This window comes from Piliocolobus tephrosceles, chromosome 8 (assembly GCF_002776525.5).
Source record: "Piliocolobus tephrosceles isolate RC106 chromosome 8, ASM277652v3, whole genome shotgun sequence".
NCBI lineage: Eukaryota > Metazoa > Chordata > Mammalia > Primates > Cercopithecidae > Piliocolobus > Piliocolobus tephrosceles.
The window spans coordinates 47,219,776-47,291,864 of NC_045441.1; the positions used below are offsets into that span (position 1 = coordinate 47,219,776).

General features: G+C 39.1%; 1 pseudogene; it reads left to right on the forward strand.

The window, feature by feature from the left end:
* Positions 1–34,772: 34,772 nt before the first annotated feature.
* LOC111530586 lies at positions 34,773–48,269 on the forward strand (annotated as a pseudogene).
* Positions 48,270–72,089: the final 23,820 nt, after the last annotated feature.

The window sequence follows — 72,089 nt, forward strand, 5'->3', positions numbered from 1 at the left end:
GGAAATATCTTTAGAGAGATACTGGAGGAAGATTTCCGAGGAGCGGCCTTGTGACATGTGCATTCTACTCACAAAGATATGCTTTTCTTCTCATAAAGGAATGGGAAACCCCGTTTGGAGAAAACGCGACCAGTGAACCTTCGGGAATATATGAAAGGATATGTTGAAAAAGGAACCATCCTCAGAGAAAAACTTGAAAGATGCTTTCTGTGAACCTGCTTTGTGATAGATATGTCTATTAGTTTCACATGGATAAAACTTTCTTTCTATTACACACTTTTGAGACAGCGTCATGGATGGATTCACGAAGTGATGTTGGGCAAGACATTTGACGTATGGTGAAAAGGGAGTTATCTTCAGATACAAACTGGAGAGAGGCTGTCTGACAAAGTGCTTTGAGATGTGTGTATTTCATTCAGGGATTTATAAGTCTTTTCTCATAAGGCAGTGTTTGAACACTGTTCCTGTAAAACTGAAAGAAAGCCATTTTGCAGTGCATTAAAGACTATGGCGAAAAGTGAAATATCCTGAAAAAATACCCAGAAAGAAGGATTCCGGGAAACTGCACTCTGACGTGTGCACTCATTTCAGAGAGTTAACGTTTGCACTTCGTTGCCCCATTTGGAGACTCTGTCTTTGAAGAATCTGTGACGGGATATTAAGTGGTGCCTGGAGGCTGCTGCTGAGAGAGGAAACGTCTTCCGATGAAAACTGGACAGTACCTTTTGGAGCAACTGCTTTGTAAAGTCTGTACGCATCCCATAGAATTAAATCATTCTTTGGATTTAGCAGTTTGAACTCACTGTTTCTGTGGAACCTGAGAAAGGCCATTTGGGAATGCTCCCAAGAATATGCTGAAAAAGAAATACTGTCCATTAAAAAACAAAAGAAAACTTTCTGTGAAACTGCTCTTTGTCACGTGAAGTCCCCTTAAGATTCGGTTTTCATTGAGCAGTATTCTAAAACTGTTTTTGCTTAGTCTGTGAAGTGATATGCTGGAGTGCTGTGAAGCTTTCGGTGAAAAAGGAAACATCTTCAGATACATACCGGAGAGAAGATTTCCGAGGAGCTCTTTTGTGACACGTGCATTTCACTCACAGGGTTATACTTTTTTTCTCCTAGAAGACTGGGGACTCCCGTTTGGAGGAAGAGCTACAAGAGGACATTCGGGAATACAGGGACTGCTATGGTGAAAAAGGAAATGTCGTTAGACAAAAACTGGGAAGAAGGCTTCTGAAACTGCGTTCTGGTATATATGTCTATTCACCTCCCATAGATAAAACTTTTTTCTATTACGCAGTTTGGAAACTACGTAACGGATGGAAACGCGAAGGGACATTAGGGAGCACATTCAGGCCTGTGGTGAAATAGGAGACATCTTCACATAAAAACTGCAGAGAAGCTTTCTGAGAAACTGCTTTGTGATGTGTGCATTCCACTCAGGAAATTTTACCTCTTTCTCTTAAGGCACTTTTTGAACACTGTTCCTGTAAAACTGAAAAAGGAATATTTTGCAGCGAATTGAAGAATCTGCAAAAATGGGAAATATCCTGAATTAAAACCAGGGATGAAGCGCTGTAAGAAAATCCTCTCCGACGTGTGTATTCGTTTCAGAGAGTTAAAGCTTACACTACATTGCCCAGTTTAGAAGCTCTGTCTTTGAGGAATTTGTGAAAGGATATTAACTGGTTCCCCTGGGCTGGTGGTGAGAATGGAAACATCTTCCAATGAAAACTGCAGAGAATCCTTCAGAGCAACTGCGTTGTGATGTGTGTAATAATCTCATAGAGTTAAATCATTCTTTGAATTGAGCATTTTGATATCTCTGTTTCTGTGGAACCTCAGCAAGTACATTTGGGAATGCTCTGAAGAATATGTGAAAAAGAAATTCTCTCCAATAAAAAAGAGAAGTGATAGTGCTCTAGGTCAAATGAATTCCACTGGCACAGTTCAGCTTTTTTTTTTCCTAGAGCAATATTCTAACTCTCTTTTAGGTGAGTCAGCTAAGTGATACTTGGGAGCGCTTTCAGGCTTACGGTGAAAACGAAAAGATCTTCAGACCGATACTGCAGAGAAGATATCTGAGGTGATGTTTTGTGACGTGTGAATTCCACTCATAGAGTAATAGTTTTCTTCTCAGAGAGTATTGTGGAATCCCGGTTGGAGAAAACACTACTAGGAAACATTCAAGAATATATGGACGGCTATCATGAAAAAGAAATTATACTCAGAAAAAACTGGAAGGAAGCTTTCTGTGAATCTGTGAATCTGCTTTGTGATAGATATGACTATTGTTCTCACACAGAGAAAATTTTCTTTATATTCTCTAGTTTTGAAACTGCATCATGGACAGCTTTGCAAAGTGACATTTGGGACATACCTCTTTTCTCACAAGGCAGGTTTTGAACACTGTTCCTGTTAAAGTGAAAAAGTGGTATTCTGCAGCATATTGAAGACTATGTCAAAAATTGAAATATCTGGAGATAAAACCCGGAAGAAAGCTTTCCAAGAAACTGCTCTCTGACGTGTACATTCATTTCAGAGAGTTAAAGCTTACATTAAGTCTCCCAGTTTGGAAACTCTGTCTTTGAGGAAATTGTGAAGGGAAATTAAGTGACACCCGGAGACTTGTCATGAGAAAAGAAACGCCATCCAATGAAAACTGGACAGAATCTTTCGGAGCAACTGCTTTGAATTCTGTGCACACATCACATAGAATTAAATCATTCTTTGGATTGAGCAGTTTGAACTTACTGTTTCTTTGGAAGCTGAGAAAGGACATTTAGGAACGCTGTTAAGAATATGCTGAAAAAGAAATACCCTCCGATAAAAAACAAAAGAAAACTTTCTGTGAAAGTGCTCTTTGTCCCGTGAAGTCCACTGGCACGGTTAAGCTTCAGTTTTCATTGAGCAGTATTCTAACACTGTTTCTGTTTTGTCTGTAAAGTGATATGCTGGAATGCTCTGAGGCTTTCAGTGAAAAAGGAATCATCTTCAGATACATACTGGAGAGAAGACTTCCAAGGAGCTGCTTTGTGACATGTGCATTCCACTCACAGGGTTATACTTCTTTTCTCCAAGAATATTGGGGAATCCCGTTTGGAGAAAAAGCTACAAGGGGACATTCGAGAATATATGGACTGCAATGGTTAAAAGGAAATCTTATCAGACAAAAACTGGAAAGAAGCTTTCTGTGAAACTGCGTTGTGGTAGATATGTCTACTCACCTCCCATAGAAAAAACATTTTTCTATTACGCAGTTTTGAAACTGTGTAATGAACGGAAATGCGAAGGGACATTAGGGAGCACTTTTAGGCCTGTGGGGAAATAGGAGATATCTTCACATGAAATCTGGAGAGAAGCTTTCTGAGAAACTGCTTTGTGATATGGGCATTCCAGTCAGGGAATTATACCTCTTTTCTCATAGGCACTTTTTGAACACTGTTCCTGTAAAACTCAGAAAGGGATATTTTGCAGCGAATTGAAGACTTTGGCAAAATGTGAAATATCCTGAATCAAAACCCAGAATGAAGTGCTCTATGAAACTTCTCTCTGACATGTGTGTTCATTTCACAGAGTTAAAGCTTTCACTACGTTGACCATTTTGGAAGCTCTGTCTTTGAGGAATTTGTGAAAGGCTATTAAGTGTTTCCCCTGGGCTTGTGGTGAGAATGGAAACATCTTCTGATGAAAACTGCAGAGAAGCTTTCAGAGCAACTGCTTTGTGATGTGTGTAACCATCTCATAGAGTTAGATCATTCTTTGGATTGAGCATTTTGATATCTCTGTTTCTGTGGAACCTGAACAAGGACATTTGGAAACGCTCTGAAGAATATGTGAAAAAGAAACACCCTCCAATAAAAAGGAGAAGGAAACACTCTGTGATACTGCTCTAAGTAACGTGAATTCCACTTTCACAATTAAGCTTCCGTTTTCATCGAGCAGTATTCTAACACTGTTTTATGTGAGTCAGCTAAGGGATACTCGAGAGCTTTTTGAGGCTTATGGTGAAAAAGAGAATATTTCAGACAGATACTGGAGAGAAGATATCTGAGGAGCTGCTTTGAGACATGTGAATTCCACTCCTAGTGTTATAGATTTCTTCTCATAGAGTATTCTGGAATCCCATTTGGAGAAAATGATACAGGGGACTTTCAAGAGTATATGTACGGCTGTATTGATAGAGGACATATACTCAGAAAAAACCTGGAAAGAAGCTTTCTGTGAAACTGCTATGTGATAGATATGTCTATTCATCTCACATAGAGAAAATTTTCTTTATATTACGCAGTTTTGAAACTGCATCATGGACAGATTCGCGAAAGGACATTTGGGAGCACATTCAGATGTACGGTGTAAAAGGAGATATCGTCAAACAAAAACTGGAGAGCAGCTTTCTGAGAAACTGCTTTGTGGTGTGTGCATTGCACTGAGGGAGTTATACCTCTTTCATCAAAACACAGTGTTTGAATAAGGTTCTTCTGAAAGTGAAAAAGTGATATTTTGCAACATGTTGAAAACTATTGCAAAAAGTGAAATATCCTGAAATAAAACCCAGAAAGAAGCGTTCCAAGAAAATGCTTTCTAATGTGTGTATTTATTTCAGAGAGTTAAAGGTTACACTACATTGTGCAGTTTGGAAGCTCTGTCTTTGTGGATTCTTTGAGGTATTACTAAGTGGCACCCCTGGGCTTGTGGTGAGTAAGGAAATGACTTCCATTGAAAATTGCAGAGAAGCTTTTGGAGCAACTACTTTGTGATGTGTGTATTCATCTCATAGCGTTACATCATTCTTTGGATTGAGCAGTTTGAAATCACTGTTTCTGTGGAACCTGAGAAAGAACATTGGAAACGCTCTTTTTTTTTTTTTTTTTCATTATACTTTAAGTTCTAGGGTACATGTGCATAACGTGCAGGTTACATATGTATACATGTGCCATGTTGGTGTGCTGCACCCATCAACTCATCAGCACCCATCAATTCATCATTTATATCAGGTATAACTCCCCAATGCAATCCCTCCCCCCTCCCCCCTCCCCATGATAGGCCCCAGTGTGTGATGTTCCCCTTCCCGAGTCCAAGTGAGCTCATTGTTCAGTTCCCACCTATGAGTGAGAACATGCGGTGTTTGGTTTTCTCTTCTTGTGATAATTTGCTAAGAATGATGGTTTCCAGCTGCATCCATGTCTCTACAAAGGACGCAAACTCATCCTTTTTTATGGCTGCATAGTATTCCATGGTGTATATGTGCCACATTTTCTTAATCCAGTCTGTCACTGATGGACATTTGGGTTGATTCCAAGTCTTTGCTATTGTGAATAGTGCCGCAATAAACATACGTGTGCATGTGTCTTTGTAGTAGCATAATTTATAATCCTTTGGGTATATACCCAGTAGTGGGATGGCTGGGTCATATGGTACATCTAGTTCTAGGTCCTTGAGGAATCGCCATACTGTTTTCCATAATGGTTGAACTAGTTTACAATCCCACCAACAGTGTAAAAGTGTTCCTATTTCTCCACATCCTCTCCAACACCTATTGTTTCCTGATTTTTTAATGATTGCCATTCTAACTGGTGTGAGATGGTATCTCATTGTGGTTTTGATTTGCATTTCTCTGATGGCCAGTGATGATGAGCATTTTTTCATGTGTCTGTTGGCTGTATGAATGTCTTCTTTTGAGAAATGTCTGTTCATATCCTTTCCCCACTTTAGGATGGGATTGTTTGTTTTTTTCTTGTATATTTGTATGAGTTCTTTGTAGATTCTGGAAATGAGCCCTTTGTCAGATGAGTAGATTGCAAAAATTTTCTCCCATTCTGTAGGTTGCCTGTTCACTCTGATGGTAGTTTCTTTTGCTGTGCAGAAGCTCTTTAGTTTAATGAGATCCCATTTGTCAATTTTGGCTTTTGCTGCCGTTGCTTTTGGTGTTTTAGACATGAAGTCCTTGCCCGTGCCTATGTCCTGAATGGTACTACCTAGATTTTCTTCTAGGGTTTTTATTGTATTAGGTCTAACATTTAAGTCTCTAATCCATCTTGAATTAATCTTCGTATAAGGAGTAAGGAAAGGATCCAGTTTCAGCTTTCTACTTATGGCTAGCCAATTTTCCCAGCACCATTTATTAAATAGGGAATCCTTTCCCCATTTCTTGTTTTTCTCAGGTTTGTCAAATATCAGATGGTTGTAGATGTGTGGCATTATTTCTGAAGGCTCCGTTCTGTTCCATTGGTCTATATCTCTGTTTTGGTACCAGTACCATGCTGTTTTGGTTACTGTAGCCTTGTAGTATAGTTTGAAGTCAGGTAGCGTGACGCCTCCGGCTTTGTCCTTTTGACTTAGGATTGTCTTGGCAATACGGGCTCTTTTTTGGTTCCATATGAACTTTAAAGCAGTTTTTTCCAATTCGGTGAAGAAACTCATTGGTAGCTTGATGGGGATGGCATTGAATCTATAAATTACCTTGGGCAGTATGGCCATTTTCACAATATTGATTCTGCCTATCCATGAGCATGGTATGTTCTTCCATTTGTTTGTGTCCTCTTTGATTTCACTGAGCAGTGGTTTGTAGTTCTCCTTGAAGAGGTCCTTTACATCCCTTGTAAGTTGGATTCCTAGTTATTTTATTCTCTTTGAAGCAATTGTGAATGGAAGTTCATTCCTGATTTGGCTCTCTGCTTGTCTGTTACTGGTGTATAAGAATGCTTGTGATTTTTGCACATTAATTTTGTATCCTGAGACTTTGCTGAAGTTGCTTATCAGCTTAAGAAGATTTTGGGCTGAGACGATGGGGTTTTCTAAATACACAATCATGTCATCTGCAAACAGGGACAATTTGACTTCCTCTTTTCCTAACTGAATACCCTTGATTTCTTTCTCTTGCCTGATTGCCCTAGCCAGAACTTCCAACACTATGTTGAATAGGAGTGGTGAGAGAGGGCATCCCTGTCTTGTGCCAGTTTTCAAAGGGAATTTTTACAGTTTTTGCCCATTCAGTATGATATTAGCTGTGGGTTTGTCATAAATAGCTCTTATTATTTTGAGGTACGTTCCATCAATACCGAATTTGTTGAGCGTTTTTAGCATGAAGGGCTGTTGAATTTTGTCAAAAGCCTTTTCTGCATCTATTGAGATAATCATGTGGTTCTTGTCTTTGGTTCTGTTGATATGCTGGATTACGTTGATTGATTTGCGAATGTTGAACCAGCCTTGCATCCCAGGGATGAAGCCCACTTGATCATGGTGGATAAGCTTTTTGATGTGCTGCTGAATCCGGTTTGCCAGGATTTTATTGAGGATTTTTGCATCGATGTTCATCAGGGAGATTGGTCTAAAATTCTCTTTTTTTGTTGTGTCTCTGCCAGGCTTTGGTATCAGGATGATGCTGGCCTCATAAAATGAGTTAGGGAGGATTCCCTCTTTTTCTATTGATTGGAATAGTTTCAGAAGGAATGGTACCAGCTCCTCCTTGTACCTCTGGTAGAATTCAGCTGTGAATCCATCTGGTCCTGGGCTTTTTTTGGTGGGCAGGCTATTAATTGTTGCCTCAATTTCAGAGGCTGCTATTGGTCTATTCAGGGATTCAACTTCTTCCTGGTTTAGTCTTGGAAGAGTGTACGCGTCCAGGAAATTATCCATTTCTTCTAGATTTTCTAGTTGATTTGCGTAGAGGTGTTTATAGTATTCTCTGATGGTAGTTTGTATTTCTGTGGGGTCGGTGGTGATATCCCCTTTATCATTTTTTATTGCATCTATTTGATTCCTCTCTCTTTTCTTCTTTATTAATCTTGCTAGCGGTCTGTCAATTTTGTAACAATATGCTGAAAAAGAAATGTCCTCCAATAAAAACCAGTAGGAAACATTCTGTGAAACCGCTCCAGGTCATATCAAGTGCACTCGCACATTTAAGCTTCTGTTTTCAGTGAGCAGTATCCTAACATTGTTCTTTTTTATTCTCTGAAGTGATATGCTGGAGCGCACTGAGGCTTTCGGTGAAAAGGGAAACATCTTCAGATAGATGCCGGAGAGAAGATTTCCGAGGAGGTCGTTTGTGATGTGTGCATTCCACTCACAGATTTATACTTTTTTTCTCCTAGAAAATTGGGGAATCCCGTTTGGAGAAAAAGCTACAAGGGGACATTCGTGAATATAGGGACTGCTATGGTGAAAAAGGAAATATCATCAGACAAAAAGTGGAAAGAAATTTTCTGTGAAACTGCATTGTGGTAGATATGTCTTTTCACCTCCCATAGATAAAACTATTTTCTATTACGCAGTTTTCAAACTGTGGAATGGATGGACACGTGAAGGGAAATTAGGGAGACATTCAGGCCTGTGGGGAATTAGGAGATAACTTCACATAAAAACTGCAGTGAAGATTTCTGAGAAAATTATTTGTGATGTGTGCATTCCGCTCAGGGACTTATAACTCTTTTCTCATTAGGCAATTTTTGAACATTGTTTCTGTAAAACTGAAGAAGGGATATTTTGCAGCGAATTGAAGACTTTGGCAAAATGTGAAATATCCTGAAATAAAACAAGAAAAAGAGCGTTCTAAGAAACTCCTCTCTGATGTGTGCATTCATTTCAGAGAGATAAAGCTTACACTATGTTCCCCGGTTTGGAAGCTCTGTCTTTGAGGAATTTGTGAAAGGATATTAAGTGGATCCCTTGGGCTGGTGGTGAGAATGGAAACGTCTTCCAATGAAAACTGCAGAGAAGCTTTCAGAACAACTGCTTTGTGATGTGTGTAATCATATCATAGAGTTAAATCATTCTTTGGAGTGAGCATTTTGATATCTCTGCTTCTGTGGAATCTGAGCAAGTACATTTGGAAACGCTCTCAAAAATATGTGAAAAAGAAACACCCTCCAATAAAGTAGAGAAGAAACACTCTGATACTGCTCTAAATCACGTGAATTCCACTCGCACAGTTAAGCTTCTGTTTTCATTGAGCAGTATTCTAACACTCTATAGGTGAGTCAGCTAAGGGATACTCGGGAGCGCTTTGAGGCTTATGTTGAAAACGAAAATATCTTCAGACAGATATTGGAGAGAAGATATCTGAGGAGCGGCTTGGTGACGTGTGAATTCCACTCATAGAGTTATAATTTTCTTCTCATAGAGTATTGCGGAATGCCGTTTTGAAAGAACGCTACAGGGGACATTCGAGAATATATGAACGGATATGGTAAAAAAGGAAATATACTCAGACAAATACTGGAAATCAGCTTTCTGTGAAACTGCATTGTGGTAGATATGGCTACTCACTTCCCATAGTTAAGCTTTTTTCTATTACGCATTTTGTCAGTAGAATTGAAGATTACTTTTTGTCCTCTTCAGGCTCTGGGTTTTTTTAACCCTTTTGAAATGATTATTTTAACTCCGTTAGAGAAAGTACACACGGAGATGAACACATGCACATACATATGCAAAATGGAAAGTTTGTAATTTTGATGTGTTTTGATTTTAAGTATAGATTAGCTATAATAAAAAATACATCTTTAAAGAAAAAAAGAAACTGCGTAATGGATGGAAACGAGAAGGGACATTCAGTAGAAAATTCTGTCCTTTGGGGAAATAGGAAATATCTTCACATAAAAACTGGAGAGGAACACTGTGAAAAACTGCTTTGTGATGTATGCATTCCAAAGCCTGAATGTGGTCCCTAATGTCCCTTTGCTTTTCCGTCCATTACGTCGTTTCAAAACAGCACAATAGAAAAAAGTTTTATCTATGGGAGGTGAAAAGACATATCTACCACAACGCAGTTTCATAGAAAGCTTCTTTCCAGTTTTTGTCTGATGATATTTCCTTTTTCACCATAGTAGTCCGTGTATTCCTGAATGTCTGCTTGTAGCTCTTTCTTCAAACGGGATTACCCAATCTTCTAGGAGAAAAAAGGGATAACCCCGTGAGTGGAATGCACATGTCACAAAAGAGCTCCTGAGAAATCTCCTCTCCGATACATATCTGAAGTTGATTCCTTTTTCACCGAAAGCCTCAGAGCACTCCCGCATATCACTTCAAAGAACAAACAAAAACAGTGTTAGAATACTGCTCAATGAAAACTGAAGCTTAACTGTGCGAATGGACTTCACGTGACAAAGGGCAGTTTCACACAAAATATTCTTTCTGGTTTCTATCAGAGGGCATTTCCTTTTCAGCATATTCTTAAGAGCGTTCCCAAATGTCCTTTCTCAGGTTTCACAAAAAAAGTGAGTTCAAACTGCTCAATCTAAAGAATGATTTAATTCTATAAGATGCATACACACATTTAAAAGCAGTTACTCCAAAAGATTCTGTCCAGTTCTCATCGGGAGGCATTTCCATTCTCACCACAAGCCTCCGGACGCCACTAAATATCCCTTCACAGATCCTTCAAAGACAGAGTTTCCAAACGGGGCAACAAAGTGTAAACTTTAACCCTCTGAAAGGAATGCACACGTCAGAGTGCAGACTCTTGGAATCCTTCTTTCTGGGTTTTATTTCAGGATATTTCTCTTTTCACCATAGTCTTCAATGTGCTGCAAAATGTCACTTTTTCACTTTTACAGGAATGTGTTCAAACACCGCCTTATGAGAAAACATGTATAAATCCCTGAGTGGAATCTCAGACAGTTTCTCTCCAGTTTTTGTCTGACCATATCTCCTTTTACACTGTACGCCTGAATGTCCTTCCGAACGTCCCTTCAAAAATAATGTCCAGACACAATTCCCAAATTGCATAATAGAAAGAAAGTTTTCTCTTTGTGAGATGAATATGCATACCTATCACAAAGCTGTTTCACAGAAAGTTTCTTTCCAGTTTTTGTCTGAGGATAGTTCCTTTTTCACCGTAGCCTTTCATATACTCCCAAATGTCCCCTGGTCACTTTTTCTTCAAACGGTATTTTCCATTCCTCTATGAGAAGAAAAGTATATCTCTGTGAGTTGAATGCAGATGTCACAAGGCTGCTCCTCGGAAATCTTCCTCCAGTATCTATCTAAAGATATTTCCGTTTTCACCAGAAGCCTCAAATTGCTCTCAAGTATCCCTTAGCTGATTAACCTAAAACATTGTTAGAATACTGCTCAATTAAAACGGAAGCTTAAATGTGGGAGTGGAAAACAGACGACCTAGAGAAGTTTCACAGACAGTTTCCTTCTGGCGTTTATTGGATCGTATTTCTCTTCCAGCATATTATTAAGAGCATTCCCAAATGTCTTGTCTCAGGTATCACAGAAACAGCGATTTAAACCTGCTCAATCCAGAGAATGATTTAACTCTATGAGATGAATATATACATAACAAAGTAGATGCTCCCATAGTTTCTCTCCAGTTTTCATCAGAAGACATTTCCTTTTTCACCACAAATCTCACAGTGTCACTTAATATCCCTTCACAATTCCCTCAAAGACAGAGTTTCCAAAGTTGGCGACTTAGTGTCAGCTTTAACATTCTGAAATGAAAGTACACGTCAGAGAGCCGTTGCTTGGAACGCTTTTTTTCTTGGTTTTATTTCCGGATATTTCAATTTTCGCCATAGTCTTCAATATGCAGCAAAATATCTCTTTTTCTCTTCAGAGTGTTAAAGCTTGCACTAAGTCGCCCTACTTGGAAAATCTGTCTTTGATGAAATTGTGAAGGGATATTAAATGACACCCAGAGGCTTGTGGTCAGAAAGGAAACGTCTTCCGATGAAAACTGGAGAGAAACTTTCGGAGCAACTGCTTAGTGATGGGTGTATTCACTTCATAGAGTTAAATCATTCTTTGGATTGACCAGTTTTGAATTGCTTTTTCTGTGATACCTGAGAAAGGACATTTGAAAGCGCTCTTAATAATATGGTGAAAAAGAAATACCACCCGATAAATATCAGAAGGAAACTGTCTGTGAAACTTCCCTAGGTCACTTCAATTCCACTCGCACAGTTAAGTTTCTATTTTCATTTAGCACTATTCTAACAATGTTTTAGTTTAATCAGCTAAGGCATACTGGGGAGTGATTTGAGGCTTCAGGTGAAAACGGAAACATCTTTAGATAGATACTGGAGGAAGATTTCCGAGTAGCGGGCTTGTGACATGTGCATTCTACTCACAGAGTTATACTTTTCTTCTCATAGAGGAATGGGAAAACCCGTTTGGAGAAAAAATGACCAGGGGACATTTGGGGTTATATGAAAGGCTATGGTGTAAAAGTAACTATCCTCAGACAAATACTAGAAGGAAGCTTTCTGTGAGACTGCTTTGTGATAGATATGTCTATTCATTTCACATGGATAAAATTTTCTTTTTTTTAAATTTATTATTATTATTAGTAGTAGTAGTAGTAGTATTATTATTTATTACACTTTAAGTTCTAGGGTACATGTGCATAACGTGCAGATTTGTTACATATGTATACTTGTACCATGTTGGTGTGCTACACCCATCAACTCGTCAGCACCCATCAATTCGTCATTTATATCAGGTATAACTCCCAATGCAATCCCTCCCCACTCCCCCCTCCCCATGATAGGCCCCGATGTGTGATGTTCCCCTTCCCGAGTCCAAGTGAGGTCCTTGTTCAGTTCCCACCTATGAATGAGAACATGCGGTGTTTGGTTTTCTGTTCTTGTGACAGTTTGCTAAGAATGATGGTTTCCACCTGCATCCATGTCCCTACAAAGGACGCAAACTCATCCTTTTTTATGGCTGTGTAATATTCCATGTTGTTTATGTACCACATTTTCTTAATCCAGTCTGTCAGAGATGGACATTTGGGTTGATTCCAAGTCTTTGGTATTGTGAATAGTGCTGCAATAAACGTACATGTCCATCTGTCTTTATACAGAGCACATTCAGGCCTGTGGGGAAATAGGAGATATCTTCACATAAAAACTGGAGAGAAGACCTTTGAAAAACTGCTTTGTGATGTGTGCATTCCACAAAGGGAATTATACCTCTTTTCTCATGAGTCAGTTTTTGAACACTATTCCTGGAAAACTGAAAAAGGGATATTTTGCAGCCAATTGAAGACTTTGGCGAAATGTGAAATATCCTGAATTAAATCTAGGAAAGGAGCATTCTAAGAAACTCATCTCTCACGTGTGCATTCATTTCAGAGAGGTAAAGCTTACACTACGTTGCCCGGTTTGGAAGCTCTGTCTTTGAAGAATTTGAGAAAGGATATTAAGTGTTTCCCTTGGGCTTCCTGAGAGATAGGAAACGTATTCTGAGGAAAACTGCAGAGAAATTTTCCGAGCAACTGCTTTGTGATGTGTGCAATCATCTCTTAGAGTTAAATCATTCTTTGGATTGAGCATTTTGATATCTCTTTTTCTGTGGAACCTGAGCACGGATATTTGGGAACGCTCTCAAGAATATGTAAAAAAGAAAAACCATCCAATAAAAAAGAGAAGGAAACATTCTGTGATACTGCCCTAAGTCACGTGAATTCTGCTATCACAGTTAAACTTCTGTTTTCGTTGAGCAGTACTCTGACACTCTTTTAGGTGAGTCAGCTAAGGGATACTCAGGAGCGCTTTTAGGATTACGGTGAAAACAAAAACATCCTCAGACAGATACTGGAGAGAAGATATCTAAGAAGATGTTTGTGACGTGTGAATTCCACTCATAGAGTTATAGTTTTCTTCTCATAGAGTATTTCAGAACCCCGTTTCTTGAAAACGCTACAGGGAACATTCGTGAGTATATGGACGGCAATAGTGAAAGAGGAAATATACTCAGGAAAAAACTGGAAAGATCCTTTCTGTGAAACTGCTATGTTATAGATATATCTATTCATCTCACATAGAGAAAAGTTTCTTTATATTACACAGTTTTGAAATGGACAGATTCGTGAAGGGATATTTTGGAGCACATTCAGGCATACAGTGTAAAAGCAGATATCCTCAAACAAAAACTGGAGAGAAGCTTTCTGAGAAACTGTTTTGTGGTGTGTGCATTCCACTGAGGGAGTTATACCTCTTTCATCATAAGGCAGTGTTTGAACGAGGTTCTTCTGAAAGGGCAAAAGTGATTTTTTCCAATGCATTGAAAACTATTGCAAAAAGTGAAAAATCCTGAAATCCACCCAGAAAGCAGCGTTCCAAGAAAATGCTCTCTAACGTGTGCATTCATTTCAGAGAGTTAAAGCTTACATTACATTGCCCAGTTGGGAAGCTCTGTCTTTGAGGAACCTTTGTGGTGTTATTAAGAGGTGCCCCTGGACTCGTGTTGAGTAAGGAAATGACTATCAAAGAAAACTGGAGAGAAGCTTGCGGAGCAACAGCTTTGTGATGTTTGTATTCATCTCGTAGAGTTACATCATTCTTTGGGTTTAGCAGTTTGAGATCACTGTTCCTGTGGGACCTGAGAAAGAACATTTGGGAACGCTCTTAATAATATGCTGAAAAAGAAATATCCTCTGATAGAAACCAGAAGGAAACATTCTGTGAAACCGCTCCAGGTCATATCAAGTCCACACACACAGTCAATCTTCCGTTTTAATTGAACAGTATCCTAACAATGTTTTACGTGAGTCAGCTAAGGTATAATCGAGAGCGCTTTGGGGTTAACGGTGAAAACGGACATACCTTCATATAGATAATCGAGAGGAGATTGAGGAAGAAATGCTTTGTGACGTATGCATTTCCAACACAGAGTTCAACTTTTCTTCTCATAAGGGTTTATGGAATCCCGTTGGGAGAAATAGCTACCAGGGATATTCAGGAGTGTATTTACTGCTATGGTGGAAAAGGAAATATCCTCAGACAAAAACTGGGAAGAAACATTCTGTGAAACTGCTTTGTGACAAATATGTCTACTCATCTCGCATAGATGAAACTGTCTTTCTATTACGCAGTTTTGAAACTTCATCATGGACGGATTTGCGAAGAGACATTCGGGAGCACATACAGGCTGTTGGGGAAATAGCAGGTATGTTCAGATAGCAATTGGAGAGGAACTTTCTGAGAAACTGCTTTGTGATGTCTGCATTCCACTCAGGGAGTTATGCCTCTTTTCTCACAAGGCAGTGTTAGAACACTGTTCCAGTAAACGTGAAAAAGAGATATTTTGCAGCGTATTGAAGACTCTGTCGAAATTTGAAATATCCGAAAATAAAACGCAGAAAAAAGCGTTCCAAGAAACTGGTATCTGACGTGTACATTCATTTCAGAGTGTTAAAGCTTACGCTAAGTGACCGAATTTAGAAACTCTGTCTTTGAGGAAATTGCGAAGGGATATTAAGTGACACCTGGAGGCTTGTCGTGAGAAAGGAAACGTGTTCCGATGAAAACTGGAGAGAAACTTCGGAGCAACTTCTTTGTGATGTGTGTATTCATCTCATATAGTTAAATCGTTCTTTGGATTGAGCAGCTTTAAATCGCTGTTTCTGTGATACCTGAGAAAGGACATTTGGGAACGCTTTTAATAATATTCTGAAAAAGAAATACCATCCAATAAACGTGAGAAGGAAACTGTCTGTGAAACTTCTCTAGGTCACTTTATTTCCACTCAGACAGTTAAGCTTCTGTTTTCATTGAGCAGTATTCAAACAATGTTTTAGGTTAATCAGTTAAGGGATACTCGGGAGTGATTTGAGGTTTCTGGTTAAAACAGAAATATCTTTAGAAAGACACTGGAGAAAGATTTCTGAAGAGCGGCCTTGTGACGTGTGCATTCTCCTCACAGAGATATACTTTTCTCCTCATAGAGGAATGGGAAATGCCATTTGGAGAAAAAGCGATCGGGGACATTCATGTGTATATAAAAGGCTATGGTGAAAAAGGAACTATCCTCAGACAAAAACTGGAAAGACCTTTTCTGTGAAACTGCGCTGTGGCAGATATGTCTTTTCACCTCCCATAGATAAAAATTTTCTCTATTACGCAGTTTTCAAACTGGGTAATGGATGGAAACACAAAGGTACATTAGGGAGACATTCAGGCCTGTGTGGAATTAGGAGACAACTTCACATAAAATCTGCAGAGAACATTTCTGAGAAACTTCTTTGTGATGTGTGCATTCCACTCAGGGACTTATACCTCTTTTCTCATTAGGCACTTTTTTAACAATGTTTCTGTAAAACTTAAAAAGGGATATTTTGCAGCGAATTGAAGACTTTGGTGAAATGTGAAATATCCTGAAATAAAACTAGGAAAGGAGTGTTCTCAGAAACTCCTCTTTGACGTGTGCATTCATTTCAAAGAGATAAAGCTTGCACTATGTTTCCCATAGCTCTGTCTTTCAGGAATTTGCGAAGGGATATTAAGTGGTTCCCCTGGGCTTGAGGTGAGAAGGGAAACGTCTTCCGATGAGAACTGCAGAGAAGTTTTCAGAGCAACTGCTTTGTGATGTACGTAATCATCTCATAGAGTTAAATCATTCTTTGGATTGAGCATTTGGTAAGTCTGCTACTGTGGAACCCGAGCAAGGACATTTGGGAAAGCTCTCAAGAATATGTGAAAAAGAAACACCCTCCAATAAAAAAGAGAAGGAAACACTCCATGATACTACTCTAAATCACGTGAATTCCACTTGCATTGTTAAGCTTCTGTTTTCATTGAGCAATATTCTAACAATGATTTAGGTTAATCAGCTAAGGGATACTTGTGAGCGATTTGAGGCTTCTAGTGAAAACGGAAATATCTTTAGATACATACTGGAGGAAGATTTCCAAGGATCAGCCTTGTGACATGTGCATTCTACTCACAGAGATATACTTTTCTTCTCATAGAGGAATGGGAAATCCCGTTTGGAGAAAAAACGACCAGGGGACATTCGGCAGTATATGAAAGGCTACTGTGAAAAAGGAAGTATCCTCAGACAAATACTGGAAAGAAGCTTTCCGTGAAACTGCTATGTGATAGATATGTCTATTCATTTCACATGGATAAAACCTTCTTTCTATTACACAGTTTTGATACTGCATCATGGACGGATGCGGGAAGAGACGATCAGCAGGACATTCTGGCATGTGGTGAAAAGGGAGTTATCTTCAGATAAAAAGTTGAGAGAAGCTGCTTGAGAAAGTGCTTTGAGATGTGGGCATTCCACTCGGGAATTTATACCTCTTTTCTCATAAGGCAGTGTTTGAACACTGTTCCTGTACAACTGAAAAAGTGACATTTTGCAGCGCATTGAAGACTATGGCAAAAAGTGAAATATCCTGAAATAAAACCCAGAAAGAAGGATTCCAAGAAACTGCACTCTGACGTGTGCATTCATTTCAGATAGATAAAGTTTACACTTCGTTGCCCTGTTTGGAAACTCTGTCTTTGAAGAATCTTTGAAGGTATATTAATTGGCATCCAGAAACTTGTGGTGAGAAAGGAAACACCTTCCAGTGAAAACTGGACAGAATCATTCAGAGTAACTACTTTTTAATGTGTGTACGCATCTCATAGAATTAAATCATTCATTGTATTGAGCAGTATTGAACTCATCTTTTCTGTGGAACGTGAGAAAGGACATTTGGGAATGCTCTTAAGAATATGCTGAAAAATAAATACTCTCTGATAAAAAACAGAAGAAACCTTTCTCTGAAACTGCTCTTTGTCACGAGAAGTCCACTCGCACAGTTAAGCTTTGTTTTCATTGACCAGTATTCTAACACTTTTTTTCTTTAGTCTGTGTAGTGATATGCTGGAGGGCTCTGAGGTTTTCGGCAAAAAAGCAAACATCTTCAGAAACGTAATGGAGAGTAGATATCTGAGGAGCTCTTTTGTGACATGTGCATTCCACTCACAGGGCTGTACTTTTTTTTCTCCTAGAATATTGGGGAATCCCGTTTGGAGAAAGAGCTACAATGGGACATTCGGAAATATAGGTACTGCTACGGTGAGAAAGGAAATATCATCAGACAAAAACTGGAAAGAAGCTTTCTGTGAAACTGCGTTGTGGTAGATATGTCTATTCACCTCCCATAGATAAAACTTTTTTCTATTACACAGTTTTGAAACTACGTAATGGACAGAAACGCGAAGGGACATTAGGGAACATATTCAGGCCTGTGGTGAAATAGGAGATATCTTCACAAAAATACAGGATAGAAGCTTTCTGAGAAATTGCTTTGTGATGTGTGCATTCCACTCTGGGAATTATACCTCTTTTCTCATGAGGCAGTTTTTGAACACTGTTCCTGTGAAACCGAAAAACAGATATTTTTCAGCCAATTGAAGACTTTGGTGGAATGTGAAATATCTTGAATGAAAACCTGGAAAGAAGCGTTCTATGAAACTCCTCTCAGACGTGTACATTCACTTCAGAGAGCTAAAGCTTACACTATGTTGCCCAGTTTGGAAGCTCTGTCTTTGAGGAATTAGTGAAGGGATATTAAGTGGTTCCCCTGGGCTTGCGGTGAGAAAGGAAACGTCTTCCGATGAAAACTGCAGAGAAGTTTCCAGAGCAACTGCTTTGTGATGTGTGTAATCATCTCATAGAGTTAAATCATTCTTTCGATTGAGCATTTTCATATCTGTGTTTCTGTGGAACCTGAGCAAGGGTATTTGGGAACGCTCCCTAGAATACTCTCAAGAATATGTGAAAAAGAAACACCTTTCAATAAAAAAGAGAAGGAAACACTCTGTGATCCTGCTCTAGGTCACGTGAATTGAACTATCACAGTTAAGCTTCTGTTTCCATTGAGCAGTATTCTAACACTGTTTTAGGTGAGTTTCCTAAGGGATACCCCTGAGCACTTTGAGGCTTACGGTGAAAACGAAAATATCTTCATACAGATACTGGAGAGAAGATATCTGAGGAGCTGCTTTGTGACGTTTGAATTCCATTCATAGAGTTATAGTTTTCTTCTCATAGAGTATTGCGGAATCCCGTTTGGAGAAAATGCTACCAGGGGACATTTGAGAGTATATGGACGGCTATGTTGAAAAAGGAAATATTCTCAGAAAAAAACTGGAAAGAAGTTTTGTGAAACTGCTATGTAATAGATATGTCTATTCATCTCACTTAGAGAAAATTTTCTTTATATTACGCAGTTTTGAAACTGTGTCACAGACAGAATTGCGAAGGGACATTTGGAAGCACATTCAGGCATATGATTTAAAAAGAGATATTGTCAGACAATAAATGGAGAGAAGATTTCTCAGAAACTCAATTGTGGTGTGTGCATTCCACTGAGGGAGTTATACGTCTTTCATCATAAGGCAGTGTTTGCACAAGGTTATTCTGAAAGTGAAAAAGTGATATTTTGCAATGTGGTGAAAACTATCGTGAAAAGTGAAATATCCTGAAATAAAACTCAGAAAGAAGCGTACCAAAAAAATGCTCTCTAACATGTGCATTCATTTAAGAGAGTTAATGGTTACACTACATTGCCCAGTTTGGAATCTCTGTCTTTGAGGAATCTTTGAGGTGTTATTAAGAGGCGCCCCTGGGCTTGTGGTGAGTAAGGAAATGACTTCCGATGAAAACCGGAGAGAAGCTTTCGGAGCAGCTGCTTTGTGATGTGTGTATACATCTCGTAGCATTACATCATTCTTTGATTTCAGCAGCTTGAAGTTACTGTTTCTGTGGAACCTGAGAAAGAATATTTGGGAATGCTCTTAAGAATATGCTGAAAAAGAAATATCGTCCGATAAAACCAGTAGGAAGCATTCTGTGATACCGCACTTGGTCATATCAAGTCCATTCACAGAGTTAAGCTTCCCTTTTCATTGAGCTGTATCCTAACCCTGGTTTTTTTTAGTCTGTGAAGTGATATGCTGGAGCGCTCTGAGGCTTTCGGTGAAAAGGGAAACATCTTCAGATAGATGCCGGAGAGATTTCCAAGGAGCTCTTTTGTGACATGTGCATTCCACTCACAGGTTTATACTTTTTTTTCCTAGAAGATTGGGAAATCCCATTTGGAGAAAAAGCTACAAGGGGACATTTGGGAAAATAGGGAATGGTATGGTGAAAAAGGAAATATCATCAGACAAAAACTGGAAAGAAGATTTCTGTGAAACTGCGTTGTGGTAGATAAGTCTATTCACCTCCCATAGATAAAACTTTTTTCTATTACACAGTTTTGAAACTACGTAATGGACAGAAACGTCGAATGACACTAGGGAGCACATTCAGGCATGAGGCAAAATAGGAGATATCATCACATATAAACTGAAGAGAAGCGTTCTGAGAAACTGCTTTGTGATGTGTGCATTCCACTCTGGAAATTATACCTCTTTTCTCATGAGGCAGTTTTTGAACACTGTTCCTGTAAAACTGAAAAACAGATTTTTTCAGCCAATTGAAGACGTTGGCAGAATGTGAAATATCTTGAATTAAAACCTGGAAAGAAGCGTTCTATGAAACTCCTCTCAGACGTGTGCATTCGTTTCAGAGAGGTAAAGCTTACACTACATTGCCCAGTTTTGAAGCTCTGTCTTTGAGGAATTTCTGAAGGGATATTAAGTGGTTCCCCTGGGCTTGCTGTAGGAAAGGAAATGTATTCCGTTGAAAACTGCAGAGAAGTTTTCACAGCAAGTGCTTTGTGATTTGTGTAATCATCTCATAGAGTTAAATCATTCTTTGAATTGAGCAGTTTGATATCTCTGTTTTTGTGGAACCTGAGCAAGGACATTAGGGAACGGTGTCAAGAACATGTGAAAAAGAAACACCTTCCAATTTAAAAGAGAAAGAAACACTCTGTGATACTGCTCTAGGTCACGTGAATTCCACTCACATAGTTAAGCTTCTGTTTTCATTGAGCAGTATTCTAACACTGTTTTAGGTGAGTTTCCTAAGGGATACTCGGGAGCACTCTGAGGCTTACAGTGAAAACGACAATATCTTCAGACAGATACTGGAGAGAAGACATCTGAGGAGCTGCTTTGTGACGTGTGAATTCCATTGATAGAGTTATAGTTTTCTTCTCATAGAGTATGGCAAAATCCCGTTTGGAGAAAACGCTACAGGGGACATTCAACAGTATATGGACGGCTGTGGTGAAAAAGGAAATATACTCAGAAAAAAATGGAAAGAAGTTTACTGTGAAACTGCTATGTGATAGATATGTCTACTCATCTCACATAGAGAAAATTTTCTGTATATTACGCAATTTTGAAACTGCGTCATGAAGAGATTCTCGAAGGGACATTTGGGAGCACATTCAGGCATACGGTGTAAAAGGAGATATCGTTAGACAAGAACTTGAGAGAAGCTTTCTGAGAAACCGCTTTGTGGTGTGTGCATTCCACTAAGGGAGTTATATCTCTTTCATCATAAGGCAGTTTTGAACAAGGTGCTTCTGAAAGTGAAAAAGTGATAGTTTGCAGCACATTGAAAACTACCGTGAAAAGTGAAATATCCTGAAATAAATCTCAGAAAAAAGCATTCCAAGAAAACGCTTTCTAACGTGTACATTCATTTCAGAGAGTTAAAGTTTACACTACATTGCCCTGTTTGTAATCTCTGTCTTTGAGGAATCTTTGAGGTGTTATTAAGAGGCGCCGCTGGGCTTCTTGTGAGTAAGGAAACGACTTCCAATGAAAACTGGAGAGAAGCTTTCAAAGCAGCTGCTTTGTGATGTGTGTATTCATCTCGTAGCATTACATCATTCTTTGGATTGAGCAGTTTGAAATCAATGTTTCTGTGGAAACTGAGAAAGAACATTTGGGAACGCTCTTAAGAATATGCTGAAAAAGAAATATCCTCCGATAAAACCCAGAAGGAAACATTCTGTGAAAGACGCTCCAGGTCATATCAAGTCCACTGGAACATTTAAGCTTTCGTTTTCATTGAGCAGTATCCTACCACTGTTTTACATGTTTCAGCTAAGGGGTAATCGGGAGCAATTTGAGGCTAAAGGTGAAAACGGAAATATCTTCAGATAGATACTCGAGAGGAGATTGATGAGGAAATACTTTTGACGTATGCATTTCCCACACAGAGTTAAACTTTTCTTCTCATAGGGGTTTATGGAATCCCGCTGGGAGAAATAGCTCCCGGGATATTCAGGAGTATATTTACCGCTATGGTGAAAAAGGAAATATCCTCAGACAAAAACTGGGAAGAAACTTTCTGTGAAACTGCTTTGCGAGCGATATGTCTATTCATCTCACATAGATGAAACTGTTTTTCTATTATGCAGTTTTGAAACTGTATCATGGACGGATTTGCAGAGGGACATCCGGGGGCACATACAGGCTGGTGGGTAAATAGGAGATATCTTCAGATAAAAATCGGAGAGAAGCTTTCTGAGAAACTGCTTTGTGATGTCTGCTTTTCAATCAGGGAGTTATACCTCTTTTCTCACAAGTCAGTGCTTGAACACTGTTCCTGTAAAAGTGAAAAAGAGATATTTTGCAGCATATTGAAGGCTATGGCAAAAATTGAAATATCCAGAAATAAAACCCAGAAAAAAGCTTTCCAAGAAAGTGCTTTCTTTCGTGTATATTCATTTCAGAGTGCTAAAGCTGACACTAAGTCACCCAGTTTGGAAACTATGTCTTTGTAGAAATTCTGAAGGGATATTAAGTGACACCCGGAGGCTTGCGGTGAGAAAGGAAACATCTTCCGATAAAAACTGGAGAGAAACTTTCAGAACAACTGCTTTGTGATGTGTATATTCATTTCCTAGAGTTAAATCGGTCTTTGGATTGATGAGTTTTAAATCGTTGTTTCTGTGATACCTGAGAAAGGACATTTGGGAACACACTTATTAGTATGCTGAAAAAGAAACACCACCCGATAAACGCCAGAAGGAAACTGCCTGTGAAACTTCGCTAGGTCACTTGATTTCCATTCGAACAGTTAAGCTTCTGTTTTCATCGAGCAGTATTCTAACAATGTCTTAGGTTAATCAGTTAAGGGATAGTCGGGAGCTTAGATACATATTGGAGGAAGATTTTTGAGGAGTGTCCTTGTGACGTCTGCATTCTACTCACAGAGATATACTTTTATTCTCATAGGAGAATGGGAAATCCCACTTGGAGAAAAAGCGACCAGGGGATATTCGGGTGTATATGAAAGGCTGTGGTGAAAAAGGAACTATCCTCAGACAGAAACTGGAAAGAAGCTTTCTGTGAAACTTCTTTTGTGATAGATATGTCTATTATTTTCACATGAATAAATCTTTCTTTCCATTACACAGTTTTGAAAGGGTGCCATGGACGGATTCCTGAAGGGGCTTTCACCAGAATATTCAGGCATACGGTGAAAGGGAGTTATCTTCAGATAAAAACTGGAGAGAAGCTGTCTGAGAAAGTGCTTTGAGATGTGTGCATTCCACTCAGGGTTTTATACCTCTTTTCTCATAAGGCAGTGTTTGAACACTGTTCCTGTAAAACTGAAACTCTGATATTTTGTGCGCATTGAAGATTATGGCGAAAAGTGAAATATCCTGACATAAAACCCAGAAAGAGGTATTCCATAAAAATGCGCTCTGACGTGTGCATTCATTTCAGAGAGTTAAAGTTTACCGTACGTTGTCCCATTTGGAATCTCTGTCTTTGTGGAATCTGTGAAGGGACATTAAGTGGTTTCCCTGAGCTTGTGGTGACAAAAGAAACGTCTTCCAATAAAAACTGCAGAGAAGTTTTCAGAGCAACTGCTTTGTGATGTGTGTAATCATCTCATAGAGGTAAATAATTATTTGGTTTGAGCAGTTTGGTATCTCTGTTTCTGTGGAACCTGAGCAGAGACATTTGGGAATGCTCTCAATAATATATGTAATAGAAACACCTTTTAATAAAAAAGAGAAGGAAACACTCTGTGATACTGTTCTAAGTCACGTGTATACAACTATCACGGTTAAGCTTCTCTTTTCATTGAGCAGTATTCTAGCACTCTTTTATGTGAGTCAGCTAAGGGATACTTGGGAGCGTTTTGAGGCTTACGGTGAAAACAAAAATATCTTCAGACCGATACTGAAGAGAAGATATCTGGGGAGCTGCCTGGTAACATGTGAATTCCATTCATAGAGTTATAGTTTTCTTCTCCTAGACTATTGTGCACACCCGTTTGGAGAAAACGATACCAGGGGACATTTGAGACTATAAGGACGCCTATGGTGAAAAAGGAAATATACTCTGAAAAAAACGGGAAAGAAGCTTTCTGTGAAACTGCTATGTGATAGATATGTCTATTCATCCAACATAGAGAAAATTTTCTTTACATTATGCAGTTTTGAAACTGCGTCATGGACAGCTTCACGAAGGGACATTTTGGAGCACATTCAGGCATACGGTGTAAAAGGAGATATCATCAGACAAAAACTGGAGAGAAGCTTTCTGAGAAACTGCTTTGTGGTGTGTGCATTCCACTGAGGGAGTTATACCTCTTTCATCATAAGGCAGTGTTTGAACGAGGTTCTTCTGAAAGTGCAAAGGTGATATTTTCCAACGTGTTGAAAACTACTGCAAAAAGTGAAATATCCTGAAATAAAACCCAGAAAGAAGCTTTCCAAGACAATGCTCTCTAATGTGTGCATTCATTACAGAGCGTTAAAGCTTGCACTGCAGTGCCCATTTTCGAAGCTCTGTCTTTGAGGAATCTTTGAGGTGTTATTAAGAGGCGCCCCGGGCTTGTGGTAAGTAAGGAAATGACTTCCGATGAAAACTGGAGAGAAGCTTTTGGAGCAGCTACTTTGTGATGTGTGTATTCATGTCACAGTGATAAATCATTCTTCGGATTGAGCAGTTTGTAATCAATGTTGATGTGGAACCAGAGAAAGAACATCTGGAAACACTCTTAAGAAGATGCTGAAAAAGAAATATCCTCCCATAAAAACCAGAAGGTAACATTCTATGAAATCGCTCCAGGTCATATCAAGTACACTTGCACAGTTAAGCTTCCGTTTTCATTGAGCAGTATCCTAACACTGTTTTACATGAGTCAGCTAAGGGATAATCGGGAGCACTTTGAGGCTAATGGTCAAAACGGAAATATCTTCAGAGATATACTCCAGAGGAGATTGATGCAGAAATGCTTTGTGACGTAAGCATTTCCCACACAGAGTTGAACTTTTCTTCTCATAGGTGTTTATGGAATCCCATTGAGAGAAATAGCTACTGGGGACATTCTTTAGTGTGTTTACGGCTATGGAGAAAAAGGAAATATCCTCAGACAAAAACTGGAAAGAAACTTTCTGTGAAACTGCTTTGTGACAGATACGTCTATTCATCTCACATAGATGAAACTGTCTTTCTATTACACAGTTTTGAAACTGCATCATGGACAGATTCTTGAAGGGACATTCGAGAGCACATACAGGCTGGTGTGAACATAGGAGTGATCTTCAGAAAACAATTGGAGAGAAACTTTCTGAGAAACTGCTTTGTGATGTCTGCATTCCACTCAGAGAGTTATACCTCTTTTCTCACAAGGCAGTGTTTGAACACTGTTCCTGTAAAAGTGAAAAAGATATATTTTGCAGCGTATTGAAGGCTATGGCAAAAATTGAAATATTCAGAAATAAAATCCAGAAAAAAGCATTCCAAGAAACTGCTGTCTGACGTGTACATTCATTTCAGAGTGTTAAAGCTGACACTAAGTCACCCAGTTTGGAAACTCTGTCTTTGTAGAAATTGTGAAGTGATATTAAGTGACACCCGGAGGCTTGTGGTGAGAAAGGAAACGTCTTCCGATAAAAACTGGAGAGAAACTTTAGGAGCAACTGCATTGTGATGTGTGTATTCATTTCCTAGAGTTAAATCGTTCCTTGGATTGATGAGTTTTAAATCACTGTTTCTGTGATACCTGAGAAAGGACATTTGGGAACACTCTTAATAGTATGCTGAAAAAGAAACACCACCCAATAAACGCCAGAAGGAATCTGCCTGTGAAACTTCTCTAGGTCACTTGATTTCCACTCGAACAGTTAAGCTTCTGTTTTCATTGAGCAGTACCCTAACAATGTTTTAGGTTAATCAGCTAAGGGATATTTGGGAGCAATTTGAGGCTTCCGGTGAAAATGGAAATATCTTTAGGTAGATACTGGAGGACAAGTTCCGAAGAGCGGCTTTGTGATGTGTGCATTCCACTCACAGAGATATACTTTTCTTCTCATAGAGGAATGGGAAATCCCATTTGGGGAAAAAGCGACCAGGGGACATCCCTGAGTTTATGAAAGGGTATGGAGAAAAAGGAACTATCCTCAGACAAAAACTGGAAGGAAGCTTTCTGTGAAACTGCCTTGTGATAGATATATCTGTTCATTCCACATGGATATAACTAACTTTCTATTACGCTGCTTTGAAACTGTATCATGGACGGATTCGCAAAGGCATGGTCATCAGAACATTCAGGCATACGGAGAAAATGGAGTTATCTTCAGGTAAAAACTGGAAAGAAGCTGTCTGAGAAAGTGCTTTGAGATGTGTGCATTCCACTCAGGGATTTATACCTCTTTTCTCATAAGGCAGTGTTTGAACACTGTTACTGTAAAAGTGAAAAATTGACATTTTGCAGCGCATTGAAGTCTATGGCAAAAAGTCAAATATCCTGAAATTAAACCCAGAAAGAAGGATTCCAGGGAACTGCACTCTGGCGTGTGCATTCATTTCAGACAGTTAAAATTTACACTACGTTGCCCTGTTTGGAAACTCTGTCTTTGAAGAATCTGTGAAGGGATATTAAGTGGCGCCTGGTGGCTTGTGGTGAGAAAGGAAACGCCTTCCATTGAAAACTGGACAGAATTTTTCGGAGTAACTGCTTTAAAATGTGTGTACGCATCTCAACAAATTAAATTATTTCTTTGGATTGAGCAGTTTGTTGTCACTGATTCTGTTTAACCTGAGAAAGGACATTTGGGAACGCTCTTAACAATGTTTTGAAAAAGAAAAACCTTCCGATAAAAAGCAGAAGAAAACTTTCTCTGAAACTGCTCTTTGTCACGTGAACTTCACTTAAGATTTGGTTTTCATTGAGCAGTATTCTAAAACTATTTTTCTTTAGACTGTGAAGTGACATGCTGGAAGGCTCTGAGGCTATCGGTGAAAAAAGATACATCTTCAGATACATACCGGAGAGAAGATTTCTGAAGAGCTGCTTTGTGACATGTGCATTCCACTGACAGGGTTATCCTTTTTTTCTCCTAGAAAATTGGAAAATCCCATTTGGAGAAAAAGCTACAAGGGGACATTCGGGAATACAAGGACGGCTCTGGTGTAAAAGGAAATATCATCAGACAAAAAGTGGAAAGAAGGTTTCTGTGAAACTGCGTGGTGGTAGATATGTCTATTCACCTCACATAGATAAAACCTTCCTCTATTACGCCATTTTGAAACCACAAAATGGATGGAAACGTGAAGGGACTTTAGGGAGCACATTCAGTCCTGTGTGGAAATAGGAGATATCTACACATAAAAACTGGAGAAAAGCTTTCAGAGAAACTGCTTGTTGATGTGTGCATTCCACTCAGGTTATTATACCTCTTTTCTCATAAGGCACTTTTTTAACACTGTTCCTGTAACACTGAAAAAGGGATATTTTGCAGTGAATTGAAGACTTTGGTGAAATGTGAAATATCTGGAATTAAAAAAGGAAAGAAGCGATCTAAGAAATTCCCTTGTGACGTGTTCATTCATTTCAGAGAGTTAAAGCTTACACTATGTTCCCCAGCTTGGAAGCTCTGTCTTTGAGGAATTTGTGAAGGGATAATAAGTGGTTCCCTTGTGCTTGTGGTGAGAATGAAACGTCTTCCAATGAAAACTGCAGAGAATTTTTCAGAGCAACTTCATGGTGATGTGTGTCATCATCCCATAGACTTCAATCATTGTTGGGATTGAGCAGTTTGATATCTCTCTTTCTGTGGTACCTGAGCAGAAACATTTGGGAGCGCTCTCAAAATTATGTGAAAAAGAAATACCCTCCAATAAAATAGAGAAGGAAACATTCTGTGATACTGTGCTAGGTTGCGTGAATTACACTTGCAGCATTAAGCTTCTGCTTTCATTTAGCAGTATTCTAACACCCTTTTAGGTGAGTCAGCTAAGGGATACTCGGGAGTGCTTTGAGGCTTATGGTGAAAATGAAAATATCTACAGACATATACTGGAGATAAGATATCTGAGGAGATGGTTGGTGACGTGTGAATTCCACTCATAGAGTTATAGTTTTCTTCTCATACAGTATTGTGGAATCCTGTTTGGATAAAATGTTACCAGGGGACATTCGAGAGTATATGGACGGCTATGGTGAAAAAGGAAATATACGGAGAAAAAAACTGGAAAGAAGCTTTCTGTGAAACTGCTATGTGATAGATATGTCTATTCATCTCACATAGAGAAAATTTTCTTTATATTACACAGTTTTGAAACTGCATCGTGCATGGATTCGTGAAGGGAGGCTCGGCAGGAATTTCAGGCGAATGGTGAAAAGGGAGTTATCTTCAGATAAAAACCGGAGAGAAGCTATATGTGAAAGTGCTTGAGATGTGTGCATTCCACTCAGTGATTTATACCACTTTTCTCATAAGGCAGTGTTTGAACACTGTCCCAGCAAAACTGAAAATGTGACATTGTACAGTGCACTGAAGGCTATGGCGAGGAGTGAAATATCCTGAAATAAAACCCAGAAAGAATGATGCCAAGAAACTGCGCTCTGATGTGTGCATTCATTTCAGAAAGTCAAAGTTTACAACTCGTTGCCCCTTTTGGAACCTCTGTCTTTGAAGAATCTGTGAAGGGACATTTAGTGGTGCCCGAAGGCTTGCAGTGAGAAAGGAAACGCCTTCTGAGGAAAACTGGACAGAATATTTCAGAGTAATTGCTTTGTAATGTGTGTACGCATCTCATAGAAATAAATCATTCTTTGGATTGAGCAGTTTGAACTCACTGTTTCTGTGGAAACTGAGAAAGGACATTTTGGGGTGCTCTTAAAAATATGCTGAAAAAGAAATACCCTCAGATAAAAAACAGAAAAAACTCTCTGTGAAAGTGCTCTTTGTCACGTGAAGTCCATTCACACAGTTAAGCTTCGGTTTTCATTGAGCAGTATTCTAACACTCTTTTTGTTTAGTCTGTGAAGTGATATGCTGGAGAACTCTGAGGCTTTCAGTGAAAAAGGAAACATCTTCAGATACATACAAGAAAGAAGATTTCCGAGGAGCTGCTTTGTGATATGGGCATTCCACTCACAGGGTTATACTTCTTTTCTCCAAGAAGATTGGGGAATCCCGTTTGGAGAAAAAGCTACAAGGGGACATTCGAGAATATATGGACTGTTATGGTGAAAAAGGAAATATCATCAGACAAAAACGGGAAAGAAGATTTCTGTGAAAATGCGTTGCAGTAGATATGTCTACTCACCTCCCATAGAAAAAACTTTTTTCTATTACACAGTTTTGAAACTGTGTAATGGACGGAAACACAAAGGGACATCAGGGAGCACATTCAGGCCTGTGGGGAAATAGGAGATATCTTCACATAAAATCTGGAGAGAAGTTTTCTGAGAAACTGCTTTGTGATATGCGCATTCCAGTCAGGGAATTATACCTCTTTTCTCATAAGGCACTATTTGAACACTGTTCCTGTAAAACTCAGAAAGGGATATTTTGCAGCGAATTGAAGACTTTGGCAAAATGTCCAATATCGTGAATTAAAACCTGGAAAGAAGCGTTCTATGAAACTCCTCTCTGACTTGTGTATTCATTTCACAGAGTTAAAGCTTACACTACATTGCCCAGTTTGGAAGCTTTGTCTTGAGGAATTTTTGAAAGGATATTAAGTGGTTCCCCTGGGCTTGTGGTGAGAATGGGATCATCTTCTGATGAAAACTGCAGAGAAACTTTCAGAGCAACTGCTTTGTGATATGTGTAATCATCTCATAGAGTTAAGTCATTCTTTGGATTGAGCATTTTGATATCTCTGTTTCTCTGGAATATGAGCAAGGACATTTGGGAACGCTCTGTAGATTATGTGAAAAAGAAACACCTTCCAATAAAAAAGAGAAGGAAACAGTCTGTGATACTGCTCTAAATCACATGAATTCCACTCGCACAGTTAAGCTTCTGTTTTCAATGAGCAGTATTCTTACACTCTTTTCGGTGAGTCAGCTAAGGGATACTCGGGAGTGCTTTGAGGCTTATGGTGAAAAAGAGAATATTTCAGACAGATACTGGAGAGAAGATATCTGAGGAGCTGCTTTGTGATGGGTGAATTCCACTCCTAGTGTTATAGTTTTCTTCTCATATAGTATTGTGGAATCTCGTTTGGAGAAAATGCTACAGCGGACTTTAAGAGTATATGTACGGCTGTATTGATAGAGGCTATATACTCAGAAAAAACCTAGAAAGAAGCCTTCTGTGAAACTGCTATGTGATAGATATGTCTATTTATCTCACATAGAGAAAATTTTCTTTATATTACGCAGTTTTGAAATTGCATCATGGACAGATTTGCGAAGGGACATTTGGGAGCACATTCAGACGTATGGGGTAAAAGGAGATATCGTCAGACAAAAACTGGAGAGAAGCTTTCTGAGAAACTGCTTTGTGGTGTCTGCATTGCACTGAGGGAGTTATTCCCCTTTCATGATAAGGCAGTGTTTAAACAAGGCTCTTCGGAGTGTGAAAAAGTGATATTTTGCAACATGTTGTAAACTATCGCAAAAAGTGAAATATCCTGAAATAAAACCCAGAAAGAAGCGTTCCAAGAAAATGCTTTCTAACATGTGCATTAATTTCAGAGAGTTAAAGGTTACACTACATTGCCCAGTTTGGAAGCTCTGTCTTTGTGGAGTCTTTAAGGTATTATTAAGAGGCGCTCCTGGGCTTGTGGTGAGTAAGGAAATGACTTCCGATTAAACTGGAGAGAAGCTTGTGGAGCAGTTGCTTTGTGATGTGTGTATTCATCTCGTAGCGTTACATCATTCTTTGGATGGAGCAGTTTGAAATCACTGTTTCTGTGGAACCTGAGAAAGAACATTGGGAATGCTCTTAAGAATATGCTGGAAAAGAAATACCTTCCGATATAAAACCAAAGAAAACTTTCTGTGAAAGTGCTCTTTGTCAAGTGAAGTCCACTCGCACAGTTAAGCTTCCGTTTTCATTGAGCAGTATCCTAACACTGTTTTTTTTCAGTCTGTGAAGTGATATGCTGGAGTGCACTGAGGCTTTCGGTGAAAAGGGAAACATCTTCAGATAGATACCGCAGAGAAGATTTCCGAGGAGGCCTTCTGTGACATGTGCATTCCACTCACAGGTTTATACTTTTTTTCTCCTAGAAGATTGAGGAATTCCGTTTGGACAAAAGCTACAAGGGGACATTCGGAAATATAGGGACTGCTATGGTGAAAAGGGAAATATCATCAAACAAAAACGGGAAAGAAGCTTTCTGTGAAACTGCATTGTGGTAGATATGTCTGTTCACCTCCCATTGATAAAACTATTTTCTATTATGCAGTTTTCAAACTGTGTAATGGACGGAAACATGAATGGATTTTAGGGAGATATTCAGGCCTGTGGGGAATTAGGAGATAACTTCACATAAAAACTGCAGAGAAGATTTCTGAGAAAATTCTTTGTGATGTGTGCATTCCACTCAGAGACTTATAGCTCTTTTCTCATTAGGCAATTTTTGAACAATGTTTCTGTAAAACTGATGAAGGGATATTTTGCAGCGAATTGAAGTTTTTGGTGAAATGTGAAATATCCTGAAATAAAACCAGGAAAGGAGCGTTCTAAGAAACTCCTCTCTGACGTGTGCATTCATTTCAGAGAGATAAAGCTTACACTACGTTGACCATTTTGGAAGCTCTGTCTTTGAGGAATTTGTGAAAGGCTATTAAGTGTTTCCCCTGGGCTTGTGGTGAGAATGGAAACATCTTCTGATGAAAACTGCAGAGAAGCTTTCAGAGCAACTGCTTTGAGGTGTGTGTAATCATCTCATAGAGTTAAATCATTCTTTGAATTAAACATTTTGATATCTCTGCTTCTGTGGAACCTGAGCAAGGACATTTGGGAACGCTTTCAATAATATGTGAAAAAGAAACACCCTCCAATAAAAAAGAGAAGGAAACACTCTGTGATACTGCTCTAAATCACATGAATTCCACTTGCACAGTTAAGCTTCTTTTTTCATTGAGCAGTATTCTTACACTCTTTTCAGTGAGTCAGCTAAGGGATACTCAGGAGCGCTTTGAGGCTTACGGTGAAAACGAAAATATCTTCAGACAGATACTGGAGAGAAGATATCTGAGGAACTGCTTTGTGACGTGTGAATTCCACTCATAGAGTTGTAGTTTTCTTCTCATAGTGTATTGCAGAACCCCGTTTTGAAAAAGCACTACAGGGGACATTCGAGAATATATGGATGGCTATGGTGAAAAAGGAAATATACTCAGACAAATACTGGAAGTCAGCTTTCTGTGAAACTGCATTGTGGTAGATATGGCTACTCACTTCCCATAGTTAAGCTTTTTTCTATTACGCATTTTGTCAGTAGAATTGAAGATTACTTTTTGTCTTCTTCAGGCTCTGGGTTTTTTTTAACCCTTTTGGAATGATTATTTTAACTCCGTTAGAGAAAATACACACGGAGATGAACACATGCACATACATATGCAAAATGGAAAGTTGTAATTTTGATGTGTTTTGATTTTAAATATAGATCTGCTATAATAAAAACTACATCTTTAAAACAAAAAAAAAAAAAAAGAAACTGCATAATGAATGGAAACTAGAAGGGACATTTGAGAGAAAATTCCAGCCTTTGGGGAAATAGGAGATATCTTCACATAAAAACTGGAGAGAAAGACTCTGAAAAACTGCTTTGTGATGTACGCATTCCAAGGCCTGAATGTGCTCTGTAATGTTCCTTCGCTTTTCCGTCCATTACGTTATTTCAAAACAGCATAATAGAGAAGAGTTTTATCTATGGGAGGTGAATAGACTTATCTACCACAACGCAGTTTCACAGAAAGCTTCTTTCCAGTTTTTGTCTGATGATATTTCCTTTTTCACCAAAGCAGTACCTATATTCCTGAATGTCCCTTTCTAGCTCTTTCTCCAAACAGGATTCCCCAATCTTCTAGGAGATAAAAGTAAAACCCTGTGAGTGGAATGCACATGTCACAAAAGAACTCCTCAGAAATCTTCTCTCCGGTATGTATCTGAAGTTGTTTCCTTTTTCACCGAAAGCCTCAGAGTGATCCAGCATATTACTTCACAGACTAAACATAAACAGTGTTAGAAAACTTCTCAATGAAAGCAGAAGCTTAACTGTGTGAGTGGACTTCACGTGACAAAGTGGAGTTTCACAGAAAGTTTTCTTCTGTTTCTTATCGGAGAGTATTTCTTTTTCAACATATTCTTTAGAGCATTCCCAAACATCCTTTCTCAGTTTCCACAAAAACAATGAATTCACCCTGCTCAATCCAAAGAATGATTTCATTCTATGAGATGCATACACACGTTACAATGCAGTTACTCCAAAAGATTCTTTTAAGTTTTCATTGGAAGGCATTTCCTTTCTCACCACAATCTTCCGAGTGCCATTTAATATCCCTTCACAGATTCTTCAAAGACAGAGTTTCCAAACGGGGCAACGAAGTGTAATCTTTAACTCTCTGAAATGAATGCATGCGTCAGAGTGCAGCTTCTTGGAATCATTCTTTTTTGGTTTTATTTCTGAATATTTCACTTTTCGCCATAGTCTTCAATGGGCTGCAAAATGTCACTTTTTCAGTTTACAGAAACAGTGTTCAAACACTGCCTAATGAAAAAAGAGGTATAAATCCCTGAGTGGAATGCCCTCATCTCAAAGCAATTTCAGACAGCTTCTCTCCAGTTTGTATTTGAAGATAACTCCCTTTTTACCGTATGCCTGAATGTCCTGCCGAATGTCCCTTCACGAATGCGTCCATGATTCAGTTTCAAAACTGCGTAATACAAAGAAAATTTATCCATGTGAAGTGAATAGACAAACCTATCACAAAGCAGTTTCATGGAAAGCTTCTTTCCAGTATTTGTCTGAGGATAGTTCCTTTTTCACCATAGCCTTTCGTATACTCCCGAATGTCCCTGGTCACTTTTTCTCCAAAAGGGATTTCCCATTCTTCTATGAGAAGGAAAGTATATCTCTGTGAGTAGAATGCACACTTCACAAGGCCGCTCCTTGGAAATATTCCTCCAGTATCTATCCAAAGATATTTCCGTTTTTGTCAGAAGCCTCAAATCGCTCCCGATTATTCTTTACCTGATTAACCTATAACATTGCTAGAATACTGCTCAATGAATACAGAAGCTTAACTGTGCAAGTGGAATTCAAGCAACCTAGAGAAGTTTCACAGACCATTTCCTTCTGGCGTTTATCAGATGGTATTTCTTTTTCAGCATATTATTTAGAGCATTCACAAATATCCAGAGCAACAGCGATTTAAAACTGCTCAATCCAAAGAACGATTTCACTCTCTGAGATGAATACACACATCACAACGCAGTTGCTATGAAATTTTCTCTCCAGTTTTCATTGGAAGACGTTTCCGTTCCAAACACAATCCTCCAGGTGTCACTTAAAATCCCTTCACAATTTCCTGAAAAACCGATTTTTCAATCTGGGCGACTTAGGGTAAGCTTTAACACACTGAAATGAATGTACACATCAGAGAGCAGTTCCCTGGAATGCTTTTTTCTGGGTTTCATTTCCAGATATTTCAATTTTCTCAAGAGTCTTCAATAAGCTGCAAACTATCTCTTTTTCACCTTTACAGGAACAGTGTTCAAACACTGCCTGTGAGAAAAAAGGTATAACTCCCTGAGTGGAATGCAGACATCACAAAGCAGTTTCTCAGAAACTTTCTCTCCAATTGTTATCTGAACATATCTCCTACTTCCCCACCAGCCTGTATATGCTTCTGAAAGTCCCTTCATGAATCCATCCATGATGCAGCTTCAAAACTGCGTAATAAAAAGACAGTTTCTGAAGAAATGAGAAATCAATTGTGTGTGCTCTGCTGAATAAAGGCTTTTCCAGGCTTGTCAAAAAAAAAAAAAAAGACAGTTTCATCTATGTGGGATGCATAGACATATCTGTCACAAAACAGTTTCACATAAAGTTTCTTTCAAGTTATTGTGTTAGAATATTTCCCTTCCCACCATAGCAGTAAATATACTCCTGAATGTCCCCGGTAGCTATTTCTCCCAACGGGATTCCATAAACCACTATGAGAAGAAAATTTTAACTCTGTGTGGGAAATGCATACGTCACAAAGCATTTCTTCATACATCTCCTCTCAAGTATCTATCTGAAGATATTTCCATTTTCACCATTAGCCTCAAAGCGCTCCCAATTGTCCCTTAGCTGACCCATGTAGAACAATGTTAGCATACTGCTCAATGAAAACGGGAGCTTAACTGTGTGAGTGGACTTGATATGACCTGGAGCGGATTCACAGAATGTTTCCTACTGATTTCTATCGCAGGATATTTTTTTCAACATATTCTTAGGAGCATTCCCAAATGTTCTTTCTCAGGTTCCACAGAAACATGGATTTCAAACTACTCAATGCAAAGAATGGTGTCACATTATGAGATGACTACACACATCACAAAGCAGTTGCTCTGAAATCTTCTCTCCAGTTTTCATCGGAAGTCATTTCTTTACTCACAACAAGCCTAGGTCGCCATTTAATAACACCTCAAAGATTTCTCAAAGACATATTTTCAAAAGTGGGCAATGTAGTGTAAAGTTTAACTCCCTGTAATGAATGCACACATTGGAGAGAATTTCCCTGGAACCCTTCTTTCTGGGTTTTATTTCAGGATACTTCATTTTTCGTGATAGTTTTCAATGCGCTGCAAAGGATCACTTTTTCACTTTCAGAAGAACCTTGTTCAAACACTGCCTTATGATGAAAAAGTTATAACTTCCTCAGTAGAATGCACACTCCACAAAGCTGTTTCTCAGAAAGCTTCTCTACAGTTTTTGTCTGACAATATCTCCTTTTACACCATACTCCAGAATGTTCTCCCAAATGTTCCTTGGTGAAATTGCTCATGACGCACTTTCAAAACTGCGTAATATACAGAAAATTTTCTCTATGTGAGATGAATAGACACATCTATCACACAGCAGTTTCACAGAAAACTTCTTTCCAGTTTTTTTCTGAGTATATTTCCTCTTTCACCATTGCCGTCCATATACTCTCGAATGTCCCCTGTAGCGTTTTCTCCAAACGGATTCCACAATACTCTATGAGAAGAAAAGTATAACTCTATGAGTGGAATTCACACGTCACAAAGCAGTTCCTCAGATATCTTCTCTCCAGTATCTGTCTGAAGATATTTTCGTTTTCACCATAAGCCTCAAAGCGTTCCCGAGTATCCCTTAGCTGACTCACCTATAGAGTGTTATTATGCTGCTCAATGAAAAAAGAAGCTTAACTGTGCAAGTGGAATTCATGTGATTTAGAGCAGTATCACAGAGTGTTTCCTTCTCTTTTTTATTGGAGGGTGTTTCTTTTTCATATATTTAAGAGAGCGTTCCCAAATGTCTTTGCTCAGGTGCCACAGAAGCAGAGATATCAAAATGCTCAATCCAAAGAATGATTTAAATCTATCAGATGATTACACACATCACAAAGTAGTTGCTCTGAGAACTTCTCTGCAGTTCTCATCGGAAGACGTTTCCTTTCTCACCTCAAGCCCAGGGGAACCACTTAATATCCCTTTGCAAATTCCTCAAAGACAGAGCTTCCAAACTGGGCAACGTAGTGTAAGCTTTATCTCTCTGAAATGAATGCACACGTCAGAGAGGAGTTTCTGAGAACGCTCCTTTCCTCGTTTTATTTCAGGATATCTCACATTTTGACAAATTCTTCAATTCGCTGCAAAATATCCCTTTTTCCGCTTTACAGAAACATTGTTCAAAAAGTGCCTAATGAGAAAAGAGGTATAAGTGCCTGAGTGGAATGCTCACATCACAAGGAAGTTTCTCACAAAGCTTCTCTGCAGTTTTTATGTGAAGCTATCTCCTAATTCCCCACAGGCCTGAATGTCTCCCTAATGTCTCTTCGCGTTTCCGTCCATTACACAGTTTGCAAAGTATGTAATAGAAAAAAGTTTTATCAATGGGAGGTGAAAAGACATATCTACCACAACGCAGTTTCACAGAAAGCTTCTTTCCAGTTTTTTTCTGATGATATTTCCTTTTTCACCATGGTAGTCCGTATATTCCCGAATATCCTCTTGTAGCTCTTTCTTCAAACGGGATTACCCAATCTTTTAGGAGAAAAAAAGGATAATCCTGTGAGTGGAATGCACATGTCACAAAAGAGCTCCTCAGAAATCTTCTCTCCGGTACGTATCTGAAATTGTTTCCTTTTTCACTGAAAGCCTCAGAGCACTACTGCATATCACTTCAAAGAATAAACAAAAACAGTGTTAGGATACTGCTCAATTAAAACTGAAGCTTAACTGTGCGAGTTGACTTCACGTGACAAACAGCAGTTTCACACAAAATTTTCCTTCTGATTTCTATCAGACGGTATTTCCTTTTCAGAATATTCTTAAGAGTGTTCCCAAATGTCCTTTCTGAGGTTTCACAAGAAAAGCGAGTTCAACTACTCAATCTGAAGAATGATTTAATACTATAAGATGCATACACACGTTAAAAAGCAGTTACTCCAAAAGATTCTGTCCAGTTCTCATCGGAAGGTATTTCCTTTCTCACCAGAAGCCTTTGAGCACCACTAAATATGCCTTCACAGAATCTTCAAAGACAGAGTTTCCAAACGGGGCAATGAAGTGTAAATTTTAACTCTCTGAAATGAATGCACATGACAGAATGCAGACTCTTGGAATCCTTCTTTCTAGGTTTTATTTCAGGATATTTCACTTTTTGCCATAGTCTTCATTGTGCTGCAAAATGTCACTTTTTCACTATTACAGGAACAGTGTTCTAACGCTGCCTTATGAGAAAACAGGTATAAATCCCTGAGTGGAATGCACACATCTCAAGGCACTTTCTCAGACAGCCACTCTCCAGTTCTTGTCTGACGATACCTCCTTTTACACCGTATGCCTGAATGTCCTTCCAAACGTCCCTTCACGAATCTGTCCATGGTGCAATTTCAAAATTGCATAATAGAAAGAAAGTTTTCTCTATGTGAGATGAATAGATATATCTATCACAAAGCTGTTTCACAGAAATCTTCTTTCCAGTTTTTGTCTGAGGATAGTTCCTTTTACACCATAGCCTTTCATGTACTCCCAAATGTCCCCTGGTTGCTTTTTCTCCAAACAGGATTTCCCATTCCTCCATGGGAAGAAAAGTATATCTCTGTGAGTTGAATGCAGATGTCACAAGGCCACTCCTCGGAAATCTTCCACCAGTGTCTATCTAAAGATATTTTCGTTTTCACCAGAAGCCTCAAATCGCTCCAGAGTATCCCTTAGCTGATTAACCTAAAACATTGTTAGAATACTGCTCAATTAAAACGGAAGCTTAAATGTGCGAGTGGAAAGCAGACGACCTAGAGAAGTTTCACAGACAGTTTCCTTCTGGCGTTTATCGGATGGTATTTCTCTTCCAGCATATTATTAAGAGCATTCCCAAATGTCCTGTCTCAGGTATCACAGAAATAGCGATTTAAACCTGCTCAATCCAGAGAATGTTTTAACTTTATGAGATGAATATATACATAACAAAGTAGTTACTCCAATAGTTTGTCTCCAGTTTTCATCGGAAGACGTTTCCTTTTTCAACACAAACCTCGGGGTGTCACTTAATATCCCTTCACAAATTCCTCAAAGACAGAGTCTCCAAAGTGGGCGACTTAATGTCAGCTCTAACATTCTGAAATGAAGGTACACGACAGAGATCCGTTGCTTGGAATGCTTTTTTCTTGGTTTTATTTCCGGATATTTCAATTTTCGCCATAGTCTTCAATATGCAGCAAAATATCTTTTTTTCACTTCGGAGTGATACAGCTTGCTCTAAGTCGCCCTGCTTGGAAAATCTGTCTTTGAGGAAATTGTGAAGGGATATTAAGTGACACCCAGAGGCTTGTGGTCAGAAAGGAAACGTCTTCCGATGAAAACTGGACAGAAACTTTCGGAGCAACTGCTTAGGGATGGGTATATTCACTTCATAGAGTTAAATCATTCTTTGGTTTGAGTAGTTTTGAACTGCTTTTTCTGTGATACCTGAGAAAGGATATTTGAGAATGCTCTTAATGATATGGTGAAAAAGAAATACCATCCGATTAACACCAGAAGGAAACTGTCTGTGAAACTTCCCTAGGTGGCTTCAATTCCACTTGCACAGTTAAGCTTCTGTTTTCAATGAGCAGTATTCTAACAATGTTTCAGTTTAATTAGCTAAGGCATACTCGGGAGCGATTTGAGGATTCCAGTGAAAACGGAAATATCTTTAGATAGATACTGGTGGAAGATTTCTGAGTAGTGGCCTTGTGATGTGTGCATTTTACTCACAGAGATATACTCTTCTTCTTATAGAGGAATGGGAAATCCCGTTTGGAGAAAAAGTAACCAGGGGACATTCGGGGTTCTATGAAAGTCTATGGTGTAAAAGGAACTATCCTCAGACAAATACTGGAAAGAAGCTTTCTGTGAAACTGCTTTGTGATAGATATGTCTATTCATTTCACATGGATAAAACATTCTTGTTTTTTAATTTTTATTTGTTATTTTTCATTTTTTAAATTTTTTTTATTATACTTTAAGATCTAGGGTACGTGTGCATAATGTGCAGGTTTGTTACATATGTATACTTGAGCCATGTTCGTGTGCTGCACCCAGCAACTCGTCAGCACCAATCAATTCGTCATTTACGTCAGATATAACTCCCAATGCAATCCCTCCCCCTTCCCCCCTCCCCATGATAGGCCCCAATGTTTGACGTTCCCCTTCCCGAGTCGAGGTGATGTCGTTGTTCAGTTCCTACCAATGAGTGAGAACATGCGGTGTTTGGTTTTCTGTTCTTGTGATAGTTCGCTAAGAATGATGGTTTCCAGCTGCATCTATGTCCCTACAAAGGATGCAAACTCATCCTTTTTTGGTGTATATGTGCCACATTTTGTTAATCCAGTCTGCCACAGATCGATATTTTTGTTGATTCCAAGTCTTTGCTATTGTGAATAGTGCTGCAATAAACATACGTGTGCATGTGTCTTTGTAGTAGCATAATTTATAATCCTTTGGGTATATACCCAGTAGTGGGATGGCTGGGTCATAAGGTACATCTAGTTCTAGATCCTTGAGGAATCGCCATACTGTTTTCCATAATGGTTGAACTAGTTTACAATCCCACCAACAGTGCAAAAGTGTTCCTATTTCTCCCCATCCTCTCCAGCACCTGTTGTTTCCTGATTTTTTAATGATTGCCATTCTACCTTGTGTGAGATGGTATCTCATTGTGGTTTTGATTTGCATTTCTCTGATGGCCAGTGATGAGCATTTTTTCATGTGTCTGTTGGCTGTATGAATGTCTTCTTTTGAGAAATGTCTGTTGATATCCTTTGCCCACTTTTTGATGGGGCTGTTGGTTTTTTCTTGTAAATTTGATTAAGTTTTGGTATATTGTGGATATTAGCTCTTTGTCAGATGAGTAGAGCCCTCAGAAATAATACCACACATCTACAGCCATCTGATGTTTGACAAACCTGAGAGAAACAAGATATGGGGAAAGGATTCCCTATTTAATAAATGGTGCTGGGAAAATTGGCTAGCTGTAAGTAAAAGATAAAACTGGATGGTTTCCTTACTCCTTATACAAAAATTAATTCAAGATGGATTAGAGACTTAAATGTTAGACCTAATACCATAAAAACCCTAGAAGGAAACATAGGTAGTACAATTCAGGACATAGGCATGGGCAAGGACTTCATGTCTAAAAGACCAAAAGCAATGGCAGCAAAAGCCAAAATTGACAAATGGGATCTAATTAAACTAAAGAGCAAAAGAAACTACCATCAGAGTGAACAGGCCACTTACAGAATGGGAGAAAATTTTTGCAATCTCCTCATCTGACAAACGGCTGATATCGAGAAACTACAAAGAACTCAAACAAATTTACAAGGAAAAAAAAAAAAAAACAACCCCAACAAAAAGTGGGCAAAGTGTATGAACAGACATTTCTCAAAAGAAGACATTCATACAGCCAACAGACACATGAAAAAATGCTCATCATCACTCGCCATCAGAGAAATGCAAATCAAAACCACAATGAGATACCATCTCACACCAGTTAGAAGGCAATCATTAAAAAGTCAGGAAACAACATGTGTGGAGAGGATGTGGAGAAATAGGAACACTTTTACACTGTTGATGGGATTGTAAACTTGTTCAACCATTAAGGAAAACAGTATCATGATTCCTCAAGTGTCTAGAACTAGATGTACCATATGACCCAGCCATCCCACTACTGGGTATATACCCAAAGGATTATAAATCTTGCTGCTATAAACACACATACACACATATGTTTACTGCAGCACTATTCACAATAGCAAAGACATGGAATCAACCCAAATGTCCATCAGTGACAGACTGGATTAAGAAAATGTGACACATATACACCATGGAATACTATGCAGCCATAAAAAAGGATGAGTTTGCGTCCTTTGTAGGGACATGGATGCAGCTGGAAACCATCATTCTTAGCAAACTATCACAAGGACAGATAACCAAACACCGCATATTCTCACTCATAGGTAGGAACTGAACAATGACATCACTTGGACTCGGGAAGGGGAATATCACACAACGGGACCTATCATGGGGAGGGGGGAGGGGGGAGGGATTGCAATCGGAGTTATACGTGATATAAATGAAGAATTCATGGGTGCTGATGCATTGATGGGTGCAGCACACCAACATGGCACAAGTAACAAACCTACACATTATGCACATGTACCCTAGAACTTAAAGTATAATAATAAAGAAAAAAAAAAGAAATACCCTCCAACAAAAAGGAGAAGGAAAAATTCTGTGATAATCCACTAGGACGCTTGAATTCCACTCGCACAGTTAAGCTTCTGTTTTCATCGAGCAGTATTCTGACACTCTTTTAGGTGAGTCATCTAAGGTATATTTTGGAGTGGTTTGAGGCTTATGGTGAAAATGAAAGTATCTTCAGACAGATACTGGAGAGAAGATATCTGATGAGCTGCTTGGTGACGTGTGTTTTCCTCTCAAAGAGTTATAGTTTTCTTCTCATACAGTATTGCAGAATCCCATTTGGAGAAAACGCTACCAGGGGACATACGAGAGTATATTGATGACTATGGTGGAAGAGGAAATATACTCAGAAAAATACTGGAAAGAGGTTTTCTGTGAAACTGCTATGTGATAGATATGTCTATTCATCTCAACTAGAGAAAATTTTCTTTATATTACTCAGTTTTGAAACTGCATCATGGACAGATTCACGAAGGGACATTTGGGAATGCATTCAGGCATACAGTGTAAAAGGAGTTATCGTCAGACAAAAACTGAGAGAAGCTTTCTGAGAAACAGCTTTGCGGTGTGTGCATTCCACTGAGGGAGTTATACCTCCTTCATCATAAGGCAGTGTTTGAACAAGGTTCTTCTGAATGTGAAAAAGTGATATTTTGCAACATGTTGAAAACTATGGCGAAATTGAAATATCCTGAAATAAAACCCAGAAAGAAGCGTTGCAAGAAAATTCTCTCTAACGTGTGCATTTGTTTCAGAGAGTTAAAGCTTACACTACATTGCCCAGTTTGGAAACTCTGTCTTTGAGGAATCCTTGAGGTGTTATTAAGAGGTGCCCCTGGGCTTCTGGTGAGTAAGGAAATGACTTCCGATGAAAACTGGAGAGAAGCTTGCGGAGCAACTGCTTTTTGAAGTGTTTATTCATCTCGTAGAGTTACACCACTCTTTCGGTTGAGCAGTTTGAAATCATTGCTTCTCTGGAACCTGAGAAAGAACATTTGGGAACGCTCTTAAGAATATGCTGAAAAAGAAATATCCTCCGATAGAAACCAGAAAGAAACCTTCTGTGAAACGACTCCAGGTCATATCAAGTCGACTCGCACAGTTAAGCTTCCATTTTTATTGAACAGTATCCTAACACTCTTTTACGTGAGTCAGCTAAGTTATAATCTGGAGCGCTTTGAGGCTAACGGTGAAAATGGAAATTTCTTCCGATAGATACTCAAGAGGAGATGTATGAAGAAATGCATTGTGACATATGCATTTCCCACACAGAGTTAAAATTTTCATCTCATAGGGGTTTATGGAACCTCATTGAAAGAAATAGCTACCGGGACATTCAGGAGTATATTTACTGCTATGGTGGAAAAGGAAATATCCTCAGAGAAAAACTGGAAAGAAACTTTCTGTTAAACTGCTTTGTGACAGAGATGTCTATTCATGTCACATAGATGAAACTGCCTTTCTATTACGCAGTTTTGAAACTGCATCATGGATGGACGCGCAAAGGGACATTCGGGAGCACATATAGGCTGGTGGGGAAATAGAAGATATCTTCAGATAACAATTGGAGAGAAACTTTCTGAGAAACTGTTTTGTGATGTCTGCATTCCACTCATGGAGTTTAGGCAGTGTTTAAACACTGTTCCTGTAAAGGTGAAAAAGAGATAGTTTGCAGCTTATTGAAGACTCTGGTGAAAATTGAAATATCCAGAAATAAAACCCAGAAAAAAGCCTTCCAAGAAACTGCTCTCTGACGTGGACTTTCACTTCCGAGTGTTAGAGCTTACTCTACGTTACCTCGTTTGGAAAATGTGTCTTTGAGGAAATTGTGAAGGGATATTAAGTGACACCCCGAGGCTTGTGCTGAGAAACGAAACATCTTCCAATGAAAACTGGAGAGAAACGTTCGGAGCAACTGCTTTGTGAGGTGTGTATTCATCTCATAGGGTGAAATCATTATTTGGATTGAGCAGTTTGAAATCGCTGTTTCTGTGATACATGAAAAAGGACATTTGGGAACGCTCTGAATAATATGCTGTAAAAGAAATACCATCCGGGCCAGGCACAGTGGCTCAAGCCTATAATCCCAGCCCTTTGGGAGGCCGAAACGGGCAGATCACAAGATCAGGGGATTGAAACCATCCTGGCTAATGCCGTGAAACCACGTCTCTACTACTAAAAAATACAAAAAACCACCCAAGCAAGATGGTGGGCACCTGCAGTCCAAGCTACTCAGGAGGCTGAGGCAGAAGAATGGCATAAACTCGGGAGACAGAGCTTACACTGAGCTGAGATCCGGCCACTGAACTGCAGTCTGGGCTGCAGAGCGAGACCCCCCAAAAAAAAAAAAAAAAAAAAAGAAATACCCTCTGATAAACGCCAGAAGGAAACTGTCTGTGAAAGTTCTCTAGGTCGCTTGAATTCAACTCGTACAATTAAGCTTCTGTTTTCATGGAGCATTATTTTAACAATGGTTCAGTTGAATCAGCTGAGGTATACTCGGGAGTGATTTGAGGCTTCCCGTGAAAACGGAAATGTCTTTAGATAGATACTGGGGGAAGATTTCTGAGGAGCGGCCTTGTGACGTGTGCATTCTACTCACAGAGATATACTTCTCTTCTCATGGATGAATGGGAAATCCCGTTTGGAGAAAAAGCGACCAGGGGACATTCGGGAGTATATGAAAGGCTGTGGTGAAAAAGGAACTATCCTCAGACAAATACTGGAAATCAGCTTTCTGTGAACCTGCGTTGTGGAAGATATATCTGTTCATTTCACATGGATAAAACTTTCTTTCTATTATGCAGTTTTGAAAGTGTGCCATGGATGGATTTGCAATGGGACATTCTCCAGGATATTCAGGCGTACGGTGAAATGGGAATTATCTTTAGGTACAAACTGGAGAGAAGCTGTCTCAGAAAGTGCTTTGAGATATGTGCATTCCACTCAGGGATTTCTTCCTCTTTTCTCATAAGGCAGTGTTTGAACACTGTTGCTGTAAAACTGAAAAAGTGACATTTTGCAGCCCATTGAAGACTGTGGTGAAAAGTGAACTATCCTGAAATAAAACTCAGAAAGAAGGATTCCAGGAAACTGCACTCTGACGTGGGCATTCATTTCAGAGAGTTAAAGTTTGCACTCCGTTGCCCCGTTTGGAAACTCTGTCTTTGAGGAATCTGTGAAGGGGTATTAAGTGGCGCCCAGAGTCTTGTGGTGAGAAATGAAATGCATTCCAATGAAAACTGGACAGAATCTTTCAGAGTAACTGCTTTGCAATGTGTGTATGCATTTCAAAGAATTAAATCATTCTTTGGATTGAGCAGTTTGAACTCACTATTTCTGTGGAACCTGAGAAAGGACATTTGGGAACGCTCGTAACTATATGCTGAAAAGAAATACCCTGCGATAAAAAACAGAAGAAAACTTTCTGTGAAACTGCTCTTTGTCATGTGAAGTCCACTCACACACTTAAGCTTTGGTTTTCATTGGGCAGTATTCTAACACTGTTTTTGTTTACTGTGTGAAGTGATATGCTGAACGCTCTGAGGCTTTCGGTGAAAAAGGAAACACCTTCAGATACATAGCGGAAAGGAGATTTCCGAGGAGCTCTTTTGTGACATGTGCATTCCACTCACAGGGTATCCTTTTTGTCTCCTAGAAGATTAAGTAATCCCGTTTGGAGAAAAATCTCCAAGGGGACATTCAGGAATACGGGGATTGCTATGGTGAAAAATGAAATACTGTTAGACAATAACTGGAAAGAAGCTTTCTGAAACTGCATTGTGGTATATATGTCTATTCACCTATCATAGAATAAATTTTTTTTTTCTATTACGCAGTTTTTAAACCACGTAATGGATGGAAACGTGAAGGGATATTAGGTAGAACATTCAGGCCTGTGGTGAAATAGGTGACATCTTCACATAAAAAGTGAAGAGAAGCTTTCTGAAAACTGCTTTGTAATGTGTGCATTCCACTAAGGGAGTTATCCCTCTTTTCTCATGAGGCACTTTTTGAGCACTGTTCCTGTCAAACTGAAAAAGGGATATTTTGCAGCGAATTGAAGAATTTGTTGCAATGTGAGATATCCTGAATTAAAACCAGGAAAGAAGCGTTCTACAAAACTCCTCTCTGATATGTGCATTCGTTTCAGAGAGTTAAATCTTACACTACATTGCCCAGTTTGGAAGCTCTGTCTTTGAGGAATTTATGAAGGGATATTAAGTTCTTCCCCTGGGCTTGTGGTGAGAAAGGAAACATCTTCCAATGAAAAGTGCAGAGAAGTTTTCAGAGCAACTGCTTTGTGATGTGCATAATCATCTTGTAGATTTAAATCATTGCTTGGATTGAGCAGTTTGATATCTCTGTTTCTGTGGAACCTGAGCAAGGACATTTGGGAATGCTCTCAAGAATATGTGAAAAAGAAACACCCTCCAATAAAAAAGAGAAGGAAACACTCTCTGATACTGCTCCAGGTCACCTGAATTCCACTCGCACAGTTAAGCTTCCGTTTTGATTGAGCAGTATTCTAACACTGTTTTCGGTGAGTCAGTGAAGGGATACACGGAAGCGTTTTGAGGCTTACGGTGAAAATGAAAATATCTTCAGGCAGATACTGAAGAGAAGGTATCTAAGGAGCTGCTTTGTGACCTGTGAATTCTAATCATAGAGATAGTTTTCTTCTCATTGAGTATTGCGGAATCCCGGTTGGAGAAAATGCTGCAGGGAACATTCGAGAGTATATGGATGGCTATGGTTTAAAAGGAAATATACTCAGAAAAAAACCCAAAAGAAGCTTTCTGTGAAACTGCTGTGTTAGATATGTCTATTCATCTCACATAGAGAAAATTTTCTGTATATTATGCAGTTTTGAAACTGCGTTACGGATAGATTCACAAAGGGACATTTGGGAGCACATTCAGGCATACAGCGTAAAATGAGATATCGTCAGACAAAAACTGGATATAAGCGTTCTGAGAAACTGCTTTCTGGTGTGTGCATTCCACTGAGGGAGTTATACCTCTTTCTTATACCCACATGACACCAGAGATGTTCCGAACACCATTGCATGAAATTGCTCTTAGCATAAAACTTCTGCATCTGGGAGGAATTGGCCAATTTCTGGCCAAAGCAATTGAACCTCTCCCTCTGGATGCTGTGATTGAAGCAGAACACACTCTTAGAGAGCTTGATGCATTAGATGCCAATGATGAGTTCACTCACTAAACACCCCATTGAGCGTCGTTTTGGGAAAATGATGATAATGGGGTGTATTTTCTATGTGGGAGATGCTATCTATACCATTGCTGCTGCTACCTGCTTTCCAGAGCCTTTCATCAATGAAGGAAAGCAGCTGGGCTATATCCATAGAAATTTTGCTGGAAACATATTTTCTGATCACGTAGCCCTTTTATCAGTATTCCTAGCCTGGGATGATGCTAGAATGGGTGGAGAAGAAGCAGACATACGTTTTTGTGAGCACAAAAGACTTAATATGGCCACACTAAGAATGACTTGGGAAGCCAAAGTTCAACTCAAAGAGATTTTGATTAATTCTGTGTTTCCAGAAGATTGTGTGTTGACACAAGTGTTTACTAACACTGGACCAGATAATAATTTGGATGTTGTTATCTCCCTCCTGGCCTTTGGTGTGTACCCCAATGTATGCTATCATAAGGAAAAGAGAAAGATTCTCACCACTGAAGGACGTAATGCACTTATCCACAAACCATCTCTTAATTGTCCTTTTAGTGGCCAAGACATGAAATACCCATCTCCCTTCTTTGTATTTGGTGAAAAGGTTTGAACTCGAGCCATCTCTGCTAAAGGCGTGACTTTGGTCACACCCCTGCCTGCAGTTGCTTCTGTTTGCCTCCAAGAAAGTCCAATCTGATGGGCAGATTGTACTTGTGGATGACTGGATTAAACTGCAAATATCTCATGAAGCTGCTGCCTGTATCACCAGTCTCCGGGCAGCCATGGAGGCTCTGGTTGTTGAAGTAACCAAACAACCTGCTATCATCAGCCAGTTGGACCGTGTAAATGAACATATGCTGAACATGATCCGTCAAATCTCTAGACCCTCAGCTGCTGGTATCAACCTTATGATTGGCAGTACACGGTATGGAGATGGTCCACGTCCTCCCAAGATGGCCTGATATGGCAATGGAAGTGGATATAGAAGGGGAGGTTCTAGTTATAGTGGTGTAGGCTATGGTAGCGGAGGCTATGGTGGCAGCCCCAACTACTTTTGGGCAGGATATGGCGCAGGTGTTGGTGGAGGCTATAGAGGAGTTTCCCGAGGTGGCTTTAAGGTAACTCTGGAGGAGACTACAGAGGGCCTAGTGGAGGCTACAGAGGATTTGGGGGATTCCAGCGAGGAGGTGGTAGGGGGGCCTATGGAGCTGGTTACTTTGGACAGGGGAGAGGAGGTGGTGGCTATTAAATCTTGGTTGTGTCAGTTCCTGTGTGTAGACAGTAAGGAAAAAAAATGCATGCTATGTGTTACATGTTTTTTTTCCAATATGTTTATTTGCCACCAAAAAGTAAATGCATTTTCACCCATTCTGTGGTTCATTGTAGTTTAAGGAAACCAAGCCTATAGATGCATTAGTGATTTTGTTTATATTGTGTAAAATATAACAATCTATCTTTAAAATACCACAGTTTGTATTTTGTCCTTAAGGAGTAAAGATTTGCTTTTAAATACATGGTATTTTCCTGGCTTTCGTTTAATACAGTAGAAAATAAAGTATTACACCGAAAAAATACATAAATAAATAAATAAAAAGAAAGTGAAAAGGTCATATTTTCCACTGCATTGAAAACTATTGAGAAAACTGAAATATCTTGAAATAAAACGCAGAAGAAAGCATTCCAAGACAATGCTCTCTAACGTGTGCATTCATTTCAGAGTGTTAAACTTTATATTACATTGTCCAGTTTGGAAGCTAGATCTTTGAGGAATCTTTGAGGTGTTATTAAGAGGCACCCCAGTCTTGTGGTGACTAAGGAAACGATTTCTGATGAAAACTGGAGAGAAGCTTTCAGAGCAGCTGCTTTGTGATGTGTGTATTCATCTCATAGAGTAAATCGTTCTTTGGATTGAGCAGTTTTAAATCGTTGTTTCTGTGGAAACTGAAAAAGAACATTTGGTGGAAACCATCATTCTTAGCAAACTTTCACAAGAAGAGAAAACCAAACACCGCATGTTCTCACTCATAGGTGGGAACTGAACAATGAGTTCACTTGGACTTGGGAAGGGGAACATCACACACTGGGGCCTATCATGGGGAGGGGGCGGGGGGAGGGATTGCATTGGGGAGTTATACCTGATATAAATGATGAATTGACGGGTGCTGACGAGTTGATGGGTGCAGCACACCAACATGGCACAAGTATACATATGTAACAAACCTGCACGTTATGCACATGTACCCTAGAACTTAAAGTATAATAAAATAAATAAATAAATAAAATTCCTTCACATTTTGAAAAAAAAAAAAAGAATATGCTGAAAAAGAAATATCCTCTGATAGAAAGCAGAAGGAAACAATCTGTGAATCTGCTCATGGTCATATAAAGTCCACTAGCACATTTAAGCTTCCATTTTCATAGAGCAGTATCCTAACACTGTTTTACGTGAGTCAGCTAAGGGGTAATCGGGAGCGCTTTGAGGCATATGGTGAAAACGGAAATATCTTCAGATATATACTCGAGAGGAGATTGATGAAGAAATGCTTTGTGACGTATGCATTGCCTACACAGAGTTAAACTTTTCTTCTCATAGGGGTTTATGGAATCCCGTTGGGGGAAAGAGCTCCTGGGGACATTCAGGAGTATATATACTGCTATGGCGGAAAAGAAAATATCCTCAGACAACAACTGTAAAGAAACTTTCTGTGAAAGTGCTTTGCGACAGATATATCTATTCATCTCACATAGATGAAACATTCTTTCTATTACGCAGTTTTGTAACTGCATCATGGACGGATTCGTGAAGGGACATTCGGGAACACATGCAGGCTGCTGGGGAAATAGGAGATATCTTCAGATAACAATTGGAGAGAAACTTTCTGAGAAACTGCTTTGTCATGTCTGCTCTCCACTCAGGGAGTTGTACCTGTTTTCTCACAAGGCAGTGTTTGAACTCTGTACCTGTAAAAGTGAAAAAGAGGTATTGTGCAGCGTATTGAAACTATGGCAAAAACTGAAATATCTGGAAATAAATCCCAGAAAAAAACGTTAAAAGATACTGCTCTCTGAGGTGTACATTCATTTCAGAGTCTTAAAGCTTACACTAAGTCGCCCAGTTTGGAAACTCTGACTTTGAGGAAATTGTGAAGGGATATTAAGTGACACAGAGAGGCTTGTGTTGAGAATGGAAACGTCTTCCGATGAAAACTGGAGAGAAACTTTCGGAGCAACTGCTTTCTGAAGTGTGTATTCATCTCATAGAGTAAATCGTTCTTTGGATTGAGCAGTTTTAAATAGCTGTTTCTGTGATACCTGGGAAAGGACATTTGGGAACGCTCTTAATAATATGCTGAAAAGGAAATACCGTCCGATAAATGCCAGAAGGAAACTGTCTGAGAAACTTCTCTAGGTCACTTGATTTCCACTCACACTGTTAAGCAACAGCTTTCATTGAGTAGTATTCTAACAACGTTTTAGGTTAATCACCTAAGGGATGCTCGGGAGCGATTTCAGGCTTCTGGTGAATATGGAAATATCTTTAGATAGATACTGGAGGAAGATTTCCGAGGATCGGCCTTGTGACATGTGCATTCTACTCACAGAGATATATATTTTTTTCTCATAGGGGAATGGGAAATCCTGCTTGGAGAAAAAGCGACCAGGGGATATTCGGGTGTATATGAAAGGGTATGATGGAAAAGAAACTATCATCAGTCAGAAACTGGAAAGAAGCTTTCTGTGAAACTGCTTTGTGATAGATATGTCTATTCATTTCACATAGATACAACTTTCTTTCCATTGCTCAGTTTTGAAAGTGTGCCATGGATGGATTCCTGAAGGGACGTTTGCCAGGATATTCAGGCATACGGTGAAAGGGAGTTATCTTCAGACAACCTGGAGAGAAGCTGTCTGAGAAAGTGCTTTGAGATGCGTGCATTCCACTCAGGGTTTTTTACCTCTTTTCTCAAAAGGCAGTGTTTGAGCACTGTTCCTGTAAAACTGAAAAAGTGACATTTTGCAGTGCATTGAAGTCTAGGGCGAAAAGTGAAATATACTGAAATAAAACCCAGAAAGAAGGATTCCAAGAAAATGTGCTCTGACAAGTGCACTCATTTCAGAGATTAAAGTTTACACTACCTTGCCCCGTTTGGAAATTCTGTCTCTGAAGAATCTGTAAAGGGACATTAAGTGGCGCCTGGAGTCTTTTGGTGTGAAATGAAACGCTTTCCCTTGTAATCTGGACAGAATCTTTTGGAGTAACTGCTTTGTAATGTGTGTATGCATCCCATAGAATTAAATCATTCTTTGGATTGAGCAGTTTGAAGTCACCGTTTCTGTGGAACCAGCGAAAGGACATTTGGGAATGCTGTTAACAATATGCTGAAAAAGAAATACCCTCCAACAAAAAACTGAAGAAAACTTTCTTTGAAACTGATCTTTGTCACGTGAAGTCCACTCGCAGAGTTAAGCTTCGATTTTCATTGGGCAGTATTATAACACTCTTTTTGTTTAATCTGTGGAGTGATATGCTGGAGTGCTCTGAGGCTTTCGGTTGAAAAGGAAACATCTTCAGATACATATCGGAGAGAAGGTTTCCGAGGAGCTCTTTTGTGACATGTGCATTCCACTGACAGGGTTTTACTTTTTTTCTCCTAGAAGATTTGGGAATCCCGTTTGGAGAAAGACCTACAAGGGGACATTCGGGAATATAGGGACTGCTTTGGTGAAAAAGAAAATGTCATCAGACAGAAAGCGTAAAGAAGCTTTCTGTGAAACTGCGTTGTGGTAGATATGTCTATTCACCTTCTGTCGTTAAAACTTTTTTCCATTATTCAGTTTTGAAACCACGTAATGAATGGAAACGTGCAAGGACATTAGGGAGCACATTCAGACTGGTTGCAAAATAGGAGATATATTCACATAAAAACTGGAGAGAAGCTTTCTGAGAAACTGCTTTGTGATGTGTGCATTCCACTCAGGGAATTATACCTCTTTTCTCATAAGGCACTTTTTGAGCAAAGTTACTGTAAAACTGAAAAAGGAATATTTTGCAGTGAATTGAAGACTTTGGCAAAATGTGAAATATCCTGAGTTAAAACCGAAGCGTTCTAAGAAACCCCTCTCTGACGTGTGCATTCATTTCAGAGAGTTAAAGCAAACACTACGTTGCCCAGTTTGGAAGCTCTCTCTTTGAAGAATTTGTGAAGGGATAGTATGTGGTATCCCTGGGCTTGTGGTGAGAAAGGAAATGTCTTCTGATGAAAAGTGCAGAGAAGTTTTCAGAGTAACTGCTTTGTGATGTGTGTAATCATCTCATACACTTAAATCATTGTTTGGATTGAGCAGTTTGATATCCCTGTTTCTGTGGAAACTGAGCAAGGGCATTTGGGAACACTGTCAAGAATATGTGAAAAAGAAACACCTTCCAATAAAATTGAGAAGGAAACACTCTATGATACAGCTCTAGGTCACGTGAATTACACTATCACAGTTAAGCTTCTGTTTTCATTGAGCAGTATTCTAACACTGTTTTAGGTGAGTCAGCTAAGGGATACTCGGGAGCACTGTGAGGCTCATGGTGAGAAAGAAAATATATTCAGACAGACACTGGAGAGAAGATATCTCAGGAGCTGCTTTGTGACATGTGAATTCCAATCACAGAGTTATAGTTTTCTTCTCATAGAGTATAGCGGAATCCCGTTTGTAGAAAACGCTACCAGGGGACATTCAAGAGTATATGGACGGCTATGGTGGAAAAGGAAATATACTCAGAAAAAAACTGGAAAGAAGCTTTCTGTGAAACTGCTATGTGATAGATACGTCTATACATCTCACATAGAGCAATTTTCTTAATATAAGGCTGTTTGGAAACTGTGTCATGGACAGATTCACGAAGGGACATTTGGGATCACATTCAGGTGTACGGTGTAAAAGGAGATATCATCAGAAAAAGACTGGAGAGAAGCTTTCTGAGAAACTGCTTTGTGTTGTGTGTATTCCACTGAGGGAGTTTTAAACCTTTCATCATAAGGCAATGTTTGAACAAGGTGGTTCTGAAAGTGAAAATGTGATATTTTGCAGTGCGTTGAAAAGTATCATGAAAAGTGAAATATCCTGAAATAAAAACCAGAAAGAAGCGTTCCAAGAAAATTCTCTCTAACGTGTGCATTCATTTCAGAGAGTTAAAATTTACACTACATTGCCAGTTTGGAAGCTCTGTCTTTGAGGAATCTTTGAGGTGTTATGAAGGGGCGCCCTTGGGCTTGTGGTGAGTAAGAAAACGACTTCCAATGAAAACTGCAGAGAAGCTTTTGGAGCAGCTGCTTTGTGATGCTTGTATTTATCTCGTAGCGTTACAGCATTCTATGGATTGAGCAGTTTGAAATCAATGTTTCTGTGGAACCTGAGAAAGAACTTTTGGGAACACTCTTAAGAATATGCTGAAAAAGAAATATCATCTGATAAACACCAGAAGAAGACATTCTGTGAAACTGCTCCAGGACATATCCAGTCCACTCGCAGAGTTAAGCTTCCGTTTTCATTGAGCAGTATCCTAACACTGTTTTACGTCAGTCAGCAAAGGGGTAATCAGGAGCGCTTTGAGGCTAACGGTGATAACGGAAATATCGTCAGATAGATACTCAAGAGGAGATTGATGAAGAAATGCTTTGTGACGTATGAATTTTCCACACAGAGTTCTACTTTTCTTCTCATAGAGGTTTATGGAATTCCACTGGGAGAAATAGCTACCGGGGACATTCAGGAGTATATTTACTGCTATTGGTGGAAAAGGAAATATCCTCAGACAGAAACTGGAAAGAAACTTTCTGTGAAACTGCTTTGTGAGAGATATGTCTATTCATCTCACATAGATGTAACTGTCTTTCTATTATGCAGTTTTGAAACTGCATCATGGACGGATTCGTGAAGGGACATTCGGGATTACATACAGGCTGGTGGGGAAATAGGAGATATCTTCAGATAACAATTGGAGAGAAACTTTCAGAAAAACTGATTTGTGATGTCTGCATTCCACTCAGGGAGTTATACCTCTTTTTTCACAAGGCAGTGTTTGAACACTCTTCCTGTAAGAGTGAAAAAGAGATACTTTACAGCGTATTGGGGACTATGGCGAAAATGGAAAATTATGGAAATAAAACCCAGAAAAAATATTCCTAGAAACTGCCGTCTGACGTGTACATTCATTTCAGAGTGTTAAAGCACACACTAAGTCACCCAGTTTGGATAGTCTGTCTTTGAGGAAATTGTCAAGGGATATTAAGTGACACTCCGAGGCTTGTGGTGAGAAAGGAAACGTCTTCAGATGAAAACTGCAGAGAAACTTTCAGAGCAACTGCTTTGTGATGTGTGTATTCATCTCATAGAGTTAAATCGTTCTTTGGTTTGAGCAGTTTTAAATCGCTGATTCTGTGATACCTGAGAAAGGACATTTGGGAACGCTTTTAATAATATCCTGAAAAAGAAATACCATCCGATAAACGCCAGAAGGAAACTGTCTGTGAAACGTCTCTAGGTCGCTTGAATTCCACTCGAACAGTTAAGCTTCTGTTTTCATTGAGCAGTAATCAAACAATGTTTTAGGTGAATCAGCTAAGGGATACTCGGGAGCGATTTGAGGATTCTGGTGAAAACGGACATATCTTTAGATAGACATTCCAGGAAGATTTCTGAGGAGCGGCCATGTGACATGTGCATTCTCTTCACAGAGATATACTTTTATTCTCATAGAGAAATGGGAAATGCCATTTGGAGAGAAAGCCATCAGGGGACTTTCGTGAGTATATGAAAGGCTATGGTGAAAAGGAACTATCCTCAGACAAATACTGGAAAGATGATTTATGTGAAACTGCGTTGGGGTAGATATGTCTTTTCACCTCCCATAGATAAAACATTTTTCTATTACACAGTTTTTAAACTGTGTAATGGACAAAAATGCGAAGGGGCACTAGGGACACATTCAGGCCTGTGGGGAATTAGGAGATAACTTCATATAAAAACTTCAGAGAAGCTTTCTGAGAAAGTTCTTTGTGATGTGTGCATTCCACTCAGGGACTTATACCTGTTCTCATTAGGCACTTTTTGAACAATGTTTCTGTAAAACTGAAAAAGGGAAATTTTGTAGTGAATTGAAGTCTTTGGTGAAATGTGAAATATCCTGAAATAAAACCAGGAAAGGATGGTTTTAAGAAACTCCTCTCTGGCGTGTGCGTTCATTTCAGAGAGATAAAGCTTACACTACGTTGTCCAGTTTCTAAGCAATGTCTTTGAGGAGTTTGTGAAGGGATATTAAGTGGTTCCCCTGGGCTTGAGGTGAGAAAGGAGACGTCCACCGATGAAAACTGCACAGAAGTTTTCAGAGCAACTGCTTTTGATGTGTGTAATCATCTCATAGAACTAAATCATTCATTGGATTGAGCATTTTGATATCTCTGCTTCTGTCAAACCTGAGCAAGGACACTTGGGAATGCTCTCAAAAATATGTGAAAAAGAAACACCCTCCAATAAAAAAGAGAAGGAAACACTCTGTAGTAGTGCTCTAAATCACGTGAATTCCACTCGCACAGTTAAGCTTCTGTTTTCATTGAGCAGTATTCTAACACTCTTTTAGGTGAGTCAGCTAAGGGATATTCTGGAGCGATTTGAGGCTTACGGTGAAAACGAAAATATCTTCAGAGAGATACAGGAGAGAAGATATCTGAGGAGCTGCTTTGTGACGTGTGAAATCTACTCATAGAGTTATATTTTTCTTCTCATAGAGTATTGCAGAAACTCGTTTGTAGAAAATGCTACAGGGGACATTTGAGAGTATATGGATGGCTATAGTGAAAGAGGAAATATACTCAGGAAAAAACTGGAAAGATTCTTTCTGTGAAACTGCTATGTGATAGATATGTCTAGACATCTCACATAGAGAAAATTATCTGTATATTACACACTTTTGAAACTGCGTCATGGACAGATTCACGAAGGGACATTTGGGGGCACACTCAGGCATACAGTGTAAAAGGAGATATCATCAGAAAAAAACTGGAGAGGAGCTTTCTGAGAAACCGCTTTGTGGTGTGTGTATTCCACTGAGGTAGTTATACCTCTTTCATCATAAGGCAGTGCTTGAACGAGGTTCTTCTGAACGTGCAAAGGTGATATTTTCCAATGCGTTGAAAACTATTGAGAAAAGTGAAATATACTGAAATAAAACCCAGAAAGAAGCATTCCAAGAAAATGTTCTCTAACTTGTGCATTAATGTCAGAGAGTTAAGGGTTACACTACATTGCCCAGTTTGGAAGCTCTCTCTTAGAGGAATTTTTGAGGTGTTATTAAGAGGCACCCCTGGGCTTGTGGTAAGTAAGGAAATGACTTCTGATGAAAGCTGGAGAGAAGGTTTTGGAGCAGCTGTTTTGTGATGTGTGTATTCATCTCGTAGAGTTACATCATTCTTTGGGTTGAGCAGTTTGGAAATCACTGTTTCTGGGATACCTGAGAAAGAATATTTGGGAACACACCTAAGAATATGGCGAAAAAGAAATACTCTCCAATAGAAACAAGAAGGAAACCTTTTGTGAAACCGCTCCAGGTCATATCAAGTCCACTCGCACAGTTAAGCTTCTGTTTTCATTGGGCAGTCTCCTAACACTGTTTTACGTGAGTCAGCTGATGGATAATCGAGAGCACATTGAGGCTAACAGTGAAAATGGAAATATCTTCAGATAGATAGTCGAGAGGAGATGGATGAAGAAATGCTTTGTGACGTATGCATTTCCCACACAGAGTTAACTTTTCTTCTCATACGGGTTTATGGAATCCCATTGGGAGAAATATCTACCGGGGACATTCAGGAGTATATTAACTGCTATGGTGGAAAAGGACATATCCTCAGACAAAAAATTGGAAAGAAGCTTTCTGTGAAACTGCCTTGTGACTGATATGTCTATTCATCTCATATAGATAAAACTGTCTTTCTATTACGCAGTTTTGAAACTGCATCATGCGCAGATTCACGGAGGGACATTCAGGAGCACGTACAGGCTGGTGGGGAAATAGGAGATATCTTCAGATAACAATTGGTGAAAAAGTTTCTGAGAAACTGCTTTGTGATGTCTGCATTCCACTCAGGGAGTTATACCTCTTTTCTCACAAGGCAGTGTTTGAACACTGTTCCTGTAAAAGTGAAAAAGAGACATTTTGCTGCATATTGAAGACTATGGCAAAAATTGAAATATCCGGAAATAAAACTCAGAAAAATGTGTTCCAAGCAATGGCTCTCTGACGTATACTTTCATTTCAGAATGTTAAAGCTGACACTAAGTCGCCCGGTTTGGAAAATCTGTCTTTGAGGAAATTGTGAAGGGATATTAAGTGACACTTCGAAGTTTGTGGTGAAAAAGGAAACGTCTTCCGATGAAAACTGGAGAGAAACTATCGGAGCAACTACTTTGTTGTGTATATATTCATCTCATAGAGTTAAATCATTCTTTATATTGAGCAGTTTTAAATCACTGTTTCTGTGATACCTGAGAAAGGACATTTGGGAATGCTCTTAATAATATGCTGTAAAAGGAATACCATCCGTGTCAGGCGTGGTGGCTCAAGCTTATAATCCGAGCACTTTGGGAGGGCGAAACGGGTGGATCACAAGGTAAGGAGATGGAAACCATCCTGGCAAATACGGTGAAACCCCGTCTGTACTAGGAAATGCAAAAAACCACCCAAGTGTGGTGGCAGGTGCCTACTGTCCCAGCTACCTGGGAGGCTGAAGCATGAAAATGGAATAAACATTGGAGGCGGAGCTTACAGTTAGCTGAGATCTGGCCACTGCACTGCAGCCTGAGCAACAGAGCGAGACTTCATCCCCAAAAGAAAAAAAACAAATATCATTCGATAAACACCAGAAGGAAACTGTCTGTGAAACTTCTCTAGGTCACTTGAATTCAACTTGCACTGTTAGGCTTCTGTTTTCATTGAGCAGAATTCTAACAATGTCTTAGTTTAATCAGCTTAGGTATATTCAGGAGCAATTTGAGGCTTCTGGTGAATACGGAAATATCTTGAGATACATACAGGAGGAAGATTTCCGAGGTGCAGCCTTGTGACGTGCACATGCTACTCACAGAGATATACTTTTCTTCTCAAACAGGAATGGGAAATTGCGTTTGGCAAAAAAGCTACCAGGGGACATTCGGGAGTATATGAAAGGCTATGGTGAAAAAGGATCTATCCTCCAACAAAAACTGGAAAGAAGCATTCTGTGAAACTGCTTTGTGATAGATGTGTCTATTCATTTCAAATGGATAAAACTTTCTTTCTATTATGCAGTTTTGAAAGTCTGCCATGGACGGATTCCTGAAGGCACGTTCAGCAAGACATTCAGGAATACGGTGAAAAGGGAGTTATCTTCGGATAAAAAGTGGAGAGAAGCTGTCTCTGAAAGTGCTTTGAGACGTGTGAATAACAGTCAGGGATTTATACCTCTTTTCTCATAAGGCAGTGTTTGAACACTGTTCCTGTAAAGCAGAAAAAGTGATATTTTCAGTGCATTGAAGTCTATGGCGAAAAGTCAAATATCCTGAAATAAAACCCAGAAAGAATGATTCTAATAAACTGCGCTCTGACATGTGAATTCATTTCAGAAAGCTAAAGTTTACACTATGTTGCCCGTTTGGAAACTCTGTCTTTGAAGAATCTGTGAAAGGATATTAAGTGTTGCCTGGAGGCTTCGGTGAGAAAGAAACGCCTTCTGATGAAAACTGGACAGAATTTTCGGGGTAACTCCTTTGCAATGTGTGTACGCATATAATAGAATTAAATCATTCTTTGGATTGAGCAGTTTGAACTCACTGTTTCTGTGGAACCTGAGAAAGGACATTTGGGAACGCTCTTAAGAATATGCTGTAAAAGAAATACCCTCCAATAAAAAATAGAAGAAAACTTTCTGTGAAACTGTTCTTTGTTATGTGAAGTCCACTCACACTGTTAAGCTTCAGGTTTCATTAAGCAGTATTCTAACAGTTTTTTTAGTCTGAGTAGTGATACATTGGAGTGCTCTGAGGCTTTCGGTGAAAAAGGAGACATCTTCAGATACATACTGGAGAGAAGATTTCCAAGGAGCTGCTTTTTGACATGTGCATTACACTCACAGGGTTATATTTCTTTTCTCCTAGAAGATTGGGGCATCCCGTTTGGAGAAAAAGCTACAAGGCGACATTTGGGAATATACGGACTGCCATGGTAAAAAAGGAAATATCATCAGCCAAAAACGGGAAAGAAGCTTTCTGTGAAAATGCGTTGTGGTAGATATGTCTATTCACCTCCCATAGTTAAAACTTTTTTCTATTAAGCAGTTTTGAAACTGCTTAAAGGACAGAAACATGAAGGGACTTTAGGGAAACATTCAGGCCTGTGGGGAAATAGGAGATATCTTCACATAAAAACTGGAGAGCAACTTTGTGGAAAACTGCTTGATGATGTGTGCATTCCACTCAGGGAATTATACCTCTTTTCTCATTAGGCACTTTTTGAACAATGTTGCTGGAAAACTGAAAAAGTGTTAATATACAACGAATTAAAGACTTTGGCGAAATGTGAAATATCCTGAATTAAAACCAGGAAAGGAACACTCTAAGGAACTCCTCTCTGACGTGTGCATTCATTTCACAGAGTTAAAGGTAATACTGCAGTGCCCAGTTTGGAAGCTCTCTCTTTGAGGAATTTGTGAAGGGATATTAAGTGTTTCCCCTGGACTTGTGGTGAGAAAGGAAACGTCTTCCGCTGAAAACTGCAGAGAAGTTTTCAGAGCAACTGCTTTGTGATGTGTGTAATCGTCTCATAGAGTTAAATCGTTCCTTGGCTTCAGTAGTTTGCAATTCTGTTTCTGTGGAACCTGAGCAGAGACATTTGGGAACGCTCTCAAGAATATGTGAAAAAGAAACATTTTCCAATAAAAAAGAGGAGGAAACACTCTGTGATACTGCTCTAGGTCACTGAATACAACTATCACAGTTAAGATTCTGTTTTCATTGAGCAGTGTTCTAACACTCTTTCAGGTGAGTCAACTAACGGATACTCAGGAGCGATTTGAGGCTTACAGTGAAAACGAAAACGTCTTCAGAAAGATACTGGAGAGTAGATATCTGAGGAGATGTTTTGTGACGTGTGAATTCCACTCATAGAGTTATAGTTTTCTTCACATAGAGTATTGCAGAATCCCGTTTGGAGAAAATGCTACCAGGGGACATTCGAGAGTATATGGACGGCTATGGTGGAAGAGGAAATATACTCAGACAAATACTGAAAAGAAGCTTTCTGTGACACTGCTATCTGATAGATATGTCTATTCATCTCACATAGAGAAAATTGTCATTATATTACAGTTTTGAAACTGCGTCATGGACAGATTCTCGAAGAGACATTTGGGAGAACATTCAGGCATGCGGTGTAAAAGGACATATCATCAGACAAAAACTGGAGAGAAGCTTCCTGAGAAAACGCTTTGTGGTGTTTGCATTCCACTGAGGGTGTTATGCCTCTTTCATCATAAGGCAGTGTTTGAACAAGGTTCTTCTGGAAGTGAAAAAGTGATATTTTGCGACATTTTGAAAACTATCACGAAAAGTGAAATGTCCTGAAATAAAACCCAGAAAGAAAAGTTTGAAGACGATGCTCTCTAATGTGTGCATTCATTTCAGAAAGTTAAAGCTTACACTACATTGCCCAGTTTGAAAGCTCTGTCTTTGAGGAATCTTTGATGTCTTATTAAGAGGTGCCCCTGGGCTTCTGGTGAGTTTGGAAACGACTTCCGATAAAAACTGGAGAGAAGCTTGCAAACCAACTGCTTTGCAATGTGTGTAATTATCTCGAAGAGTTACATCATTCTTTGGGTTGAGCAGTTTGAAATAACTGTTTCTGTGGAACCTGAGAAAGAACATTTGGGAACGCCCCGAGGAATCTGCTGTTAAAGAAATATCCTCCTATAGAAACCAAAAGGAGACCTTCTGTGAAACCGTTCCAGGTCATTTCAAGTCCACTCGCACAGTTAAGCTTCCATTTTCATTGAGCAGTATCCTAACACTGTTTACTGGAGTCAGCTAAGGGATAATTGGGAGCGCTTTGAGGCTAAGGGTGAAAACGGAAATATCTTCAGATAGATATGCGAGACGAGATTGCTGAAGAAATGGTTTGTGACGTATGTATTTCCTGCACAGAGTTAAACCTCCCTTCTCATAGGTTTTTATGGAATCCCACCATTAGTAATAGCTACCGGGGACCTTTAAGAGTATGTTTACTGCTATAGTGGGAAAGGAAATAGCCTCAGAGAAAAACTGGAAAGAAAGTTTCTGTGAAACTGCTTTGTGACAGATATGTCTATGCATCTCATATAGAAGAACTGTTTTTCTATTACAAAATTTTGAAATTGCATCATGGACGGATTCACGAAAGGACATTCTGGAGCATATAGAGGGTGTTGGAGAAATAGAAGATATCTTCAGATAACAATTGGAGAAAAACTTCCTGAGGAACTTCTTTGTGATGTTTGCATTCCACTCAGGGAGATATACCTCTTTTCACGCAAGGCAGTGTTTGAACACTGTTCCTGTAAAATTGCAAAAGGGATCCTTTGCAGCATATTGAAGACTCTGGCGAAAATTGAAATATCCAGAAATAAAACCCAGAAAAAAGCGTTCCAGGAAACTTCCCTCTGAGATGCACATTCAATTCAGAGTGTTAAGTTTACACTAAGTCACCCGGTTTGCAAAGTCTGTTTTTGAGGAAATTGTGGAGGGATATTAAGTGACACCCAGAGGTTTGTGGTGAGAAAGGAAACGTCTTCAGATGGAAATTGGAGAGAAGCTATCGGAGCAACTGCTTTGTTATGTGTGTATTCATCTCATAGAGTTAAATCGTTCTTTGGATTGAACAGTTTTAAATCGCTGTTTCTGTGATACTTCAGAAAGGATATTTGGAAATGCTCTTAGTAATATGCTGTAAAAGAAATACCATCCAATAAACGACAGAAGTCATCTGTCTGTGAAACTTCTCTAAGTTGCTTGAATTCCACTCGCACAGTTAACCAACTGTTTTCATTGAGCAGTATTCTAACAATGTTTTTGGTTAAACAGCTAAGGAATACTCAGGATTGATTTGAGGTGTCCGGTGAAAACGGAAATATCTTTAGAGAGATACTGGAGGAAGATTTCTGAGGAGCGGCCTTGCGACATGTGAATTCTACTCACAGAGATATGCTTTTCTTCTCATAAAGGAATGGGAAACCCCATTTGGAGAAAATGCTACCAGGGGACCTTCGGGATATATGAAAGGCTATGGTGAAAAAGGAACTATCCTCAGAGAAAAACTGGAAAGATGCTTTCTGTGAAACTGCTTTGTGATAGATATTTCTATTCCTTTCACATACATAAAACTTTCTTTCTATTACACACTTTTGAGACTGCGTCATGGATGGATTTGCGAAGTGACGTTACCCAGGATATTTGGCGTATGGTGAAAGGGGAGTTATCTTCAGATACAAACTGGAGAGAAGCTTTCTGAGAAAGTGCTTTGAGATGTGTGCATTCCACTCTGGGAGTTATACTGCTTTTCTCATAAGGCAGTGTTTGAAGACTGTTCCCGTTAAACTGAAAAAGTGCCACTTTGCAGCGCATTGAAGACTATGGCGAAAAGTGAAATATCCTGAAATAATACCCAGAAAGAAGGATTCCAGGAAACTGCACTCTGACGTGTGCACTCATTTCAGATAGTTAAAGTTTATAAATCATCGCCCCGTTTGGAGACTCTGTCGTTGAAGAATCTGTGACGGGATATTAAGTGGCGTCCGGCGGCTTGTGGTGAGAAAGGAAATGCCTTCCAATGAAAACTAGACTGAACCTTTTGGAGTAACTGCTTTGTAAAGTGTGTACACATCCCATAGAATTAAATCATTCTTTGGATTGAGCAGTTTGAACTCACCGTTTCTGTGGAACCTGTGAAAGTCCATTTGGGAATGCTCTTAAGAATATGCTGAAAAACAAATATCCTCCGTTAAAAAACAAAAGAAAACATTCTTTGAAACTGCTCTTTGTCACGTGACGTCCACTCCCACAGTTAAGCTTCGGGTTTAATTAAGCAGTGTCCTAACACTGTTTTTGCTTAGTCTATGAAGTGATATGTTGTAGTGCTCTGAGTCTTTTGGTGAAAAAGGAAACATCTTCAGATACATACTGGAGAGAAGATTTCCGAGGAGCTCTTTTGTGATATGTGCATTCCACTCACAGGGTTATACTTTTTTCTCCTAGAAGACTGGGGACTCCCGTTTGGAGAAAGAGCTACAAGGGGACATTCGGGAATACAGGGACTGCTATGGTGAAAAAGGAAATGTCATTAGACAAAAACTGGAATGAAGTTCTCTGAAACTGCGTTGTGATATATATGTCTATTCACATCCCACAGATAAAATTTTTTCTATTACGCAGTTTGGAAAGTACATAATGGATGGAAACGCGAAGGGACATAAGGCAGAACATTCAGGCCTGTGGCGAAATAATAGATATCTTCACATAAAAACTGCAGAGAAGCGTTCTGAGAAACTGCTTTGTGATGTGTGCATTCCACTCAGGGAATTTTACCTCTTTCTCACAAGGCACTTTTTGAACACTGTTCCTATACAACTGAAAAAGGGATACGTTGCAGCGAATTGAAGACTTTGGCGAAATGTGAAATATCCTGAATTAAAAGCAGGAAGGAAGCGACCTAAGAAACACCTCTCTGAAATGTGTATTCATTTCAGAGAGTTAAAGCTTACATTACGTTGCCCAGTTTGAGCTCTGTCTTTTAGGAATATTTGAAAGGATATTAAGTGGTTCCCCTGGGCTGGTGGTGAGAATGGAAACGTCTTCTGATGAAAACTGCAGAGAATCTTTCAGAGCTACTGCATTGTGATGTGTGTAATAATCTCATAGAGTTAAATAATTCTTTAGATTGAGCATTTCGATATCTCTGTTTCTTTGTAACCTCAGCAAGGACATTTGGGGACGCTCTCAAAAATATGTGAAAATGAAATTCTCTCCAATAAAAAAGAGAAGTGATATTGCTCTAGGTCACGTGAATTCCACTCGCACAGTTCAGCTTTTGTTTTCATAGAGCAATATTCTAACACGCTTTTTAGTGAGTCAGCTAAGCGATACTCGAGAGTGCTTTCAGGCTTATGGTGAAAACAAAAACATCTTCAGACCAATACTGGAAAGAAGATATCTGAGGAGATGCTTTGTGACGTGTGAATTCCACTCATAGAGTTATAGTTTTCTTCTCAGAGAGTATTGCGGAATCCCGGTTGGAGAAAACGCTACCAGGGAACATTCGAGAGTACATGGACGGCTATGGTGAAAAGGAATTATACTCAGAAAAAAACTAGAAGAAAGCTTTCTGTGCATCTGCTATGTGATAGATATGTCTATTCCTCTCACATAAAGAAAATTTTCTTTATATTCCCTAGTTTTGAAACTGCATCTTGGACAAATTCGCAAAGTGAAATTTGGGACATACTTCCTTTCTCACAAGGCAGTGTTTGAACACTGTTCCTGTAAAAGTGAAAAATAGATATTTTGCAACATATTGATGACTATGTCAAAAATTGAAACATCCGGAGATAAAAATAGAGAAAAAAAGCATTTCAAGAAACTGCTCTCGGACATGTACATTCATTTCAGAGTGTTAAAGTTTACACTAAGTCGCCCAGTTTGGAAACTCTGTCTTTGAGGAAATTGTGAAGGGATATTAAGTGACACCCGGAGACTTGTGGTGAGAAAGGAAATGCCATCCAATGAAAACTGGACAGAATCTTTTGGAGTAACTGCTTTGAAATCTGTGCATGCATCTCATAGAATTAAATCATTCTTTGGATTGAGCAGTTTGAACTCACTGTTTCTGTGGAAACTGAGAAAGGACGTTTGGGAACACTGTTAAGAACATGCTGAAAAAGAAATATCCTACGATAAAAAACAGAAGAAAAATTTCTGTGAAAGTGCTCCTTGTCACGAGAAGTCCACTCGCAGTTAAGCTTCGGTTTTCATTGAGCAGTATTCTAACACTGTTTTTGCTTTGTCTGTGAAGAGCTATGCTGGAGCGCTCTGAGGCTTTCAGTGAAAAAGGAAACATCTTCAGACACATACCAGAGAGAAGATTTCCGAGGAGCTGCTTTGAGACATCTGCATTCCACTCACAGGGTTATACTTCTTTTCTCCAAGAAGATTGGGGAATCTTGTTTGGAGAAAAAGCTACAAGGGGACATTTGAGAATATATGGACTGCTATGGTGAAAAAGGAAATATCATCAGACAAAAACTGGAAAGAATATTTCTGTGAAACTGTGTTGTGGTAGATATGTCTACTCACCTCACATAGAAAAAACTTTTTTCTATTATGCAGTTTTGAAACTGTGTAATGGACGGAAACGCGAAGGGAACTTAGGGAGCACATTCAGGCCTGTGGGGAAATAGGAGATATTTTCACATAAAATCTGGAGAGAAGCTTTCTGAGAAACTGTTTTGTGATGTGCGCATTCCAGTCAGGGAATTATACCTCTTTTCTCATAAGGCACTTTTTGAACACTGTTCCTGTAAAACTCAGAAAGGGATATTTTGCAGCAAATTGATGACTTTGGCAAAATGTGAAATACCCTGAATTAAAATCCGGAAAGAATCATTCTATGAAACTCCTCTCTGATGTGTGTATTCATTGCACATAGTTAAAGCTTACACTATGTTGCCCATTTTGGAAGCTCTATCTTTGAAGAATTTGTAAAAGGATATTAAGTGGTTCCCCTGGGCTTGTGGTGAGAATGGAAACATCTTCGGATGAAAACTGCAGAGAAGCTTTCAGAGCAACTGCTTTGTGGTGTGTGTAAACATCTCATAGAGTTAAACCATTCTTTGGATTGAGCATTTTGATATCTGTTTCTGTGGAAGCTGAGCAAGGACATTTGGGAATGCTCTGAAGAATATGTGAAAAAGAAACACCCTCCAATAAAAAGGAGAAGGAAACACTCTGTGATACTGCCCTAGGTAACGTGAATTCCACTTTCACAATTAAGCTTCTGTTTTCATTGAGCAGTATTCTAACACTGTTTTATGTGAGACAGCTAAGGGATACTCGAGAGCATTTTGAGGCTTACGGTGAAAAAGAGAATATTTCAGACAGATACTTGAGAGAAGATATCTGAGGAGCTGCTTTGTGACGTGTGAATTCCACTCCTAGTGTTATAATTTCTTCTCATGTAGTATTCTGGAATCCTCTTTGGAGAAAACGCTACAGGGGACTTTCAAGAGTATATGTACGGCTGTATTGATAGAGGATATATACTCAGAAATATCCTGGAAAGAAGCTTTCTGTGAAACTGCTATGTGATAGATATGTCTATTCAAATCACATAGAAAAAATTTTCTTTATATTACACAGTGTTCACACTACGTCATGGACAGATTCACGAAGGGACATTTGGGAGCACATTCAGACATATGGTGCAAAAGGAGATATCATCAGACAAAAACTGGAGAGAAGCCTTCTGATAAACTACTTTGTGGTGTGTGCATTGCACTGAGGGAATTATACCTCTTTCATGATAAGGCAGTGTTTGAACAAGGTTCTTTTGTAAGTGAAAAAGTGATATTTTGCAATGCGTTGAAAACTATTGTGAAAAGTGAAATATCCTGAAATAAAACCAGGAAAGGAGCGTTCTAAGAAACTCCTTTCTGACGTGTGCATTCATTTCAGAGAAATAAAGCTTACACTACGTTGCCCAGTTTGGAAGCTCTGTCTTTGAGAAATTTGTGAAGGGATATTAAGTGGTTCCACTGGGCTGGTGGTGAGAATGGAAACAACTTCTGATAAAAACTGCAGAGAAGCTTTCAGAGCAACTGCTTTGTTATGTGTGCAATCATCTCATAGACTTAAATCATTATTTGGATTGAGCATTTTGATATCTCTGCTTCTGTGGAACCTGAGCAAGGACATTTGGGAACGCTCTCAAAATATGTGAAAAAGAAACACCCTCCAATAAAAAAGAGAAGGAAACACTCTGTGATACTTCTCTAAATCACGTGATTTCCAGTCACACAGTTAGGCTTCTGTTTTCATTGAGCAGTATTCTAACATTCTATAGGTGAGTCAGCTAAGAGATACTCAGGAGCGATTTGAGGCTTACGGTGAAAATGAAAATATCTTCAGACATATACTGGAGAGAAGATATCTGAGAAGCTGCTTTCTGACGTGTAAATTCCACTCATAGAGTTATAGTTTTCTTCTCATAGAGTATTGCGGAATCCTGTTTTGAAAAAACGCTACAGAGGACATTCGAGAATATATGGACGGCTATGGTGAAAAAGGAAATATACTCAAAAAAAAACTAGAAAGAAGTTTTCTGTGAAACTGGTATGTGATTGATATGTCTATTCATCTCACATAGAGAAAATTTTCTGTATATTACGCTGTTTTGAAAATGCATCATGAAGAGATTCGCAAAGGGACATTTGGGAGCACATCCAGGCATACGGTGTAAAAGGAGATATCGTCAGACAAAAACTGGAGAGAAGCTTTCCGAGAAACCGTTTGTGGTGTGTGCATTCCACTGAGGAATTTATACCTTTTTCATTCTAAGGCAGTGTTTGAAGAAGGCTCCTTTGTAAGTGAAAAAGTGATATTTTGCAATGTGTCGAAATCTATCACAAAAAGTGAAATATCCTGAAATAAAATCCAGAGAGAAACGTTCCATGGAAATGTTCTCTAACGTATGCATTCATTTCAGAGAGTTAAAGCTTACACCTCATTGCCCACTTTTGATAATCTGTCTTTGAGTTATCTTTGAGGTGTTATTAAGAGGTGCCCCTGGGCTTGTGGTGAGTAAGGAAATGACTAGCAAAGAAAACTGGAGAGAAGCTTGCAGAGCAACTGCTTTGTGACGTTTGTTTTCATCTCATACAGTTGCATCATTCTTTGGGTGGAGCAGTTTGAAATCAATGTTTCTGTGGAACCTGAGAAAGAACATTTGGGAACACTCATAAGAATATGTTGAAAAAGAAATATCCTCCAATAGAAACCAGAAGGAATCCTTCTGTGAAACCGCTCCAGGTCATATCAAGTCCACTCACACAGTTAAGCTTCTGTTTTCATTGAGCAGTATCATAACACTGTTTTATGTGAGTCAGCTAAGGGATAATTGGGAGTGCTTTGAGGCTATTGGTGAAAATGGAAATATCTTCAGATAGATACTCAAGAGGAGATTGATGAAGAAATCCTTTGTGACGTATGCATTTCCCACACAGAGTCTTCCGATGAAAACTGGAGACAAACTATCAGAGCAACTACGTTGTTATGTATATATTCATCTCATAGAGTTAAATCGATCTCTGGATTGGGCAGGTTTAAATCGCTGTTTCTGTGATACCTGAAACAGGACATTTGGGAACGCTCTTAATAATATGCTGGAAGAGAAATACCATCAGATAAACACCAGAAGTAAACTGTATGTGAAACTTCTCTAGGTCGTCTGTTTTCCAGTCACACATTTAAACTTCCGTTTTCATTGAGCAGTATTCTAACAATGTTTTAGGTTAATCAGCTAAGGGATACTCAGGAGTGATTTGAGGCTTCCAGTGAGAAAGAAAATATCTTTAGATAGACACTGGAGAAAGATTTCCAAGGAGCAGCCTTGTGACAGGTGCATTCTACTCACAGAGATATAGTTTTCTTCTCATAGAAGAATGGGAAATCCCGTTTGGAGAAAAATCGAGCAGGGGACATTCGGGAGTACATGAAAGGCTATGGTGAAAAAGGAACTATCCTCAGACAAAAACTGGGAAGAAGCATTCTGTGAAACAGCTTTGTGATAGATATGTCTATTGATTTCACATGGATAAAACTTTCTTTCTATTATGCAATTTTGAAATTGTGTTATGGACAGATTCGTGAAGGGACGTTCAGGACATTCAGCCATATGGTGAAAAGGGAGTTATCTTCGCATGAAAACTGGAGAGAAGCTGTTTGAGGAAGTGCTTTGAGATGTGTGCATTCCACTCAAGTATTTATACCTGTTTTCTCATAAGGCAGTGTTTGAACACTGTTCCTGTAAAACTGAAAATGTGACATTTTCTAGTGCATTGAAGACTATGGCAAAAAGTGAAATATCCTGAAATAATACCCAGAAAGAAGGATTCCAAGAGTCTGCACTCTGACGTGTGCATTTATTTCAGAGAGTTAAAGTTTACACCTCGTTGCCTCATTTGGAAACTCTGTCTTTGAAGAATCTGTGAAGGGATATTTAGTGGCACCCGGAGTCTTGTGGTGAGAAAGGACATGCCTTCCGATGAGAACTGGACAGATAATTTCGGAGTAAATGCTTTTTAATTTGTGTATTCATCTTAGAGAATTAAATCATTCTTTAGATTGTGCAGTTTGAACTGACTTTTTTGTGAAACCCGAGAAACGACATTTGAGAATGCTCTTAAGAATATGCTGAAAAGGAAATACCCTCTGATAGAAACCCGAAGGAAAATTTTGTGTGTAACTGCTCTTTGTCACGTGAAGTCCACTCACACAGTTAAGCTTCAGTTTTCATTGAGCAGCATTCTAACACTGTTTTTGTTTATTCTGTGAAGTGATATGCAAGAGTGCTCTGAGGCTTTCGGGGAAAAGGAAACAACTTCAGATACATACTGGAGAGAAGATTCCCCATGAGCTCTTTTGTGACATGTGCATTCCACTCACAGGGTTATCCTTTCTTTCTGCTAGAAGATTGGGGAATCCCGTTTGAAGAAAGAGCTACAAGAGGACATTCAGAAATATACGATCTACTATGGTGAAAAAGGAAATATCATCAGACAAAAACTGGAAAGAAGAAGCTTTCTGTGAAACTGCATTGTGGTAGATATGTCTATTCACTTCCCATAAGTAAAACTTTTTTCTATTATGCAGTTTGGAAACTACGTAATGGATGGATACACGAAGGGACATTAGGGAGCACATTCAGGCCTGTGGCAAAAGACGAGATATCTTCACATAAAAACTGCAGACAAGCTTTCTGAGAAACTGCTTGTGATGGGTTCACTCCCCTCAGGGAATTATACCTCTTTTCTCATAAGGCACCTTTTGAACCCTGTTCCTGTAAAACTGAAAAAGGGACATTTTGCAGCGAATTGCAGTCTTTAGCGAAATATGAAATATCCTGAATTAAAACCAGGAAAGAGCGTTTTAAGAAACTCATCTCTGACGTGTGCATTCATTTCAGAGAGATAAACCTTACACTACATTGCCCGGTTTGGAATCTCTGTCTTTCAGGAATTTTTGAAGGGATATTAAGTGGTTCCCCTGGGCTTGTCGTGCGAAAGGAAACATCTTCCAATGAAATGTGCAGAGAAGTTTTCAGAGCAACTGCTTTCTGATGTGCATAATCACCTCGTAGACTTAAATCATTGTTTGGATTCAGCAGTTTAATACCTCTCTTTCTGTGGAACCTGAGCAAGGACATTTGGGAATGCTCTCAAGAATATGTGAAAACGAAGCACCCTCCAATAAAAAGAGAAGGAAACACTCTCTGATACTGCTCCAGGTCACGTGAATTCCACTCGCACAGTTAAGATTCTGTATTCATTGAGCAGTATTCCAACACTCTTTTAGGTGAGTCAGCTAATGGATACACGGGAATGCTTTGAGGCTTATGGTGAAAAAGAAAATATCTTCAGACAGACAATGTATAGAAGAAATCTGAGGAGCTTCTTTGTGACCTGTGAATTCTACTCATAGAATTATACTTTACTTCTCATTGAGTATTGCGGAATCCCGTTTGGAGAAAATGCTGTAGGGGACATTCGAGAGTGTATGGATGGCTATGGTGTAAAAGGAAATATACTCAGAAAAAAACTAGAATGAAGCTCTCTGTGAAACTGCTATGTTATAGATATGTCTATTCATCTCACATAGAGAAAATTTTCTGTATATTACGCAGTTTTGAAACTGCGTCATGGCCAGATTTGCGAAGGGTTATTTCGGAGCACATTCAGGCATACGGTGTAAAAGGAGATATCATCAAATAAAAGCTTGAGAGAAGCTTTCTGAGAAACTGCTTTGTGGTGCGTGCATTCCACTGAGGTAGTTATACCTCTTTCATCATAAGACAGTGTTTGAACAAGGTTCTTCTGAAAGTGAAAAAGTGATACTTTGCAACACGTTGAAAACTATCATGAAAAGTGAAATATCCTGAAAAGTGAAATATCCTGAAATAAAAACCAGAAAGAAGCTTTCCAATAAAATGCTCTCTAATGTGTGCATTCATTTCACAGAGTTAAAGCTTACACTACATTGCCCAGTTTGGAAGCTCTGTTTTTGAGGAATCTTTGAGGTGTTTTTAAGAGGGACCTGGGCTTGTGGTGAGTAAGGAAATGATTTCCGATGAAAACTGTAGAGAAGCTTTCGGAGCAGCTGCTTTTTGATGTGTGTATTCATCTTGTAGCGTTACATCATTTTTTGGATTGAGCAGTTTTGAAATCAATGTTTCTGTGGAAACTGAGAAAGAATATTTGGGAATGCTCGTAAGAACATGGTGAAAAAGGAATATCCTCCTATAAAAATCAGAAGGAAATATTCTGTGAATCCACTCCAGGTTGTGTAAAGTCCACTCGCACAGTTAAGCTCCCAATTTCACTGAACAGTATACTAACAATGTTTTCGTGAGTCAACTAAGGGATAATCGGGAGCGCCTTGAGGCTAGCAGTGAAAAGGGAAATATCTTCAGATAGATACACAGAGGAGATTGATGAAGAAATGTTTGTGATGTATGCATTTCCCTCAAAGCTAAAATTCTCTTCTCATAGGGGTTTATGGAATCCCGTTGGGAGAAATAGCTCCTGGGAACATTCAGGAATATAGTTACTGCTATGGTGGAAAAGGAAATATCCTCAGACAAAAACTGGAAAGAAACTTTCTGTGAAACTGCTTTGTGACTGATATGTCTATGAATCTCACATAGATGAATCTGTCTTGCTATTACACAGTTTTGAAAGTGCATCATGGACAG